Source organism: Rhinoderma darwinii, chromosome 9 (genome assembly GCF_050947455.1).
Source record: "Rhinoderma darwinii isolate aRhiDar2 chromosome 9, aRhiDar2.hap1, whole genome shotgun sequence".
Taxonomy (NCBI): Eukaryota; Metazoa; Chordata; class Amphibia; order Anura; family Rhinodermatidae; genus Rhinoderma; species Rhinoderma darwinii.
Window position 1 is genome coordinate 60,244,949 of NC_134695.1, and position 60,536 is coordinate 60,305,484.

Here is a 60,536-nt window from a genome sequence, read left to right on the forward strand (position 1 = left end):
TAATCATCCATTAGCCTTCTAACACAGTTAGCAAACACAATGTACCATTAGAACACTGGAGTGATGGTTGCTGGAAATGGGCCTCTATACACCTATGTAGATATTGCATTAAAAACCAGACGTTTGCAGCTAGAATAGTCATTTACCACATTAACAATGTATAGAGTGTATTTCTGATTAATTTAATGTTATCTTCATTGAAAAAAAACTGTGATTTTATTTAAAAAATAAGGACATTTCTAAGTGACCCTAAACTTTTGAACGGTAGTGTATATATATAAAATATGTGATGCTTTTGTACCTTATGATGAGCTGTAAATCTGTATTTAGTTTTAGCTATCACTGTCATCATCCTCTCCCCTGTATTGTACAGAGCTGCAGAACAGGTTGGTGCTTTATACATTCAATTAATGATTTATTAAATATAAATATATAATTTACAAAAAACAATCAAATATATTATATGGATATTAGATAAGGGATTTATATATGACCATGCTGTAACAAGCGTTCAATCCACATTATATATATAATCTTCATGTGCAGTTCTTGATACTATACTGTATCCACAGATTATATATATATATAGATAAAGATATACTGTATTATACATCTATAGTATACACACCGCCCAGGTATATGACACTCCTCTCCCGTGCACTTACTTACAGTTCCCCCACCTTTCCTATATTAACCCCTCATTTCCATACACCATGTGAATCCTCCTCCTCCCTACCCTCCAAAATTTAGATTTATGATTAAACAGGAAGATATTTTTTTTGGGGGGGGGGGGGGGGGGGGGGGGCGTCTGCATCCATTCCTCCCCCATGATGCGGTGTATTAGTCCCCACATAAAGAGGCGGAGGAGATGTAAGAGTGCCATCTGTCCCCATAACTGAGCCCAGGATAGTGGGGGAGGGGAGAGGAGGAGGAGGGGGGGGGGTGCTAGCTGACTGTGTATTGCAGGTTGGTGACACTGTGACAGCACATGGCGGTGTGTTCAGCTGCTGGTGTTTAAGCCTGTCAGTCATTGCCAGCTCCGGAGATGTGCTCTGGGTGTTGTGTCTATGTATTGTCACATTGTGACAGGCCTCAAGTCTATTTGGAGGTTCCCTTTATTTAACCCCTTCAGTACCTGCCCAGCCGTGCATGCAAAGCAGGCGCCTGCGGAGATGAAAATTTTCTGTGCCAAGCATCCTGTAGGCTTATAGATGACGTAATGTTGGCACACACGGTGTACATGACAAAAAAGGGGCTGAGTGACTGACAGGTCCGGCGTTTACCATGTATTAACGTTTTAAGGATCGCTATATATATATATAGGAATACATTTATCCTGTAGTCACCTGAGCTAGAAAAGGGGATGGGGCCCCATGGGCACCAACCTGCGGGCATATTTAATTTTTTATTTTTTTTCGTGCCAGAAACTGAGGTTGGTTTGTTAAACGCTTTGCTTTGGTCGCTGTGGAAACCAAGCCTGCAATAGCCGAATATATAAAAGTGATGAAGGGATACGGACACTGCAGGCTTAGTGAATGGAGGAATTTAGGACAAAGCCATCCTATTGCGTGCCAGCTAAATAAATATGTACTCGCACCGCAGCATTGAAGATCATTTAATACATGCTTTGCATATCAAATATTATTATCACGATCACAATGTAAACAGCGAGGACTGAGGCGGCCTAAGCCAGCATTAAAATGGATTCCATGCTATAAGGATCGTGCTAGATTATGCGCCGTACTGCCCTGATTATAGTGTTCATGCCATAAAGGCACTGAGACGAATCGCACCAGATAAGGACACGGGTCCTCCGCGAGTTACATATAAATTCAGTCGCGGCTCAGGTTTGTGTCAGATCTCCGCAGTGATATAATGATCAGCAGGATGTCACTTTAAGAGAGGACGGGATGTGTCTTGCAATATATCTGATGATTGTAGTAGATATGACGGGCAATGCCACGTTCAGTAATATCTGCTTATCTGTAACTGCAGCTGGCGGCATCACCTGGCGATCACGATGGACAGTCATCAGTTTAATAAAAAAAAAACTGGGGCAGATTTACTAATACTGTCTAATATTTAGACAGCGTAAACTTAGACCCGGCAGTCAGAAGATGCACCAAATTTATTACAGGGGTGCACGGGGTATGATGCAAATGGCGCATCTAGCTAGACGTGTTAGACGCTTTTCTCTTCTTTATACCACCTCTCGTTTCGCTTAATTTTCGAAAAAAGTTTGCACCACTTTGGCGCACTTTGAGCCAAGCCTCCATTTTAGACACTTTTGAAAAGAATTAAAGCGCAAACATCTGTTCTGTTTGGCGCATTTGCTTCATAAGTAGGTCTAAAAATGTCTAATTACATCATTTATTGAAGGGAAAAAGTTATCCAAGCCCCTATATTACCCATATGAAAAATAATTCCCCCCCCCCTCCTTTCTAAACTTAAAGGGGTTAACTGGAACTTTTTTTAAAAAAAATTTCTGAGCAGGTAATGGTATAAAAAAAAGCAAACTATCCGATATTCACCCCTGAAATGCCCCGCTCCGATCCAGCGCTGTGGCTCTGATGCCCGTAGCTCCAGTCCCAGAAACTTCTGTAGCAGTTACATGCGTTGTGGTCAGTGATTGGCTGCAGTAGCATGTGACCGATGAACGAACGGCAGGAGCTTCCGAGACCAGAGCAACAGGGAACGGTGCCACTGCGCTGGAGCAAGGGGGTACATCAGGGGTTAGTATGGGATATAGAAAAAACATGGGGGAAAAGGGGGGGAGGAGGCACATCAGCCATGGATAAGAACACAGACCGTGTTCGAAACGCGTAGGCTTTCTCATTTTGCCATCTAAGACCACCCTGTACTGCATTCTCTTTTTCGTATTTTATATTCAATTGTTTATTATCAATAAAGTGGAAACATCGATTTCCTTTTAACTACCACATTTCGCTGGATCCTACCTTCTCTTCTTCTATGTTAGTATGGGATAGTTTATTATTTTCTACCATTACCTGCCCTGGGTAAATTTTGGAAAAGTCCAGGATAACCCCTTTAATACCTGGTTGTGTCACCTTTAGGAGCGAGAATGCTACCAAATGTTTCCGATAGTTAATCTATCTGATATTCTGACCCACTTCTTTATGCTGAATTACTTTATTTCAACCTCAAACAAAAACTTCCAATCTTACAATGTTAGGACTTGTGTTTACTATAATAATATAATTGGTGCGGGTCGGACCTCTGGGATCCCCATGAATGAAGGAACCAAGGTCCCTTTTGGCTTTTCTCCTGCACACCGGCACTCCCATCATTCACACTTCCACGTACATTACTGCAGGGACTTTATATAAACCTAAGCCTGAGGCCCTGTTCACATCAAGCTAAAAGTTTACATTCAGTGCAAACGCAAGGGAAGACTCCCGAGAAATGCGGCAAACTTATCCCCGACGTACGAAACTCTATGCCATACAGCGTCTTAGTTCTACCTAGGCTGCCATGTTCAAAAAAAATCTGGGAGCAGTTCCTGGCGCGTACGCTGAACATATACCGAATGCGGTGTGAACAGAGCCTAAGGATTCATGCCCATGTGCGTATTAAGGCATAATACAAGCTCCGAGTTGCATGGAGCCATAATACGGCATCTATAGACTTTTATTGGGCGCTACTGTACCACTGTAGGCCTTCGACTTCACGTCAGCTCCATATGACCCCACATTAAAAAGGTAGGGAATACGACAGAAAAAAAAATCCCGGCATGTTCCATCAGATACATTGCATTGCTCTGGCTAATAAACAGGGGTCTCAAATTGGAATGCAAGCATCTTTATAGACTTTCAGCATCTTTGTACGATGTGACTGTGACGACCTAGTGGCCGGAGCCGTCCTGCCAAATCATCCAAACTGAACACAGACTTTGTTGTTTTGTGCGTATTCCAAGCAGCTGAAGCCTCTCTTGTGTGGGCAGCTTACCACTGGTTTATTTGTATGTGGGAAGAATAAGCTGCTTAAAACACAAATCAACAAAAATAAAGCATACAGACACGGCTGCACGTGCATGGAGGTGTACAATGGTCACTGTATGGTCAACGCCAGTGGTCATTGGGATTTATTTTTTTGAAGCCGGTCACTCGTTATTGCAGCACATCTTTACTTGAAAAAAAAAAAGCGTATGACACCATATGAAAATGTGCCCCTCACTGTCTTGTCTTGTACGGACCATCGTGCAACTTTTACACACCTTGCCGTGTCTTTATACTGTGTCAACCACTCAAATATCTGTAATGAAATTCGGCCGTACAATTGATTACGTCTTGATATCTTTATTAACATGCACATATGGCTCAACTGGACCTGAGGGGGATTTCCAAAGAGCAGAGGGAGATAAGCAGTTCACAGACACTCCTGATTCTGCTTATCCCAGGGCAACAAAAGGATTGTATAGGAAAAATTCTATTTCTAAGACTTATGTTTTCCCGGCTATCACAGATCGGATGAGCATCTAGCTGCCCACATAGATATTAAAATGTTAGCCGGGGTTGGCGAACTTATGTTTTAAGTCTACAGCTAGTTTTAGGCTTTGTTGACATCTGCATTGGAGGCTCCATAATAGATCTGTTCAAAAAAGGTGGAAAACATGATGGACACCATGACGAAAACCCGATAGAACCCATTTAAGTCAATAGGTTTCAACTGGCGCTCATAGTTTCCATCATGCAACGAATTTGGCACTTCCGTTTTTCCGTTGTACTGCTCCTATGAAGGAGCAGAACAATGGAAAACCAAACACAGGCTGGTTTACACGGGCAGATTTCTGCCCATAACAAACGTAGATGGACGATATAACAAGTGGATGGGCGCTGGTTAACAGGCCCTTTTACACAGGACGGTGCTTTACTGTATGGGGATGAAGATCGTTAATACGATCGTTCGGTCCCCATCAGTTTCAGCACCACATCTGCTATTTACACGGGGAGACGTGCTGCCGACAATGATGATTTTATAGGCTGAATAAACTATGTGATCAGCCGACAAATGATTGTTTGATTGTTTGTCGGCTGATCGATGCCATATTTACACTGGCCAATAATCGGGAACGAGCGTTAGGACTCTTATTGTTAGACTGATCCCATCATTAGATCCATATCAGCAAAAAATTACATTTCATGTGCACACCATAGGCTAACTTTACACATTACACATACTGCGATCACAAAGTGTGATGAACTGAAATACGCAGTGTATCAAGTCTAAAGGAGCACCCAAGCTGGCCATACACATGAGATACAAGTTGGCCAAAAACATGCGGATTTAGGCTGAATCTCGCTCAAGTTCATTCGGCCGACAGCTATGTACGGCCGATATAGACCTGAAGACCACAGCTTTTTAAAGATGCAACTTCCAGCATGGGCAAACTTGAAAGGGGAGGGGGGGGGGGGGGGGGGGAGTCCGAGTAACGGTCAAAATTGGGGTAAATCTGCTATCCCAAATGGCCCAGAATTCTGGCACACTTTCTTGCACGTCGCTCGAAAAAGGGGTGTGTGGGCTTTTTTAGTCTAAAGTAAGCATAAAGTTAGACAAATGTGTTAAAGATGAGACTAAATTTATAATACCATATAAACCACTGTGTGTCTCACTTACTATCAATTCATGGCTAAAATCCATCTTGAGAGATCAAATGGATTATCAGCTCATTGAGGGATCAGGTTACATGCTGCCCATAAAAGTCTATAGAGAGAGGAGGAGGGAGCAGGAGCAGAGTGAGAGACAGAGAGACACACAGATGCTGCTGCAGCTTCTAGTAAGTGATAGATCACACCCCAGCCCTGGATTCACAGCTACACTGCTCATTACTGCTGTATAATGTCCTCCATGTTGCTGATACTTCTTGGGGTGTGCTACAAAAAGATTGGGGATCAGGATGTTCTCTTCTTTATGTGTGCTGTGGATAGAAGATATATCAGTTAGGCTCCACCCACTCATCGAAAACTCAGGTTTTAAGAGAGCCTGCAGAGGGGAAAACTGCTAAAAATGCAGGATACAAGTCATATAATGGCCAGAAATAGTGTTATTTCTCATGTACACACATATGACAGCTTATTCTGAAAAGTCACCTGACAGGTTAGGTACGCTTTAAAGAGAACCTTTCACCTGCCCATACGTGTGCAGCTGAGTGAACCATTTAATAGGCGCTGCTGCACAAACCCTGTCTCACTTTAAAAAAAAAATTCTCCTCCGTTATTTAGATATCGGTGCCGTTATATTTGGCTCCCGATATGTAAATAAATCCCCTGTCAATGGGGCGTTTCTTTATTTCTAAATGGCAGGGGGGCGTGATACTTAGCGCTCTGACACTGTCCAATCAGCTACGGACGTTGTCAGGGTGGCTTGAGCTGTGTTATCTCTTGTGGGATCACACAGTCTTGTCGTTCTGCAGAGAGCATGCGCATCTCCAACGTCGCCGCTCCCAGCAATACTCCACAGAACGGAAGACGAGGAGAAGATCTACTCACATCCAGGTTTGTATAGATCATCTTCTCCTCGTCTTCTGCTCCGTGGCAGCGGGAGTATCATCGGGAGCGGCAACGTCGGAGATTTGCGAGCGGGCGTGCATGCGAGAGGGCGCGCACGCTCTCTGCAGAACGACAATACTGTGTGATCTCGCGAGAGATATCACACAGCACAACCTGCCCGGACACTGTCCATAGCTGATTGGACAGTGTCAAAGCGATAAGTAACATGCCATTTAGAAATAAAGACATGCCCCATTGACAGTTCAGGGGGTTAATCACATATTGGGCGCCAAATATAACAGCACCAATATCTAAATAACGGAGGAGGATAGAATTTTTTTTTCACAAGGTTTGTGAAGCAGTACCTATTACATGGTGCAATGAGCTGCACATGTATGGGCAGGTGAAAGGTTCTCTTTAAGACAGTATTAATAAATCTACCCCATTGAGTTAAATGGAAACATTAATTCTGCCGCCACTAGAGGGAGCTCCCTGCATACTGATTTATTATTGAAGTCAAAGGAAGCTGTATAAGTCCCTATGCAGTGAGGCAACATAGTTGTAGCATTTATCTGGATGTTTGTGTAAATAGGGGATTTGGAGTTCTGTATCTGAAAAATTGAGCACCGACCTCAGTAAGAATTCTAGACCAATTTAGAGTCTCTTTTAACTCTCCTTCTCTGGATAGTTTTGTCTTTCACTGGTCCAGCTCTTTCAGCAGCAATCTCAATGATCTCTCCCGCTGTTGTAAACTTTTTAAAATCCACGAGTTTCACCTTAGGGCTGTCCCAGCTAATATCCACCAAAGCGGTTAGGGTTTCACCCACTCGGTTATACGGACACCAAGGCAGAGCATTTCCACGGTTTTCAGAGTGCTCTCATGGAGTCAGCATGTCATTCCTGCTTCAGGCGGGAGAAAGGACGGGGCGGGACCGCGGCGTGTCACTTCCTACTCTGCTCACATGTTCCTCGGATCCCCAATTTAGACTAATTAATTGAATATATTTAAAATTAAATATAGATACACATTTATACCCTAAATCACCACCCTTCACCATCCTAAACCACTTATGTAATAATAAACTTTGTAATTATATTGTTATAAAATATTGTGTTGATCACTAAACCACCCTAGACCTCCAAGGATATTAGATATTAACCGATATATTTCCTAGAACACTATGGATATCAATATTAACCCAGTCATCACCATAGGTCTCCAGAGATATTACAGGAATACTATCACTAACCTCTAAACCACTCTATGCAAAAATGTGTGATTTAGTATATGCATACCTCCCAACTTTTAAGTATTGTAACGGGGGACAACTCTTGCAGCGACGTGGCAATTTTACTTTACCATTAAGCCTCTAACCCGCCCAATCCCCACCCATGCATACCCAGTTTAGCCCACATAGTATAATGCCCCCATCATGCCCATCACACAGTATCATGCCCCCATAGTGCCTTCCGCCACAGTATAATACCCCCCACGCAGTGTAATGCCCCAATAGTGGCCCTCACAGTATAATCCACCTATAGTACCCCACACATATCGTATAATGCCCCCATAGTGCCCCTTCACACAGTATAATTCCCCAAAGTGCCCCTTCACACAGTGTAATGCCCCACACAATATAATGCCTCCATAATGCCCCCACTCATAGTGCCTACACACACACACACACACACACACACACACACACACACACACACACACACACACACACACACAGTATAAAGCCCCCATAGCTACCCACACACAGTATGCTGCCCCATAATGCCTCCCCACACAGTATAATGCCCCCATAGCTACCACCCCACACAGTATAATGCTGCCATAGTGCTACCACACAGTATAATGCCCCCACGCGGTATAGTGCCCCCACAGCTGCCCTCCACACATCCAGTATAAGGCCCCATTATGCCTAATAAAAGTAATACAATAAATACTCACCTATCCCCAATCCCTCAGCAGGTCTTCTCAAATCTGCAGTGTGTGGCTCGCGCATGCAGGCGTGATGATGGCTCCACGATTGTATTGATTCAACTGTATCTGCATCCTGAGGACGCAGATGCAGTTAAAATCGGAACATGCCACCGGAGGCCAGGGACAGTGGGACACTGCACGGGATCCGGGACAGTTGGGAGGTCTGGTATATGTAATACGTTAGCAAAGTAAGTATAATCGACGGTGGAGGGGAAAAAAGAGAATTTTGCGGTCATGGGCACCAAAGCATTCGGAACCTACCTTTAAAATGCCAATTGTATAACAACTGAAATTAAGCTTTAACCTGAGGATTTACCAAAAATTATCATAGGATTATAGAAATTTACTTCACTAAATAATTGTTAGATTGGAGCAGAGGCAGAAACACAGAACCTGAGAAACTGTATAAACGGGGCGGATTCGCTGCATAATAGCACGCAGCGTATCCAACCTGTGCGCCGCAGGGAATTCCGGGCAAAAAAGCGCTCCAAACTGTGGTGCAGTTTTTCGCACGTAATATGTCCGCTGCAGAAAACTGCGGCACTTAAAGGGTAACTATACGTTCAACAAACTTCTGACATGTCATAGTAACATGTCAGAAGTTTTGATTGGTGGGGGTCCGAGCACTGAGACCCCCACCAATCGCTAAAACGAAGCGGCAGTAGTGCAAACAACTGCTATTTTTTGCAGGATTTACCTCCCATTGAATTCAATGGGAAAAGCCCGCAACAAATAAGCAGCGTTTACGCAAATACAATTGACATGCCACGGAATAAAATGGTCAATTTCTGAGCGTTTTTTCTGCTCAGTATTTACGCAGCGTGTGGATGAGATTTGTTTTATCTCATCCCCTTTGCTGCTACTATATTTGCGGCGGATTTTCCGCAACAAATCCAGTTGCGGAAAATCTGCAGTATCTACGCAACGTATAAACTGACCTTAATATTGATCCCATGAACACCAGGATTATTCTGCTTCCATTCATGAGGTAGTATGTCCCCTCTACTGGACAGATGGAGCAGGAATGTAGCATTTGTCTCCCCCCTGACAGCAGCTGGGATTCCCTGGGCCTCATTACAAGGTAATCAAGCTGAATCAGTCTCTAGAGGCGCAGACGGGGCGCAGCATTCAAATGAGGAGACGCCTGCTCTCCCAGGCCCATCTTTATAAAACTGAGAACAATAAATCAAATCTGTGATATTTATGACCAGCTGTGAAGTGTTTAATCCAGAAATGATAGGGAAGAGGTTAATTTGTCCCAGCGTGACATTTACAGCCAGTAGATAAACAGTCCCCGGACTATGTTAAGTGGGGACAAACAAAGAAAATGAAGGCTGAGTTCACACTGTATCAATGAAGCAGAGCTGAATTCGTCATTTGAAAAAAATCCAGTACCTGTTATCATGAGACTACAAATGATGGTAAAGGCTCTGGTATGTCTGACGTATGTTGAATTTACATATAAGCATTTGATCACGGAGATCAGATCATATTTCACAATCTACAAGCAGAGATTCAATCAAATATGGGAGAGGGTGGTCTCCTTCATGGTGATTTACTACCGGGGAGACCTAAGAGAAGTAGGGTGGCCATATAAGAGAAAAAAACGAGTCCTATAAGAGCTTATATGGCTGACAATGGTAGCTATAAGACACTTACTGCTTGTTCCTGGTAGGGCTCTTTTATGGGAAATTTACTGCCAGGAAGACCTGAGAGAGAGTATGACCAGGTGACAGATAAAACTAGTTCTATAAGAGATAATATGGCTGACAAGGGTAGCTGTAAGATACTTCCTATTCCAGGTAGGGCACTTTCATGGTGATTTACTGCCAAGGAGACCTGAAAGAGAGAGAGGGAGGGTGACCAGGTGACAGATAAAACTAGTCCTATAAGAGCTATTATGACTGACAATAATAGTTGTAAGGCACTTACTTTGTGTTCCGGGTAGGGCTCTTTAATGGAGGATCACTGCCATAGAGACCTGAGAGAGGAAGGGGGACCAGGTGACAGACAAAACTACTCCTATGAGAGCTAATATGGCTGACAATGGTAGCTGCAAGACACTTACTTCCTGTTCCGGGTAGGGCTCCTTCATGGTGATTTACTGCCAGGTAGACCTGAGAGAGTTAGGGTGACCAGATGACAGACATAACTAGTCCTATGAGAGCTAATATGGCTCACAATGGTAGGTGTAAGACACTTACTTCCTGTTCCAGGTAGGGCTCTTTTATGGGGATTTACTGCCAGGAAGACCCGAGAGAGAGTATGACCAGGTGACAGATAAAACTAGTTCTATAACAGCTAATATGGCTGACAATGGTAGCTGTAAGACAATTACTTCCTGTTCCATTGACTAAAAGCAAACGGCAGCTGGAACATAAACAGTGGCGCTTAGCATGCACACGGGTATAGCTATAGAGGGTGCAATGGTAGAAGTCCTACCTCGGCGTTGGTACCATAGGCTCCTCTGACACATAAGAAGACATCCGTATTACAAATGGAACATGGTAGTGGAGCCCTGATACAGATTTTGCTTTGGGGCATTAGCTTTAAATGATGCTTCTGACTGCACATAAGAATTTGGCAGCAAAGTCAAATTACATTTTTGGCTGGAGGTACTGTGGGAATAGAGCTGACAGCACTCCTGCCTTGTCCACACATGGGGCTCTTACGATGGCGTTCTGGGCAGGGGAGATGAAGGGAGCAATCAGTCTACAGGCATTCCGCTCATACTGTAGTCAATCATCAATATCTACCTAGTCCATCCATGCCTTGGAGCTTGTACAGTCTATAGTCAGTCCGCCCATATTATAGTCATTGATTAATTCAGTCATTTTACCTATTGATCATATTACACCCATGCCCTAGTATTTAATTAGTTTATGTTGCATCCAGCTTTACTATAGTGATGAAGAACTTTACAGATAGTCACCTCATACCATAGTAAATAATCGGTCTAGATTGGATACAGCAATACTACGGTGATTTGTTCTTACAGTCATTGTCGCCTTACCATAGTAACATTGATCAGTTTACAGCTGATCCCACCATATACTTATCGATCAAGTTATAGTTAAATCAAAAAAGTGACGGAATATCGCGAAGATGCTAAGAACAAAGGGGTCGCATTACTGGTTTAGCACTGTTGTCCCCTCCAAAATATTCCCGATGAACATGCGAAACATTTATATAGTGTTCCATTGTCAGACTTAGGCCAGAAGAGTGTCCTACTGGTCTCCATCTGGCCGATATACCTAAGAAAAAAATAGTAGGTATCTACTATGGCATTCCATCCCGCGGAGTCCAGTCTATGGTTGATGGATGCGTTAAACGTATACCTAACACCGGCAACCATCACCTATAGACTATAATGGTATCCATTTAATGGATACGTCATGAACTCTTGTGTTCCCTTTTCATGACTTATCCGTTAAACGGGGACTATTATAGCCTATGGGTGACTATTAGGCATCTGTCTGAGCCTACATTTAACTTATACGTCGGGAGTTTTTCCTGTCATATTTGTCAAACGTCGGCCAAAAACATTGCAGTGAAGCCTAGTGTAGTGCAATGTACAACATTCTGATATTCAAAAATATCTCTCCCAATGTATTACAGCTGCTAGGGCTCTGTCTGACAATAAGGCCTCATGCACACGACCGTAAAAACTCCCGTTATTACGGGTCCTAATTACGACCCGTAATAACGGGCTCATAGACTTCTATTGGCCACGGGTACCTTCCCGTTTTCTTACGGGAAGGTGCCCGTGCCGTTGAAAAAGATTGAACATGTCCTATTTCAGGCCGTAATAACGGCACGGACAGTGCATAGAAGTCTATGGAGCTCCCGTAATGACGGGTGGCTACATGTGTGCACCCGTCATTACGGCAGCGTTGCTAAGCGACGTCAGTAAATAGTCACTGTCCAGGGAGCTGAAAGAGTTAACTGATCGGCAGTAACTCTTTCAGCACCCTGGACAGTGACTACCGATCAGAATAAAGAGCAACCTGTAAAAAATAAAAATAAAAGACGTTCATACTTACCGAGAACTTCCTGCTTCCTCCAGTCCGGTCTCCCGGCCGTTGCCTTGGTGACGCGTCCCTCTCGACATCCGGCCCGACGTCCTGGCCGTCCCTGGATGACGTTTCAGCCCATGTGACCGCTGCAGCCAATCACAGGTCAATCACAGGCTGCAGCGGTCACATGGACTGCCGCGTCATCCAGGGATGTCGGGCTGGATGTGAAGAGAGGGACGCGTCACCAAGACAACGGCCGGGTAAGTATGAATTTCTTTAACTTTTATTACAGAAAGGGCTGTCCCTTCTCTCTATCCTGCACTGATAGAGAGAAGGGGCTGCCGATTAGTGCAGTGCTATTTTGCCGCCAAAAACGTGCCCGTAAATACGGGTGGAATACGGGTGACACCGGACACATATTTACGGGCACGGGTCCGTAAATACTGGTGCAAAACGGGTCGAATACGTGTGACACCGGACCCGTATTTACGCCAGTATTTAGGGTTGGGAAAAAATACGGTCGTGTGCATGAGGCCTAAGCTGGTGGATTGATTCCAATAACAAGTAGCAGAATTTTGAATGCAGCTCTGAAGTATAATACAGGCTGTAACTCAGGATCAGTACAAGAGAAGTAATCTAATGTTTTTACAAAGTGACTACTCTATTTGGAGTATAATTATATGAAAATAAAATGTACAATGGTGTTAAAAAGTGAACGAAGGCTTTAAAGGGAAATATACAATGCATGTGGAAAGTCTTCAGACCCTTTATATTTTTTCACATTTTGTTATGTTGAGGCCTTGTGCTAAAATAAAAAATAATTCAAGTTTTTCTCATTATTCTGCACTCAATACCCCATAATGACAAAGTGAAAACAGAATGTTACTTCTTTGCTAATTTATTGAAAAACCAAAATCTTGCATTGACATAAGTATTCAGACCCGTTAGTCAGGACTTAATTGAAGCCCCTTTGGCAGTGATAACGGCCTCCAGTCTTCTTGGGTTTGATGACACAAGGTTTGCACACCGGGATTTGGGGATTTTCTGCCATTCTTCTCTGAAGATCCTTTCAAGCTCTGTCAGGTTGGATGGGGACCGTCGGTGGACATTTATTTTCAGGTCTCTCCAGAGATGTTCGATTGGGTTCAAGTCAGGGCTCTGGCTGGGCCACTCAAGGACATACGCAGATTTGTCCCTAAGCCACTCCTGTGTTGCCTTGGCTTTGTGCTTAGGGTCATTGTCTTGTTGGAAGGTGAACCTTCAGCCCAGTCTGAGATCCAGAGCAGGTTTTCATTAAGAATATCTCTGTACATTGCGCCATTCATCTTTCCCTCAACCCTGACCAATCTCCCTGTCCCAGCCACTGAAAAACACCCCCCAGCATGATGCTGCCACCACCATGCTTCACTGTAGGGATGGTATTAGGCAGGTGATGAGCAGTGTCTGGTTTCCTCCTGACACGACGCTTAGAAGTGAGGCGAAAAAGTTAAATCTTGGTTTCATCCGACAATCTGAGGGTCCTTTAGGTGCTTTTTGCACATTTCAGGCGGGCTTTCATGCGTCTTTTACTGAGGAGTGGCTTCTTTTTAGTCAATCTACCATAAAGTCCAGATTGGTGGAGTTCTGCAATGATTGTTGACCTGGAAGTTTCTCCCATCTACACACAGGATCTTTGGAGCTCAGTCAGAGTGACCATTGAGTTCTTGGTCTCCTCTTTTACCAAGGCCCTTCTCCCCCCCCTCCCCCGATTGCTTATTTTGGTGGGGCGGCCAGCTCTAGGAAGAGTCCTGGTTGTTCTAAACTTCTTTAATTTAAGAATTATGGAGGCCACTGTGCTCTTGGGAACTTTCAGTGCAGCGTAAACATTGTTTTGTACCCTTCTCCAGATCTATGACTCTACACAATCCCGTCTCTGAGCTTTATAATCAGTTCTTTCCACCTCCTCATGGCTTGGTTTTTGCTCTGATACGCATTGTCAGCTGTGAGACCTTATATAGACAGGGGGTGTGTCTTTCCACATCATGTCCCATCAAATGAATTTACCACAGGTAGACTCCAATCAAGGTGTAGAAACATTTCAAAGATGATCTAGAGAAATGGGAGGCCCCCAGAGCTAAATTTCAAGGGTCATAGCAAAGGGTCTGAATACTTATGTCCATGCGAAATTTGCGTTTTTAATTGAATAAAATTTTAAAATTCTATTTTCACCTTGTCATTATGGGGTATTGAGTGCCGCATGATGGGGAAACATTTTTCGGACTGATAGGCGGGTTCGGACATTTCCCAGAGTGCCACTGTCCTTTGATTTTAAGTCATGAGTTTCCAAGCTAATAGACACCCATTCTCTGTCATGTCCAGCTGGCACGTTACTAGACACATTAAGGTGACTTTACCTTTAAGTCTGTATTTTGCACATATAGGGCCCTGTACTTTACATACATGTAAATAAACATAAAATGCTCAACCCAAGGGCCTGTTCACATCAGCATCGGGCTTACTTCCGTTTCCGTTTTTTGGCAGAAACAATAGCAAAAACTGTAACTTTATGGAACGGAAACTTATGGAAACCAACTGCAATGGCAGCATTAATATTGAAATCAATGGTAATGTAAACGGAAGCTATGGTTTTCGTGTGGCATTCCGTTCATCGGTTCCTCAGACGGAAATGTCTAACGGAACCCGACGCAGATGTGAACAGGCCCTAAGATACAAAGCAGTATGAAGGTGAGATGGGAACAGAGATGTAATAAATTGACATGCTCAGCAACGTAAACATCGGCGTGATATTTTTTTCAATTTAATCTTGTAACAACGATGTATAATGGGATCTGCTTTCCTGAAAGGCGCCTACAAATGGCAAGAAAATGACTCGTGTGTAAAGAAGCCTTAAATAGAGATTCAAATGAATAACGACAGCAGTTTCTGTATATCGCTTGTTGTTATTGCCATCTACAATATAGAAACTCAGAGCGGCATTATGTTTAGGTTTCGGGTTTTTATTCTGCTTGTTTGTCCTGTGTATTTTAAATTGCTTACCCCCAATTAAAAAGAAAAAGTTCATTTAGTCGCCCTCTTCTATCAACTTAGTGAAAATTATATTCATCCATGTTTTATTTATATCTGTTCCTGGGAAAGCCATTTTGAGTGCCACTGCAGCCAACACCCAGCTTTTGCTATCACCTGAATGGCAACTTAAAGGGGTTATGTGGGGACCAATAATTATTAGCAGTGCCGTCACTGCAGTATGTGAGTACACTCGCTAATATACATTCCGGTCCCCCGTCGCGCTGATTCTGAGATTTTCATAGCGCTGCCGGGGGATCGGAAGTCTAGTTGTACAGTCTTCCTTCATGACGATACGACTCTTCGTCACGTGACTGATCCCGCTGTACTCTATGTAATCGCTGTACTACTGCTACTGCTTGTACATAGAGTACAGCGGGGTCGGTCACATGACGAAGAGTCGTATCGCCATCAAAGAACACTGTGCAACTAGACCTCCGGTCCCCCGCCAGTGCTATAAAATTCTATGAAAATCTCAGAATCAGCGCGACGGGGAACGCAATGTATATTAGCGAGAGTACTCACATACTGCAGTGACGGCACTACTAATTATTTCTGGTCCCCACATAACCCCTTTAAAGAGGACTTGTCACTTCTCCTGACTTGTTTGTTTTATAAAGTACTTGCATTCCCCATTAAATATATATTTTTTCCCCTTATAATTCTGCATCGTTCTTCTGTTATTCCTCCTGGAAATGTATGATAAATTAACAACTGGCTGTTACAATTACTCTTATTTAAAGGAACCTGTCAGCTCTCCTGACATGCCTGTTTTAGTAAATACTTGCAGTCCCCGTGAAATAAAAAAAAAATCGTAGAATTTTGCATTGCGCCGTTCCACTATTATTTTTCCTGGAAATGTATGAATACATTGACAACTGGGTGTTACCCTTCCCCTTGTCAATAGGGTGTTTCCCTATACAGTTCGACAATGTAAGCACTGATTGGACGGTTTTAAAGGGAATGTGTCGCTAGAGTTTTTTTTTTAGTTAAACAGTTACTATATACATAATTAGACATTGTTCTAATTTTTTCACAAGTCAGGAAATATTATAAATTAGATTCTAATTTATAACATTTCCACGTGCTGGTCACTAGAGGGAGCAATTCCCAAAATTGCAGCATTGGCATGTGGTAAAGCAACCACATTGCTTTATGCTGCAAAATTTGAGAATACACACTCGCTCTAGTGTGAATGAAGTGCCAGCGATTGTTTCCCCATCTATATACATCATAATAGTGTTAAAATAAAATATCCAGACCTGAGCTACATCGCCACGTATGTAAAGCAATAATTGTAGATCCACTTAAAAATTGTAAACTGCTTAAAAAAAATTATAAAATAAAAAAATGTAATCCAATAAACTAAGACTAATATAAATCTACCAACCCAAAGTCCATGTACTAGTATGTATCTATTAATAATATACAGTATATGCCATTCATTTGCATTAAGTTCATCTTACATTTTTTACTCCTCCAGATAGAGTTGATCAAAAACGAACAAAAGATATATAGTTATTACTTAGACGTAGTACTATGCAGTATATATTGGATTACAGTAATACCTATTTCTGCCTGCAGATGTCAGTGTTGTACTTGCCGGAAATCCTGGCACAGAACGCTGTGGAGCCACTTTAGGAGCCACTGCTATAACCCAACATTTTTCCTATTGTTATACCCTGGTAAACCCCTTTAAATGTTCTTTTCTTACCATTAAAAAAATATATAATAAGCCAAACATATCCTATGGAATTGATTCCCTCATGTTGTAAAAGGCATTAACAGTGGATTATTTATTTTCAATGACTGCAGTAATTGTACTGAATACTCTGAAATCACTGCAGGCCGCACATACATATGTATATATACTGGAGGAAGAGTGTAAAGCTACAAATTATTCTTTATTATTGCCCAGAGCCACTTTATGAGCTGCCCACTGAGGCTGAAACTCTGAAAACCTAGAAATAATAGATACCTGCCTGCAGGTAATGGGGCTAACATACATTTAACTGAAAAGGGACATTTTTATAAGTAGTGGAAAGTATAAAGTAAGAGAAGCTTTGCATTATGGGTTAACGCCAACATTTTATTCATTTTGGGGTACTGTTATGGTTTATATGCCATACACTGCTTTGGACTCTTTGCAGGATGCCGACCTGGCCCCCCCTTACCTGGATTCTATTTTATCTGCATTCTTAAAGGGGTTTCCTTATTATGATAATTTATCACCTATCCATAGGATAGGTGATAAATATCTGATCAGTGGGGGTCCGACCGCTGGGAGCCCCACCAATCCTGAGAAAAGGGGTCCCAGAGTGCCCTATGTTAACAAAGTGGGACTGCTTATGCTCGGCTACCACTCCAGTCACTTTCTATGGCGCTGCCCAGGAGAGTTTTGGCACCTTATTTGCCTGTCAATTCAACATGGTCAGTGGGGTTAGGGTACATGCTTAAAGGGGTCTTCTCACCAAGGACATGTATCACCTATCCACAGTATAGGTGATAATCATATGATCGCTGGGGGCCCCACACCACTGGGACCCCCACTGATCTCTAAAACGCTGGGCATTAAAAGACTTCTGGTCGCTGAAGAGTAAGGTGGGCCAGGCTACCATGTGTAGATTAGTAACAAATTTTTTTGTTTTAAGTTTCAGGACGACATCAGTTAAAATCTGTGAGAAGTAAGGTGTGTCCGGGGCACCAAATGTGAATGTGACTGTACTTTTATTTATTTATTTCATTTCTTAGCAGGTTCAAGACCAAGTATGTGTCTGTAAATGTTGGTCTTAGTAGTAGTTCCGCGTCATTATAGTGCGTTGCTGCCACCTAGTGGCCAAACCACAATAGTATTTGATATTGCGCTGTTGTGTGTTATGTAGATAGGACCTGTGGTCACATGATAAGGATTTGTAGGTCCTCAATTTGGTGTTATACTGCATATGCTGATGTTAGTAAACTTTGGTGGTTCTCTCTTGGCGGCGGCGAGGTGCAGCCCCGGAAGCCATTACTAAGACTCTGAAGGGGTATGTGTAGTACAGGCAATATACACAGTAAATATCGAAGGTGTATAAAGAATTAACTATACTATAGAAAAAAGGATAATGTAAATATAGTCAAGACTACAACTACTCAAGAGAGACATGTGTAGAGCAGCAAAAAATAAAGTACTCACCCATCAACATGGTGATAGCGTAGTTGACAACAGAGGGGGGAAAAAAACACACCTCGACGCGTGTTTCACTACACTCTAGCTTCGTCAGGAGACAAAGATCATTAAAAACTAGGGGGTTTAAATTTGCTGGGAAGATGAATCACCTCACCTGTGTGCTTGGTAAATCGGCACGCCCCTACCTTGATGATCCTCACCAGCCCATGTGACGGAACACACGCGGTGACTACGTCTTCACGTGCATCACTCCCTGGCTTAGTGATGATTACAGAGGGTCCTGCTGCTGAGATCTTCAGCGATCAGCTGTAATCTGTGGAGGAAACTTGGCAGCATGTGTTCAATTTCTCTACAGTGCCACCACTGGTGGAATTTGTGTTTCTTTTTTTTCAATTCCACCCCACAAAACAATTTGTAAAAGTTTCTTAGTACATATATGGTACAATAAACGGTGCCATTAAAAACAATATCTCGTACCACGAACAAAAGCCCTCATGCATCTATGTTGATGGAAAAATAAAAAAGTTATAGCTCTTGGAAGGCGAGGAGGAAAAATGAAAAAACTAAAACATTTCTTTGGCGGAAACGGGTTAAAACTTTTAGCGTGTAATATTTCCAGGGGGGGTAGCTCTTTAGTTGCCCAAGGCAGGGGTTCAAAATATTTTTTCTTCCTTGTAACTTCACTCTAAAAAACACTCTAAGGCCGGGTTCCCACGTAGCGTAAATGCTGCGGAATTCTGTGCGAAAATTCCGCAGCATTTGCAGTAGCAGCAAAGTGGATGAGATTCCAAAAATCTCATGCCGACACTGCGGGAAAAAAAAACGCAGCGTAAACCTCAATAAATTGACTTGCGGTGCAGAATTTAAATCCGCAGCATGTCAATTTATGCTGCGTTTTCGTTGATTTTACTTTGTGGGTACAAAACCCCTAATAGAAAGCCAAGTGATGCGACTTTTGCAGCGTAGTCGTATCGATAACGCCGCAAGAATCGCAATTACGATAAAAGTAAAAAACAAACAAACATACTTACCCAGAAGTCTGTGTTTCTTCCTCCAGAACTCCTGGGATGACGTTTCATCTCATGTGACCGCTGCAGCCAATCACAGGCTGTAGTGGCGGTCACATGGGATGTAACATCAGCCCAGGAGACCGGCTTGGATGATGTCAGAGGGCCGGCCTCCTGGCATGACGTGCGGTTTTTCGGACGGAATGTACTGCCAGCTCCATGTCAGATACACTGCACAGTTTTTACGCAGCGTACCCGACACGCGGGAACCCGGCCTTATGCCCCATGCACACGACTTTAGAATTCATCTGTAATTACGGACCCATTTACTTCCATTGACCACAGACACCTTCCTGTATATTTACGGGAAGGTGTCCGTGCCATAGAAAGGCTCCGCAAAAGATAGGACATGTCCTATTTTTTGCTTTTACGGACCGAGCACCCATACTTTATAATGATTACAGGAACGGTCATCTGCAGGGGGCCTTAGGGTATGTTCACCCAGGGCGGATATACTGCGTAAAAGCACACAGCGTATCTGCCCTGTGCGCCGCAGGGAATTCCGGCCGAAAAACCGCACCAAATTGTGGTACAGTTTTTCAGCTGGAATGTCTGCTGCGGAAAACTGCACAGAAAAAAACAATTGATACTTACCATGGCTACGCATCCCTCCGACGTCATGACGCTCCGCAGCCCTGGGATGACGGTTCATACCGTGTGACCGCTGCAGCTTGTGATTGGCTGCAGCGGTCAAATGGGATGAAACGTCATCCCAGGAAAAACACATCTGATATTTGTTGCAGGTTTTACCTCCCCATTGAATTCAATGGGGAAATCCCACAACAAATAAGAAGTATTTATGCAAATACAATTCTCATGCTGCGTATTAAAAAACGCACCACGTCAATTTCTGAGCGTTTTTTTCCGCTTATCATTTACGCAGCGTGTGGAGATTTGTTCAAATCTCATCCACTTTGCTTCTACTGTATTATGCTGCAAATTTTCTGTTGCGGAAAATCTGCAGTATTTACGCTATGTGTGAACTGACCCTTAAAAATTGAGAATTTCATAACCACTCTTAACGTCCCTGTGTGAACTTGGTCCAACTCGCCTGTTTCATTATTCTTGTCTCAGATAATGCTGGTTATTTATTTATCCCTTTAGACCCTGTAGACCAGTTTGAAACATATCTTTATTATAAGCTAGATATAAGCTCTGACATCGCCTATTAAGGCTATGTTCACACGGAGTATTTTGGGGGAGGAATATCTGCCTCAAAATTCCGTTTGGAACTTTGAGGCAGATATTCCTCTCCCTGCACGCCGATTTTCGCGGCAATTATCGCGCCGTTTTTCGCCCGCGGCCATTGAACGCCGCGGGCATAAAACAGCGAGATATACGCTTTCTCCTGCCTCCCATTGAAGTCAATGGGAGGTCGGAGGCGGAAGCGCCCGAAGATAGGGCATGTCGCTTCTTTTTCCCGCGAGGCAGTTTTACTGCTCGCGGGAAAAAGACGCCGACGCCTCCCATTGAAATCAATGGGAGGCGTTCTCGGGCCGTTTCTGCCGAGTTTTGCGACGCGGTTTCCGCGTCAAAAAACTCGGCAAAATACCCCGTGTGAACATAGCCTAAAGTTGATTTATCAGCACGCTCTAAATAATGTATTGTTTATACGTCTCCTGCAGAAAAATAGGCCTGGAAATAAAGCTGATGCCATTCGCAGAGCAAAAAACAAGGATCTAACTATCTTGATACACAAAGAAGATGTTCTGGCCAATCTGATATTTATTAAAAAATTTGTGTAGAGTCCCGCACACCATAGTTGTCCCCGAACCTTCTGAAAAATGGTGGATCCACCCCCAAAAAAATGAACACATTGGCTGCCAATATTCATGGGACACTCTCATAACCCCTTTCAATATGCCCTAATGGTCCCGCTCGTTACCCCTTCTATGAACCAGAGTATAGAGCTGTCGGACCCCCACCGATCATATACTTATGACCTATCCTGTGAATAGGTCATCAGTATGCAAAACCACCCCCTGCCTGGACAACCCCTTTGAGGACACTATAGTTTATTATTTTTGCATAATCACGCGACCGAAAACTTTGTTAGCACCCCCCCCCCCCCACCAACACCCCATGATCATGTCTCAGCAGCCCCAACCCTCTGTCAAACCACTTTGGTGCCGCAATTGCTATTGACCAAGGCCTCCAAGGGATTAAAAGGCCGAGATTAGAGCGGCCTCCGGCTCCTGACCGCTGAATCGGTACGTGTGTATATTTCAACAGACACTTGCTACTGATGGCGCAGGCACAGATCCTGGGTCCATGCCATCCCTGTGCCATTAAAGTATACGGCACAATGAGTTACTGCACTGATGCCTGTACCGTACGTTTACGGCGCGATCTGGAAAATACTTAAACGGGTTGTCTGTGATAGGACAACCCCTTTAATGGGAGTCCTCTGGATCACACTGTCATTATGGGGTATAGCAACTTTTTTTAATTAAACAATCTTTCCACTTTTCTACGTAGAAAAGTGATGTAAAGGGTCCGACCTGGCATTTTTAGCTAAAAGAGGCTCTGTCACCAGATTCTCAAATCCCCATCTCCTATTGCATGTGATCGGCGCTGCAATGTAGATAACAGTAACGTTTTTTGGTTTTTAAAAACGTTCATTTTTGGCCAAGTTATGAGCTATTTTATATATATATGCAAATGAGCTTTAAAATGGACAACTGGGCATTTTTTTTTCGTTATGTCCAACTGGGCGTGTATTGTGTTTTTAACTGGGCGTGTTTACGTGTATGACGCTGACCAATCAGTGACTAGTCAGCATCATACACTCATCTCCATTCATTTACACAGCAGCGATCTGCAGCCACATACACAGAGATTAACGTTACTGAAGTGTCCTGATAATGAATACACATGAAATCCAGCCTGGACGTCATGTGTATTCAGAATCCTGACACTTCCGAATCTTTTCTGTGAGATTCCAGCAAGCCACGCGTAATCTCGCGAGATTACGGAGGTAAACGAGATTTCGTTTCCCTTGCTGGAAATCTCAAAGAAAAGAGTCAGAAGTGTCAGGATTCTGAATACACATGACGTCCAGGCTGGAGGTAATGTATATTCATTATCAGGACACTTGTGTATGTGGCTGCACATCGTTCTAGTAAGAATGCTGTGCTGCTTGTAAATGAATGGAGAGGAGTGTATGACGCTGACTGGTCACTGATTGGTCAGCGTCATACACGTAAACACGCCCAGTTAAAAACAATACACGCCCAGTTGGACATAACGAAAAAAAAACGCCCAGTTGTCCATTTCAAAGCTCATTTGCATATATATATAAAATAGCTCATAACTTGGCCAAAAATTAACGTTTTAAAAAAAAACTAAAACCTTACTGTTATCTACATTGCAGCGCCGATCACATGCAATAGGAGATAGAAGTTTGAGAATCTGGTGACAGAGCCTCTTTAAGCCAGATTCATCAATAGGTAGTACACCCTACAGATATATCTGTTACACCCTGCACAGGAAGCGGTACCGGCATCCCGCATCAATATTACCAGAGCTTCCCTTTAAATATCGGTTATAAAATTATGGTGAGCATTAAGTTAATACAAATGTGTATATTTAATCGGAGCCCTATGATTTCTCTGTACCCCCCTGGGTGAAAGACAAAGTGAGAATATCGTAAAAACGCGAATGTTCATCATGATAATTGCCACGTGCATGAGTCCTTATTGTCGGACTCTGATGATCACCTACACAATACTTTTCACTTGGGCCATATAGCAGTAAGTACGTAATATACCATTAAACCACATCATATAATATAAGTTACAGTTCAGGCAGGAGCAGAACAAATCAGGGTTCACATAAGTATTATTGACATGCCTTTACCCATTTTATCGCCCCTGTTCTCCATTGTAATGAGGTTTGTGGGGCTAGTATATTGCTAACACAGCTCAAACGCTCATGTAAACTGTAGAGTATTGGAAAATCAATCATTGTGATGAGATCTCTAATAGGGACACTTAGGATTCTGTAATCTAAAGGGGTTAGCATTTAATGTCATCGATTCAATCAATTCACAATTACACAAACACAAAGTCTAATGGTTAAAGTTAACAAAAATCCAAACACGCAAAAAGACAAACAAGTCCAGAGGTTAACAGCAGAAAGGGGAGAAGGCCTAAATGACTTTCAATATATATGGGATAATGTACTCCCGACTGCAGGGTCAGGCTGCCCCCTTTAGAGTATCACAGGACACTCCAGTGGGCCCAGGCTCTGACACAATAATGGGCCCCAATGGTCCAGCCGAAGACAACCCCATTTGGAGATGACTTTGGGGACAATCATTTGCCTCTAGGGTCTATTTCTTGAAAGTAATTTCCTCTGGTAGGCACGAGGAACCCCAGTCCAACACTATTACTGTAAACTTTAAGAATATTAGAAGTCAACTAGTAGTCCTGTGACCATATAAATGACGTAGACTGGAAGGCCTCCCATTGCAAACAAAAAATTCCACCTACTGTTAGGTCTCATTCACATGGCAGAATTTGTCAGTATTTTTCATCAGTATTTCTAAGCCAAAACCAGGAGTAGAACATACACATGGAAAAATGTAATGGAAAGTTTTGAACATCTTCCCTGTTATAAACACTTCTGGTTTTGGCTTCTAAATACTGAAGCAAAGTACGGACCAAAATACTGCCGTCTAAATGAGGCCTTACTCATACCCCCCCCCCCCATGCCAGCCAGAATGTCCCCCAAGTACCATCCACAGCCTTAATTTCAGCCAGAATGCCACCCTTCATAGCGGCCAAAGCCCCCCGCTACCAACTACAATGTCCCCAAGTGCCAATACTTATTACCTACTTATTTCCGGAGTGCTGCATGTGTTACTTTCTCTTCCAGAGGTTGGTACAGGAGGAGGCATTCCCAGCAGCATGAGATTGTTTCTGCTGGGCGAGGGCAGCGCCAATGTCTTACGGCTCATTCTATACAGATACATCAATGGAGCATTTCCACTGAGGGGGCCCTGTTACAGATGTAGTAGTGCCCAGAAGATTCAAGTTGTCTCAGCTCAGCCCTCAGGTAATGCTGTAGTGCCATAGATTACAGCTTAGATTTACATACATCCTTGTTATTAGTACTATATGGCAGATAATAGTGTAGTGAACACAGGTCATTCCGAAAAGATTGAAAGAAGTTGTACAATATTAGAAAAACAGCTCGCCTTTCTTCCATAATGGCGCCACACCTGTCCACAGGTAGTGCACGGTATTGCAGCACAGCCCCATTCACTTCAATGGAGCTGAGCAGCAATACCAAACACAACCCATGGACAGGTGTGACGCTGTTTGAGGAAGAAAGCAGCCATGTTTTTCTAATCTCAGACAACTAAACTTTAAAAAAAACTTCTGACATGTCATAGTGACATGTCACAAGTTTTGATCGGTGGGGGTCCGAGACCCCCACCAATCGCTAAAACGAAGCAGTGAGTGGGCTCATAGACTTTCTATTGGGCCCGTACACCAATTGCTCGGCTTTCCGAAAAAAGCTGATCAGAAACCAAGCGGCTCAGCGCTCACCGAAGCGCTTCTGCCGCTTTGTTTTAGCAATTGGCGGGGGTCTCAGTGCTTGGACCCCCACTGATCAAAACTTCTGACATGTCAGAAGTTTTTTGAAAGTTTAGTTACCCTTTAAATACTCCCTCCTACTGATGACATGACTCTTGGCTTCACCTAAAGTTAAAGTATTGACAAACACGTGTGACCATAGATCCAACAGAATTAAATCTAGATATCGACCAATCCAGGACAGAAAAAAATTCAATGCAAAATGATTACATATTGTAATCACACTGCGAGACAGATATTCCAGGTAGCCCAATGGCTTCAGCCATGTTTATTGCATTGCTAGTTGGTTGTATCCAAATTTTATTTTTCAATGGGACCATATGGGCGATGTATTCACCTGGCGTATGACTATATAGTGGTATAGGTTGGTGCGTTCCGTCGGAGGTATAACGTCAGGAAATACTCCCGCCTTCTACAGAAAGCTCAAACGCAGTGTTTTCTTATATGGTGAATTCATTTACACCTTTTTAGGTGCTGTAAGAAATTCCACAGACGGATACAGAACGGAATGACGTCACTGCGTGTGACTAATGTTCCCCCAGCACTAAGCCCATAGCCGGCAGTTTATAAAAGTGCAACTCTTAAGCCGAGCTGCGAATATCATTCACACCTGTCTGTCAATGTTTCTACAGGCTCTAAGAACTAGAGATTTGTGAGAGAAAGAGAGATCATCCTTCTGGACTTCCTGTCACAGAACAGAAATACATAGAGTGATATTTTTAGAGGGTTCTTCTCATCACTGAAAGTGATGGCATACTGCTAGGATGTGTCATCACTTTCTGATAGGTGGGGGTTCAACCTCTGGGACCCCCACCGATCCAGAGATGGCTGGCGTTGCAGCGCTGCTTCCCTTCCTAGCCACTTAGAAAGGGAATGCAACACGGACCAAATTATTTGAATGCAAAACCATTGAAGGGGCTGACGCGCTTCAAACTCAAGATCGATGCTGGTGATGTCTCCGTATCTACCCCGACCGCTAGTCAAAAACCTTGGAGGTTATCAGAATAAGCATTCAGTGGTTTATTTACATAAGGGCATCTAACAGATAATGTGATTTAAAGATTTCTGTCACCACTTTAACGATAACCATGAATTGCCCGTGGGGAAATTTTAGATGAAAACTGCATGCATTTGAGTCATGTCCTTAATAAATACTAGTCAAACCCCCATAATGACAGCTAGAGTAACACCATAAACAGTTCTAGATTATGCCGCCACTGAGAGTACCGAAGTCTTCAGCCAAAAGCTGCTGGGAGCCACCACTAGGGGGAGATTGCTGCGTACAATTTACTTCAATGCAGTGAGCACCCCCTTGTGGTGGCGAGCAGCCAGAATTTTTTAATTATTCTATGGTTGTGTTCGGCCTCATGCACATGGCTGTGCCCGTAATCATGGTCTGTGATTACGGGCACGGCTGGCCGCGGACTCCAACCCACATTTTCGGCCCGTGCTTCCATATAAAGTATGAGAGCACGGTCCGTAAAAAGCAAAATTTAGGATATGTTCGATTTTTTGCGGAGGCTTTCTATGGCCCGGACACCTTCCTGCAAATATACGGGAAAGTGTCCATGGTCAATAGAAATGAATAGGTCCGTAGTCGTGATGAAATATATGGTCGTGTGCATGGCACCTAAAGGGAAGAATTATGAGGGAAGTCTGATGACACGGGGTCACTCTGACTGCGCTGTTAATGGAGGCACAGCGGCTGTCGCTATGGGGGTATGGCTTATGGTCAAGGTTCACAAAGAAAAAAAATCTCTGGTCTTCCTAAAAATTAGGTAAGTATGTATAAACAGTTCTCCTGCTCACCATGCCAGCCATATTGTTACCAGATTTTTGGCTTTGCAGGTTGTACTTATTTGAGAGACTGGGAAAAATAGGGAAGATTGATAATACTCGCTTTTTTAATATCAGGCTTTACGTATTGAAACCGGATGAAATAAGAAGCGGCCTTGTGACTCACCGCAACCAATAATCCAATAAGTGTCCATAAAAGCAGATTCTGATTGGTTGCTATGAACAACAAGGCCGATCGAGGAGACCCACTATGTCATTTTTTATGTACATTAAACTATTTTTTTTATTTCAAGAAAAAACGCCTCCCATACAGGACTGGATCCCAGGCGCCATAGTCTTCGCCAGGCAACCAGGACTGGCAGTGCTAATGCCACCACAGGACTATGGTGTGCACTTTTACTGAATGAGTGACAATGCTGGATCTCTACACCAGCAAGGAGAACAGGAGTTGTCACCCTCTGACCACACCCACTGTTGCTAAGCAGCGGTCCGAGAATATTTCTGGCTAAAAAAAAAAAACATTTTTCAGGAAGTCTGAAAGGTTTGCTAATTTTTTTTTGTTCCCTTTTAGCCTCTATTTACACGAACGAGTGACATAAATAAAAGGTTCCGTTAAAACAACGGTCGTGTGAACAGCCCCATTGAAATACATGCGTCCGTTAATAAAAATGGCCGTCCTTCTGTATTTGGCATTTAACTTCTCCAATATCTGTACAAAGAGGCGAATAAAATAAAAATATACGGTTATATTTATTTATAGGCCAAAATTTGTAGCGTAGGCCATAAAGGAAAAATACGAGTTTCAAAAGACAGGAGTCTCTGGCGGCTTCAGCAGAGCACAACAAGGTCCATAAAAGGCAACCGCAAAAATAAAACACTGCAAAATGACTCTTTAGGGGCGAAAAGTGCAACCTGGTTATAAACTGTCCATAGAAGCCTTGACTCACGGCTAAACGCCTTCCATAAACCAACCTGCCACTATAGCAACACGGTAATAACCGTGATTAAACCTTATCCTTTCAAGAGGAAAAAGTGAAATATTTTCACAAAAATGTTTTAACAAAGATTTATTGATTTTTAACAAAGTTGAAAAATAAATAAAAATATACAAACGGCATAAAAAAAAAACCTGTTAAAAGCAAAACTTTAGAGGATTGGAAGCCCCACGGCGCAATTTACCTTCTCATCCCTAGTGTTTGCCTCTTGCATACAACTGATAAAAGTTTGTTTTGTGCAAAAGGAATTTCCTCAGCGTCAAAAACCTAGGGGTAAGGCTGGGTTCACGCTGTGTTTTTGTTTAATTTTTAACATACATTTTTTTGGGGGGGTTAATGAAGTTCCATTAAGAGACAAGTTTATCTACCAAAACAAAAAAAACGCGTGTTAAAGACGCAGCAAAAATGCAGTGTGAACCCAGCCTTAAAGTGTTCGGTTACGTGCAGTGGATTAGTTGGATTCAAAGGGCAACCAAAAACTTTCAGAAAACTTCTGACATGTCATAAGTTTAGATCGGTGGGGGTCCGAGCACTGAGAACCCCACTTATCACTAAAACGAAGCTGCAGAAGTGCTCGGGTAAGTGCCGAGCCCCTTCGTTACAGATCAGCTTTTCTCGGAAAGCCGAGCAGTTGGTTTATGGGCCCCATAGACTTTCTATTGAGCCCGTACACCGTTACGTCGGCTTTCCAATCAGAAACCAAGCGGCTCCGCGCTCACCCGCCGCTCAATGGCCCATGTGGTCTCCTGTGCGTCTCCATTTTGAGGCTCATGCCGGTGTCAAACCTGCCACGCTGAATAGAGGCACTTCAGTGCAGTCACCGGGTCATTTGCTGCTAATCTGCAATTTTTTTCAAGTGCCGAAATTCTGGTCTACTAAGTGTTGGAATAAAGCCTATGTACACCTTTGAAAACGTTTGTTGTTTTTGGTTTATGGGTACGTTTTGTGCAATTTTCTAATTACTTTTTATTAAAAATTATTTTTGCTTTTTGAGATACAGCTGCTTTGTATCCTGTATACAGAGCAGCTGTATCTAGCGCTGCGACCTGAATCCGTCAGGTCAGCAGCACTGAATGGTTCAGTGTCACACGCAGGATCCACCCGTTATCCATCACATCACTTAGATGTGATCGGTAACAGCTCGATGCTGCCTCCCGCTGACACTGAACACGTCAGTACCGCTGACCCGACAGATACAGGTTTTAACATATGATACAGCTGCTCTGTGTACGGGATACAAAACAGCTGTATCTCAAAAAGTAAAAATATTTTTTTTTTAATAAAAAGTACAGTAATTAGAAAATTGCACCAAACATACGCATAGACATTTTTATAAAAAAACAAAAAAACAGAAACTTTTAAAAGGCCCACACTTCGTGGATTTGTCGCAGATTTTCATAGCAGATTTTACGCTTTGTAATGTAAAAGGCTGAGATCTGCGTCAAATCCACAACAAAATCAGCAACGTGTGAATACAGCCTAAAAGACCAGGTAGAAAAGCAAAATAATCTTTTAGACACATCATAACTAAACTGTGTAATAACGGACACCAGACATATTTATCATGAATAAATAGAAAACTTTTTATTATTATTTTTAAAATATCATGCAAAGAATATAATAAATTTCTCTCAACATATTGTTCATAAAGAGGTATGCAAAATTAGATCTATTCCAACTCTTGTAAAAACCATCTGTCTCTATACATATATACACATAGATATATAGATTACCAAAATTACACTGTTCTCTTTCATGTAACAGGGTATCCGTTTCTCGAACTCGCCCAAATTTGAGAACAAACCTGGATTTGTCAGATGCGACCTATGACAACCATTAAAAATGAATACATAGAGGTATAAATTGGAATCTTAAAGAGGCCCCGTTTGCTTTCTTAACATGCCTTTTTTTTTTGTAAATACTTGAAATTCCTACTCTGCACTGTGATGTTCCTCTGTTATTACTCCTGGAAATGTATGAATAAGATGACAACTAGGCGTTACCATTCCCCTTGTCATTAGGGGGTGTCCCTACAGAGTCTGACCCTGTCAGCACTGATTGGACAGTGTCAACATTGACAAGAGGAAGTATGCCACCCAGTTGTCAATTTATTCATACATTTCCAGGGGGATTCACAGAGGAAAGGCACACTGCGGAATTCTAAGAAAAAAGGATTTAGAATTGTTATTTCATGAGGAAGGTATGAATTTGAAAAATCTGACTAATATGGCAGTAATCGATAGAAGGACGTATGGTTGAATACTGCCAAACCTCCTTATCCTGTCTGGCCCTTCGTTCAGAGCCAAGACTGGTTGCTAGGGATATCTTGTATGACAACCCTATTCAAAAATCTGTAGCTGGTAGGCAGTGTATCCCTAGCAACCAGTCTGTCTCACACAACTCAGCAGTTTAAAGCTAGATTGGTGCCATGCCAACAGCAGGGATGGTATAAAGCAAGTCAAACCATCAGTCTCCTTTTAAACCTGCAGTAATAATCAGATTTTTCTACACAAAAATATGAACAGAGAAGCCGCTTAACATTAAAAAAAATGTAAGGTAAGATGATTTCCAGAAGGAAAAGTCTAGGGAATAGATACAAATATAATCAGTGTTTATCAAATCTTCCTCTAAACTTAAAAAAAAAAAAAAAAGTACAATGAATAACCAGAATTAAAGTAAATGTCCATCTTAAATAATCAAGTCATTTTTGGGTCCAAAATTCTGTGCTGATTAATTTCTCAATATACCCTTATAGCACCACACATATATATATATTTATTTTATAGCATGCTGCCACCATTAGAGGGAGCTTAATGCATACCACTATATGTTGCATTCAATAAGAACAGTATGCAGTAAGCTCCCTCTAGTGGTGGCTGCACGCAGCCAGCATATTATCTTTTAACTATATCTATGCAGAGGATTTGGAGCTCTGTATCAGAAAAACAAGGCTCCGACCGCTATAAAGATATATTAAAAAACGATCAGCACAGATTTTTGGACCTATAAAAATGATGAGAATAGATGGATATTCACTTTAAAGGGATTTTTTCCATCTCGTCACTTAACTGGGTGTCATGGCTGCCACTGCCTTCCCCTTCCTGGGTTCCGCCTCGATTTGGTGGGCGGGACTCAGCAGTTTAATGGACAAACAGCGATTTGATTAGGTCAACGCGCCACTTGTCTGAACGTGTGCGCTCCCGATGCGGCTATATACGATCCCTATAGCAGCATCGGCAATGTATTAGTGTCCTCGTCGTGTCAACCAACTATGGTAAGCATGGTTTGCTATTTCACCATGGCTGAAGAAAAATGTAATAAAAAAAAAAATGGCTGGATTTGGGGAGAGAAGAGTCTTACATGCTGCCGACATGAATATATATATATATATAGTATGTTGGCCAAACCCACCAAATTCAGCAGGACCGGACGGCCATATGGTGGTGTCCTGACTCTCCTCTGATGGCAGAAGTCGATTGAGAGAAGGGTCGGGCATGTTGAATTTCAACATGTCCGACCGTTTTGTTGGTTATTAGAAAAGCCGCTGTCCGAGAAGACGGGCAGCGGCTCTCTCCCTGAGAACACATGCACGCTCGCACCCAGGAAGAAGATGAGAGGATGTCCGGAGAAGACTAAAATTTGCACAAATAAAAGTATTTAGTAAAATTCTTATATTTAGTTAAGCTATCATTGGAGACTTGATACAAGAGATGGGAATACCCCTTTAAGGCTAGCCTAGAATATTGGGCATTGTATTATTAAATGAACCGTCTATTACAACACAGAAACAAACCCCCCTCTATATTCTTATTGCTTTCCGAGACATAACAGTTTGTTAAATAAATCATTTAAAAAAACGTCAGTGGTTCTGAAATGTCCATGAATAAAATCCGGAACTGTAACTAAGTTAGTTTCAGGTTTGTGCGATCAGGTTTTTAACCTGTAAGCTATAGAACTCTATATAATATAAAAAAACTTGCACGTTAGAAGGAACAGATAATCTGTCACTTCTCAATTGTACCTGCAGAACTTTCGAAGAAAAGCAGTACGTGGACAAAAAACATAAAAAAAACTAAAAAAAGCTGGACAAGGATGGACGCACGGCAACATAGATCAAGGCAGGCATATATGAGGAGGACAGACAAGCGATGGGGGGGATAAGCTGAAGACATAGGTGACACATACGCTTGCACGGAGAAGACTTGGCCACAAATGCAGGCAAAATACTAGCAGTAGAAAAGCAAAGGCTTAAAATAAAAAAATAAAAATGGACCTAAACTCGGCAATCTCTCCTTCAGTTGTCGGGTCGATGGGGACAGTATCAGGAGTGTGGAAGTTGGGACATGTCCAGAGGTGGAAACCATGAACGATCGTACACAGGTGTCTTCTCACCAGGAACGGCTATCCCATGCCAGGTCCGGCAGTGCAGGGTCGTGTGAGAGGTCAGTTGCAGTCACTCCACCGTTAAGGACAGGGCTGTCATCACTGCAATCCCACAGCTAATCAGCAGGACTTGAATCAGGGAATTCCTGAGAGAGAACATAGACAGCATAGTCTAATACGTTTGACATACGCGCAGGGAGCTTTCCCTGCGCAAATGCCAAGGACCTACTGCAAATTAAATGTCAATTAAAGAGGCTCTGTCACCAGATTTTGCAGCCCCTATCTGCTATTGCAGCAGATCGGCGCTGCAATGTAGATTACAGTAACGTTTTTATTTTAAAAAAACAAGCATTTTTGGCCAAGTTATGACCATTTTTGTAGTTATGCAAATGAGGCTTGCAAAAGTCCAAGTGGGTGTGTTTAAAAGTAAAAGTCCAACTGGGCGTGTATTATGTGCGTACATCGGGGCGTTTTTACTACTTTTACTAGCTGGGCGTTCTGATGAGAAGTATCATCCACTTCTCTTCAGAACGCCCAGCTTCTGACAGTGCAGACACAGCGTGTTCTCGAGAGATCACGCTGTGTCGTCACTCACAGGTCCTGCATCGTGTCTTACGAGCGAGGACACATCGGCACCAGAGGCTACAGATGATTCTGCAGCAGCATCGGCATTTGCAGGTAAGTCGATGTAGCTACTTACCTGCAAACGCTGATGCTGCTGCAGAATCAACTGTAGCCTCTGGTGCCGATGTGGCCGACACGATGCAGGACCTGGGGCAGGAAGTGAGTGACGTCACAGCGTGATCTCTCGAGAACACGGCTGTGTCTGCACTGTCAGAAGCTGGGCGTTCTGAAGAGAAGTGGATGATACTTCTCGTCAGAACGCCCAGCTAGTAAAAGTAGTAAAAACGCCCCGATGTACGCACATAATACACGCCCACTTGGACTTTTACTTTTAAACACACCCACTTGGACTTTTGCAAGCCTCATTTGCATAACTACAAAAATGGTCATAACTTGGCCAAAAATGCTCGTTTTTTAAAAAATAAAAACGTTACTGTTATCTACATTGCAGCGCCGATCTGCTACAATAGTAGATAGGGGTTGCAAAATCTGGTGACAGAGCCTCTTTAAGCCTTAATTGAACATGCAGGAATACATCAAATTGATTAATCAGTTCTTAAACATAACAACTTATGGATTTAAAAGGAACTGATCCACTCAATGACCCCTTAGAAAATGCACCTGAGTGTTGAGTGTGTAAATTCAAGTTACAAATCTAGGATTAAAAAAAATAAAAAATGTGTGTTTGATAGCTTCATTCACTTGCACACTCCAGTCCTTTTAATATGGGGCAGAGGAGGAACGATCTGTGTTTTTAGAGGGATCCTGCTCACAAATACAACCCAGTGATTAAAGCAGCCTCCGCACTAAATCAAGAAGTGTGTGGGAGAGTAATAACAGAGGGGGACATATAATGACAGCTGGCAGACTTGTAGAGACGTGGAGCTGCAGTCCGGTCACAGTCACTCTATCTGTAACATAGCAGACAATCATAACAATTTAGGGAATTAGGAGATCTACAGCACAAACTTCAACTCAGTTTCCTTAGAATCTCCGTCAGAGTTGTACAGACTGTAGGAATAATAGCAAGTGGATTATCTTTAATTTAATCCACATGCCTCTGAAGACCAGATCCTCATCTCAGTTTACAGGTTTGTAAAAATGTAAACTTTCTCTTTCTAAGTGTTCCCTAGCCATGACACATGAGGTGTTAGAAGCTCTAATGACAAAGAGCCTTTCATCTCAAACCAATTTCCAGCTTTCTGCTGAAAATAACCTGTCACCTGTAACTTGTCAGCAGCTAGATGCCAATCATTAATCACCGGACCTCCTCGACCGCACTGGACATCGCCTTTCAAGTCAGCGTGAGGTGCTTACCTTGTGTTTTTCTCTTCTAGAAGGTCTGGCAGCACATTAACCAGCGCAATGTACAGGAACCCTCCTGATGTGAAAGGTAAAATCCAAGCCACTGCTTCACCTGCATGGGTAATTAAAACAATTATAAGTTAAATATAAATGATAATATTGATTTACACTATATATAGTGGTTATGGGATAATATCGAATATCCCTGGAGGTCTAAGGTACATTTGTGGTTAAGCCTTAACCTTTTATTGGAACAATATTAGTATTTTGTCTAGGACGGTGCGCTTAGTGGTGGTCTTGGTGCAGGTATCTATTATTTCATTTAATAAATAGGTCCAGAGTTCTTATGGAAATGTACAGGCTTTTTTTTTTTTTAATAAAAGATCTCCATCCACACATGATAAAATGCTGTCTTCCTGCAGCTGCCACTAGGGGGAGCTCACTGCAGAAGTGTTTTAACAGCTCTCATTGAACCAATTAATAAATACGCGCTGAGCTCCCCCTAGTGGTGGTCATAAAAAAAAGTTTGACGTTTAAGAAGGCTGGCACAGAAGCTGTTTGGAGTTTGAGTTCTGCTATATTATCGGATCCCTCGGTTTAATAATATAATAATAATAATAATAATAATAATAATAATAATCTTTATTTATATAGCGCAAACATATTACGCAGCACTTTACAATTTAGAGGGGACATGAAACAAACAATATCAGACATTACATAGTGACAAAGTTCATTTACAATTCAAACCTGGGGAGTGAGGACCCTGCTCGCAAGAGCTTACAATCTATGAGGACATAAGGGAGACACAAAGTGTAACAGTGTTTGTTCTGTACAATAGTCCGGCCATTTTTATACACATGCGGTGGTAACATAAAGCTGCATGAGCCAGTCACCAGCCAGTATCCGTGTATGACGGACATGAAGAGAAGGAGTGTGAGGGAATCTTATTCTGATGACTAATCTAAAAGGAGGGCCATGGAAAGGAGTCAGATTAGGGAATGTTATAGGCCTGTCTAAATAGATGTGTTTTCAGGGCACGTTTAAAACTGTGGATATTGGGAATTAATCTGATTGTCGTGGGTAGCACATTCCAGAGGACGGGTGCAGCACGAGAGAAATCCTGGAGACGGTAGTGGGAGGTTCGGATTATGGAGGATTTTAATCTAAGGTCGTTGGCAGAACGTAGAGCCCGAGTAGGGTGGTAGACAGAGATGAGGGAGAAGATGTAAGGAGGTGCAGCACTGTGGAGAGCTTTGTGGGTGAGAGTAATAAGTTTGAATTTTATTCGGAAGGGGATGGGCAACCAGTGCAGTGACTGGCACAGATTAGAGGCGTTGGTGTAGCGGTTGGTCATAAAGATGAGCCTGGCTGCTGCATTGAGGATAGATTGGAGAGGGGAGAGTTTAGTGAGGGGAAGACCGACTAGTAATGAGTTACAGTAGTCAAGACGAGAGTGAATCAGAGCAACAATGAGAGTTTTGGCGGTTTCCTCAGTAAGAAAAGAGCGGATTCTGGAGATATTTTTGAGGTGAAAATGACAGGAGCGTGAAAGTGATTGTATGTGAGGAGTAAAGGAAAGATCTGAGTCAAAAATAACCCCGAGACAGCGAGCGTGCTGCTTAGGAGTGATGATAGTGCCACACACAGAGATGGAGACATCAGGTTTAGGGAGGTTAGTAGATGGTGTAGGAAAGTGCTATTTAAAGGGGTTTTCTGATATTATTTAATTCACGCTCAATCCATGTATAAATGAAAAGTTCGACAACTTTCTAATATACTTTGTATTAAAAATTTTCACCATTTGGAAGATATTTGTTTGCTGTCAGTGAATGAGAAAACACTTGTTTACATTCAGAGGAAGCAAACCCATACATACCTAGTTCTGCTCACACAGCCGAGAAGTGGATACAATTATATCTATAGTCTAAGCAATGCTCTGTGAACTGAATACATCAACAGAAGCTGCACAAATCTCTCTGGTAATTTGCTACAATGCATCCACCTGGTGTCTGCGCTGTTTATTGAGCATTGCCTCGATCGAAAACAATTAGATCTTAAAAATGGTAAGGAATTGAAAGAAAGTTTATTAGAAAGTCGTAGAATTTATACAGTGATTAAGCTTTAGTTATATTAAAAAAAAAAAAACGGAAAACCACTTTAATATATCTTCATAGTGGTGGGATCCCCGTTTTTTGTTTCAGAGTTCCAAATCCCCTGAATAGAGCCCTGAGTTTAATTATGAAAGTTGAGCTACCACCAACCATCACTAGGGGGAGCTTGAAAGCTGTTCATACATTGAACTGTATAATAAAACAGTATCCTCGGAGATATAAAGCTCCCCCTAGTGGTGGCTGAAGAAAGACAGAATTTTATTTACCCTACTTTATGTCTTTGCAGGGTGTTCGGCTCTGGATTTTAGACCCATTTAGGTGGTGTTCAAATGTGGGTACACATACTTTTTTAATATGGCATCAATGTTGCACGTGATCCTACAGCCAGTTGATTTTTTTCTTAGGCAACTTGGAGTGGTTTCTTTGGTACTTATTTAACCCTAAAAATAACAACCTGCATGAATACTAAATCTATTCATAATATACTTACCAGCCCCCTTGGGTGACTGAGCACAAACAGCAAATCCGGCTCCCACGATACCTCCCATTGCAGTCATCAGTTGCATCTTAGCGGCACTCCATCGGTCAAATCCAGCACGAAGGAGAATTGCAAAATCCCCAAGCTGTAAAAGTAACATTATTAGAGATGTGCAGGATGAGAGAAAGAATGAAAGATCACCAAATAGAAGCGCTCACTGACCTCATGGGGAATTTCATGTAACAAAATGGCCACGGTAGTGAGAATTCCAACCTGGTGAAAAAAACCAAAAAATATTCCATGAAATCAGCACTCACCATAAAACGTTACATAAATTAGGCTGTAGGCTGGGGCATTCATGGCCTCATCCACAAGTCGCGGTAAAATCGTGGCATTATCGTGACTCGCACACAACCTCAATGCTTCCCTCTTGACAGTTTCACTGCGACTCGCCTATAGGCATCCTTTCTTAGTCTTTTTATGTACTGTTCTTCTGTTATTCCTCCTGGAAATGTTACCATTCCTCTTGTGCAGGCCAGTGGTGCGATTTTAAAATTCTTGTATCTCCGTAACAATATTATTGTATTGCTTCTACTTCCCTTACCGGGAATAAATCTGATAACATTATGCAATGCTAATTTTTCAGTTTATTAATACAGTCTGTAAAGGGGTTGGCCCCATAAAACTGTCCATATACCCTATCAGGATATTAAGGGGGTGGGGGTGCCCTGCTCAGGACCCACCCTTATTAGCCAAAGTGGAGAGCTGCTGCAGCTCCCGCTGTGCAGGGGCAACTATTTGAATAAGTGCAATGTAATACCACATTTCTCCTGCGGCGGAGTAGCTTCCCCAGCGATCACAACTGATTGCTGATGGAAAACAGCTAAATGCCAGCGGGTCCTCATTTAGAAAAGGGGTCCCACAGATAGAACCACCCTCTTAAAGTTACTACAAAGCAGAACTTCACTTCAAAATATAAGTTATTATAAACCAATACGCTGGTTCAATTTGCCAACGAAGAAAGAAAAAAAAAATGAAAGAAGAAGCAGTCGGACCTACCTTTCTACTAACCAGAAAACTTCCTGCCACCGCCATGCCATGGGTGAAGTTATCAATGGTGTTGGCCAGCAGATTGAGGTAGCCACTGACCTATAATGAATAAGCCATTGGTTAGTGTACAGTCTCCAGCGGATAATGTGCTGTTATGTACTCTACATATCAGGTACTGACCTTAATACTGTCACATTTGGTTGTCTGTTGTGTAGAGTCCTGCTTTTTGCTCACTTCATGCTTCCCGTTCATCAAGCTGCCAGAAGCTAGTTTCTGGGGGCGAAAAAAAAGTGTGCAATATGTCTAGACGTAATTCATTAGGGGCTCATGACCATTACTGCCTGGGGGCTCAGCACAACCCGACGTCGCTGAGGAGATGTGGGTGGTCAGTGCCGTAGCTACTACTATCATAAGAGTGACATGCACTATATAGTAAGAATAAGAACTATGCACTTTAGTAGAAGAAATATTCCGGCACTGCTACATCTATAGGAGAAACACAAGTCCCATAAAATAGCATTCATAAACCATGGCAGTCTCAGTTATGTTCGTTTTCAAGCCGTGGTGCCACAGAGGTAGATCCCAGTAATGCGCTTCAACAAGAGAAAAGCCCACGGTACTCATCATATAGCAAAAACTCTTCTTTATTGCAAATCACAGTCACAAGACGTGGAGAACAATTAGCCTACGGCTGTTTCGCATGTTCCCACGCTTCGTTAAGGCCTTCGTGACAGAGCGTGGAAACATGCGAAACTACTGTATGGTAAATACTCTCCACATCTTGTGATTTGCAATAAATAGATTTTGTAGTATGGCGAGTGCGTTGGAATTTTTTCTAGTTGAATTGAATTGAGACTGGGGCTACAGGGAGACTTTGGTCACGCGGCAAAAGTCTGCTGTGTGCCCTTGCGCACATCGCACGTAGTTCAAGTGAATATGGCTGCGTCGCGACCCACAGAATAACCACGATCCCCAACTGACAGTCGCAAGAAATCTATCAGATTTGGATTTCTTGCGACTGCTGGATCGAGGCAACACACAGGTCGAAGCGCGACCACATTCACTTTAATTATGTGCAAAGCACGTAGGGGCACATAGTGAACTTTGGCCACGTGACCTGTGTCACTGCCAAAGTCACGGTGTAGCCCTAGCTGAACTATAGGGCGGCAGACCATCCGTGCACAGTATACAATGATGGGGGGGGGGGGGTGTACTTTGTTGTGATGTTATGATGTGTGAACTGTGATTTTACATAGGACTGCAGGTAGATTTACTGCATTATCACAAACAATGAGAATTTTGACGAATCCAGCCCTAGTTGATCTGTGTGTGCGTACCTCAACCCGTGGGTCCTCAGCTGTTACACAACTACAACTCCCAGCATGCTGAAAAGCATACATTTTATAACCCCTGCCAATATACTTTAGATTTAACACAACTTTTTCTCACATATGTGAACCTGAGACTACGGCGTTATTCATACAACCTAATGCCGTGTAGGGCTCAGATTAGAAAGTCTACCGTGACCAAAAATAAAAGCACCCACATAAGATGATGCTGCTCTGTCGTTTATAGGGAAGGAAGAGAATGATAGGAAGAAGGGAAATTCAGTGCTTTCTAGTTGTCCACCGAACTTACACCGGTCACGTCCTGCCACTTTTAAAAGGAATGTGTCATTACATACAACTCGTTTAATAAAAGACCCCATCAAACAGGTACATTTAAGGTGGGATGGGGTTGCTATCGGCTATACAAGTCTGATGTCTATGACCAGCTTCATGAAGTCTTTCACCCATGTGACTCTTACCGCAACAGAATTGGTGGTCGTCTGTTCTTTATTTTCGTCATCGGAAAAAGTTTTCTCCAAAATTAGGAAACAGAAGAACCCAATTATAACCCATAGACCAAGGAGACGCTGCTGCTGAAGAGACTGGGAGCTCCCTGCAGTGAGAAGAAACCATATTATATGCAGGAACATGCAAACTTTACAGCAAGGTATAAGGATTTTAGGAATTACATCAGTCACTGCACAGGAAGAGATTAAAAGAGATGAAATAAGACCTCAACTGGCGGACTGCAGTCCAAATCTAGACCGTGGATGCCCAGACCCTGCAATCATAGAAGCACTGCAGACACGCCATGTCTCCTCCAATCCATCTAAGCTGGCAGGTCTGCTGTAAGGAGCAGAACTACCACAGGGGACAGGGACACCAGGTCCCTATACTGGCCGGCGTCAGGACCTTGTGTGCAGCAGCGCCTGGCAGTGAAGAGGACCCGGGAGAGATAAGTATACATTTTTTATTTTTTTTCTACTCTGGGGTTTGAATTAGTTTAGGGGTCTGTTCTGGGATCTGTATTAATTTAAGGGACAGGTCTGGTGTCTGAATTCATTTTAGGGCTTGGTCTGGGATTTGGATTAATTTTGTTTAGGGTCTGAAAGAGTTTAGGCGTCTGGTCTGGTTTCCCCACTAAAAAGTAATAATAAATCTCTTGATGTTCATATTCTCAAACTCTGTAGAACTATTTACAAGACGACATCTTTACTGCTGGTGTTCAGCTCAGACCTTCACCTGACCGCAGACTCAAAAGGTCAACTAAAACTAAGTGAGTACGCCTGGCGTAAACCATGAACAATATACCCAAACGGCAAAGGTCAAAATAGATATTTTTATTAAAGAGAACCTTTCACCTGCCCATACGTGTGCAGCATGTAATGGGCAGCGCTGCACAAACCCTGGGGCACTTTAAATTTTTTCCTATCTTGCTTCGTTATTTAGATATCGGTGTCGTTATTTTTGGCGCCCGATATTTAAATAACCCCCTGAACGGTCAATGGGGCGTGTAATTGGCAAGGGGGTGTGTAATATCGTTGTGACACTGTCCAATCACCTATGGACAGTGTCACAGCAAGAGCTGGACAAAGGAGAGCGTGCGCACACTCAGCTCGGAGATGCGCGTGCGCACACTCTCACTCACTCTTCAGCTCTCGGCAGACAAGACTGTGTGATCTCTTGCGAGAGATCACACAGCCTTGTCGTCCTTGTCTGCCGAGAGCTGAAGAGTGAGAGCGTGCGCGCGCACACGCACACACACACACGCACGATCTCCTCTCTCCAGCTCTTGCTGTGACAGTCCGTAGCTGATTGGACAGTGTCACAGCGATGCTACACACCCCCTTGCCAATTACACGCCCCATTGACAGTTCAGGGGATTATTTAAATATTGAGCGCCAAATATAACGGCACCGATATCTAAATAACGGCGGAAGATAGGAAAAAAATGGAAAGTGCCCCAGGGTTTGTACAGCGCTGCCTATTACATGCTGCACATGTATGGGCAGGTGAAAGGTTCTCTGTAAAGGGATGCCCCGGGAAAAAACGGATACACCATTTAATGCCTAGTGCAGGAATGACACAGGGGTTTAAAGAATATAGAATCCTTGTGTTGTGTCATGCACCGCCCCCTCAGTCCTGAACTTCATGGAGCGTTCTTTTAACTCCACTTCCACGGGCAGCTCATCAGTAGTTAAAGAGGAACTCTGAAGCCCAATTTCCCCTAATGATCATTAGAGTCCTTCAGACTCCAGCATGAATGATTTTAGCTAGTTTTGTGCTCGTTAGGCACCAAGCATATAAATTATTTGAAATGCTGCTTAGCAACAAGCCCCGCCACCAGCCGGTGACACCAATGGATCTCCATGCTTTTTACTAGGGGAAAAAAAAACAAAACTGTTGGCGTGTACGGATACCTGTCACTAGGACTACCACGATCTGCAGCTACTGATACCTGTGCTGCACGTTCACACATTCTCAGCTGTCGCCCGTACACGTTCCTTTCAGCCCAGACTGGTCAAGCACAAGACATGCAGCTACAGGTCTGTATTCACTAGACTTTTTTTTAAACAATTACTTTGTAAAAAAAAAAAAAAAAAGATAAATTTAACTTTCTTCTCCCCACTTTATGACATGTCTGGTGTAGAACTTATACTGAAATCCTCAGATGGGTATACAACATATACTTGTCACCTACTAGAAGTGATGAATCGCCCTGTCAAGAATATATAGGCATTTCATAGAGAGGAAGAAAGACCATTTAAACTTTAAAAGTGTTCCTAACTGGGAGAGAGTTCAACGCAATTGGGGAGATTGAATGGGAAACGGTTTATAAAAACAAAGAAAAGTTCAATTCACTTTAACCATCAGTTGATTCAATGCAACCTAAAATTATAGACTCTATTATACTCCTCACTCCCTGGGAAAAAATTTTAATAGTAGGAAAGATATTTGTCCCAGACGTGGAAAAGATGGGGCAGATTATATGCATGTGCTTTGGAAATGTGTGATTATAGTCCCGTTCTGGGATGCAATTTTTTGGCGTAATTTCTGAATGTCTTGAAGTTGATATTTATTTCTCACCACAGATCGTGATATTAGGAGATGACTCGGAAGTAAATATTCCAAGAAAAAACCACACCTGCTTGTTGCTAAATTACAAATTGTAATAAAGCGGCTCTCAGATAGTCCCTGAGTTATATTATTACAGTATGGGGAAATCAGAACACATACATTGTGGGGAAAAAGGGATTGAAGGAGTTGAAACCAGACCAGTCTTAGGTCTCATGCACAAGACCGTTGTGCCACTCGGGCCGTTTTTGACGGCATCCGAGTGTCAACCGGTAGATCGGGTCTGTGTCTCCGATCCGAGGAAAGATAGAACGTTTCCTATCTTTCCTCGGATCACTGACGGGACTTGGACGGCACACAAGGTCGTGTGCATGAGGCGTTAGGGTATGTTCACACATTTCGAGGCAGATTTTGACCTGCCTGCACTCTTTGGCGCCTTTTTTTTTTGCTGCAAAACATGCTGAGAAAACCGCTTTCTCTGCCTCCCATTGATGTCAATAGGAGGTCAGAGACAGAAACGCCTGAAGAAAGGGCACGACGCTTCTTTTCCCCACAAGCGTTTTTTTTGTCCGCTCGCGGGGAAAATAACACCTCCAACTCCCATTGAAACCAATAGAAGGCATTTTCGGACGGTTTTTGGTGCGGTTTAAAAAAGTCACTGTTGGTTATTTATATAACTGGAAACTGTGATAAACCAAATAAAAACTGTTTTTGTTTAATTAAAGAAAAAAAAAAAGACAAATAACATCCAACTAATAGCACCGCACTGTAACTTTGGGGTGATACAATTCAGTCGCGAGAGTCAAACACCCATTCTTTTCATAAGGAGACCTCTGTGACTTTTTTGTTGCAAGACAGAAACGCACAACGAATTAACACTTCCAGCATAAATTAGGAGCACTTATCTTTCGCTAACAATTTTTAATACACTGTAGCCAAATTATTCGAGGACGACTTGAAAATTTAGATGGTCACACAGGAAACGGCTGAATTGAATAACAACTTGAGAAGAGAGGATGAGTTAAAGGGGCTCTCCCTTAGGATAGGCTATCAATGTGTCCCGTGGAAACCCATGGGTAAATAAAACCAAGGGGCTAGAGCGCCGCAACCATGGCGGTACAAGGCGCGTTGTCCGGTACTACAGCTTACCCCATTGAGCTGAACTGCAATACCAGACAGAGCCGTCTACAGTAGGCATGGAAGCTGCTGGTCAGCTACTGCAATGAAGGGGTTATGGGGCTCCAGGGAGCATCACTGCCCCTTGTTTTGATGATCAATGGGGGTCCTGGGGGTGGCACCCACGGACCTGACTAATTCAGGTCTAGGCGCAAGATACAGCTGCTCTGTATACAGGATACAATGCAGCTGTATCTCAAAAAGTAAAAACCATTTTTAATAAAAAGTAAAATTACAAAGTTGCACCAAACACACGGTTATATGTATATAAATATATATAAAGAAAATTGTTTTCCAAAAGGTGTACATAGCCTTTAAGGACATGGATATTTCCTAAATTATTTTAGGGGGAAATGCTCTCAAAATGTTAATACCTAAAATCAAACTTACTGATGAACCTAGAATCTGCACATAATGTATTGGAAATTAAGATGTAATTTCTTACTAATAAAGGCAACAACTAATGATAGGACAGGAAAGGTGGAGTGGACTGGAGCGGTTTACATACCTGTTGTGGCGCTGCAGGTGTAAGCCCAGGCCTCTGGCAGAAGATGAACAAACACATCACCCAGTAAACCACCGATAGCAAAACTCAGCAGCTGCTTGAGCGTCTTGGAGCCTTCTGGATATGGAAAAAAACTTAATGAATACCTTTCTTTTCTAAGAATGAATGGAGGAACTCATAGTAAATGACTCTACGGAGCTCTTAATGGAGGTTTTACAAGTCCTAAGCCATGAATGATGTGTGGCAGGTGTGGTTATGTAAGGAACACTACATACATTATTTAGGGATGTTGACATTGGTCTTTTTTAATTTTATTATTTGGTCATTGCCGGATTAGAATTTTGGACATAGTGTTGAAAAAAAATCTAGATTTTATTTTTGGGTAAAATTGCCCAGCCCCTACTGGAGACAATGAGGAACATAGAAATGCTTCAAAACGGACCATACCTTCAGATCTGAGCGTAGCACCAGCCTCGACAGGAATCACCAAGAGTGGAAACACCCCACTTAGTCCAACCAGCAAAGAACCAATCAGAGAGCAGATCCAGGCATCCAGGGGTGAGGTGTTGGTATTTTCACAGGTACGACTTCCGGGGGTACACGCAGCACTAAGGTGGAGTCCCACACATGCAAAGAGCAGCCAGGGAAAAATCCTGTCCCACATCATCCTATGTGAACAGCAACAAAAACAGAATGAAAGATAAAAACAGGGCTTGGGGTAAGAAATATTGTGGGCTGCGACTTCAGCTTCTATATGTAAATGTTACGGAGCAGCGCTGGACAAAACTTGCAATCAATTCAATGTTTAGACAGGACTCCACGGCGCCCCAGTCATGCTAGCCTATGGAGCAAGAATTTGGCTGCCATGGGGAGGTGTGCAACAGAAAAATATTGTGAGGCCTAGCGCTGTGTGACGAGAGAATCAGATAATCATCCCAAAAATATCATAGAGAGTGAAAGGAATCCTCAAATGCTGAGTGACAACCTCGTAAACTAAATTATGCTGTGGAGCGTGACCAGGGTCGCTGAGTGACGAGTGCCTCCTGGTCCACTGAGCGGCACCGCGGGGCGCAACCCCAGGCACCGAGCGACACCGCGGGGCGCAACCCCAGGCACCGAGCGACACCGCGGGGCGCAACCCCAGGCACCGAGCGACACCGCGGGGCGCAACCCCAGGCACCGAGCGACACCGCGGGGCGCAACCCCAGGCACCGAGCGACACCGCGGGGCGCAACCTCAGGCACCGAGCGACACCGCGGGGCGCAACCTCAGGCACCGAGCGGCGCAACCTCAGGCACCGAGCGACGCAACCTCAGGCACCGAGCGACGCAACCTCAGGCACCGAGCGACGCAACCTCAGGCACCGAGCGACGCAACCTCAGGCACCGAGCGACGCAACCTCAGGCACCGAGCGACGCAACCTCAGGCACCGAGCGACGCAACCTCAGGCACCGAGCGACGCAACCTCAGGCACCGAGCGACACCGCGGGGCGCAACCTCAGGCACCGAGCGACACCGCGGGGCGCAACCTCAGGCACCGAGCGACACCGCGGGGCGCAACCTCAGGCACCGAGCGACACCGCGGGGCGCAACCTCAGGCACCGAGCGACACCGCGGGGCGCAACCTCAGGCACCGAGCGACGCAACCTCAGGCACCGAGCGACACCGCGGGGCGCAACCTTGCCCACTATGTGACGCCGCAAAGTGCTACCTCAATCACTGCGTGACACCGTGAGGTACAACCTCAGCCACTGAGTAACCATGTGTGGGGGCCAACATCGGCCCCTGAGCAAACCTGTGGGATGCAACCTTGGCCGCTGAGAAACATTGCACAGAATAACTTCATCTGCTGATAAACATTACAGCAAACAACTTTATACAACTCCAGCCAAAACAAAACATTGCGTGGCTGAAGTTGTCATCTAATGGATACAACTAAACAATACAATCTCACTAAACAATGACAGGGCATGTAGTAAGAAAACAAACCGACTAACAAATCCGAATGTAACCACAGCCCACAAAAGACGTGGACGGTAAAAAAAGACATTCATAACAGAAGGAAGGACCACAAGAAGAAATGGAGAAAAGGTTTTAACCTGATGAGAGGAGACACGGACTGCAGCCAACATATGCAGCTTACATAGACAACAGCACAAGATCTCATTTATAAATGCCCCTTCACTAATCCTCCTTTAAAAACATCTGACATTAACAAGGCTCCGGGGATTGTATTTTCTGCCGTAACCTTATATAACAGGTTTGCAGTTCACAGCTCGCAGCTTCAGGACATTAAAACAAGCATCGTATTTACTGCGCCATATTTTTCCCATCAAGTACCGAGAACAGTTTATACAAGCAGAATAAATAAAGCAAGGCTAGACCTGCCATACTGGCTTCCCTCCTGCTCAAGTTGCGCCATTTTTAAAACGCCACAGAACTTTTGCCGCCATTCTCGCCAAGCGTCAGATGACCGCCAACGTATTGAAAATTATTCAAGTCTGTTCTGATGATCTGATAAAGGTATCTCACCTTTTCTCTAACATCCAAAGCACAGACGCCCTATACGACCAATAAATAAATCAGAACAATTATCATTTCCGATCAGAAGATATGTAAATTCAATGGACACGTTTTTCTCAGATGTTACTCGTAATCATGGCGGCTGAGACTATTCCATGGGGGGGATAAAAATATCCCATAGAATTGGGAAAATCATCCCAAAGTCTCTTAAACGTCAGTCCTGATCAGATGACGGATCCACGTGGCCGCAGCATCACTTTCTCTAACCATCTATTAGTCTGCGCCCACTTTATAACTTTTTCTCCCACATCCTGCCAACGTCTAGTGTCTCACCTATGCCAACTCTATCCGCTTCCCCAATAGGCGACGGGCATAACACAGATTCTCATTACACCAGCAGCCTGCGATTACCCACTAGCTGTAGAACTACAAGTCTAAGCAATCTGCAACGTTACAGTTTTCCTACGACTTCTCATACCGAACTTTGGAAGAGCCCTGTAGCTCCGTGGCTGGTTAACAAGGATGCCAGGCATGCTGAGAGTTGTAGTTCCACAACCGCTGGCGAATGCAGACTGACTTACAGCTGGAAGGTTGTTGTAAAAGTAATATTCCAGAACCGTGTTCCACAAAGGCTTGGAAATGCTCCAAACTTGCTGATGCCAGGCACGCTGAGACTTGTTGTTCCACAATAAGAGGAAAGACCTTCCTGGCTCCAGGTTTGTCCAGCATGCTGGGACATGTAGTGCCTCAACAGCTAGGGAATGAATAATGGCCTGTGGATGCTATATAAAAATATACCAGGCATGCTGGAACTTGTAGTCCCACAACAGTTGTAAAATGCACAAACACCCAAGACTGCACTGCAGCAACTTTTCTGCAATAACCGCATTGTAGTCACCCATAAACTATCGCTGCTCAAATCAATACCCCAGCTCCGGTCCACAGCTGTACATACCAAAATAAATCACGTTACGGCTCTCGGTTGTTCGAACATTCCCTGCCATTCCCCAACTCCTACGCCCAGCTACCCGCCCCTTTGCCGGAGCCACGTGTCACCTCCCCCGGAACTATTACCTTATTGCTTCTGCGTCCGGACGGAAGCATTTCACAGAGCACTTCCGGCTGAAAAAAGGCCTCGGGGGAATGTAAATAAAGTGAAACACATCCAGCCACGGTTCAGGAGGTCTGCTGACATCTTGTGGACAATATGTGAACTGCAATAGTTTGACTTTGTTTGCATAAACTGGAAGCTATAAAAAATTCTATCTGAAAAAAAAAAAGATGTTTTATACCTTTAACTTACACTCACCAGTGTTATGCAGCTTTTTTCCTATATATTTGAAATACATTCACACAGATTAATGCATGGATTCCATTCATTATAGTTGCCAACCTTGAAGAATTGCTTTCAAGGAGATTTTTTTTGCCTCAATACTGGCCACGCCCCCATAAACACAGCTGGAGTGCCCCCATTAATAGTGCATGCTAATATGTTTAAAAAGGGGCTTATCTATTTTAGCAAATATTAGTGGCAGCAAAGCTGTTTTGGATGAACAAAGCAGAAAATTACCACAGCACTGGACCACAAGTGGGTGCACGCCTCAATAGGACCGGATCCGCGGTCCCCAATATCAGATAGACAGAATAGACGAGGAGACAGCACTTCAAACATATGTCAGCTTTTTAATCACCCGTGCAACGTTTCAGTCCAACAGGACTATTCTGTTTTGGATGAACAGACGCATTGCTTTTAGGGAGACTCGCCTACCCTGCTCTATTTTTGGGGAACTCCTGGACAACCTGTCAGGAATGGCAAGCATGCTTTTTAAACAGTAGCCTACTTGTGTGCCAATGACCCAGTCCAGCAATAATGCCAGCCTCAGCGTCCCCATGACTGAGCCAGCCACGTTGCCCTCATAATGATAGTCAAAGTGTCTCCATAACAGCCACAGAACTCATAATAATGGCCACAATGTCCCCATAACAGATCCAATCACAGCGCCCTCTAAAACAGCCACAGTGTCTTCTTAATAGAGCTAGCCACAGTCCCCCATAACGACATCCATGGTACCCCATTGTAAGAATAAATGCACATGTCTGGTTTACAAAGTAGCTAGGCTTACCACCCGTCCGAGAATTACTCCGGAGTCCGGACAGTCCGGTAGTCATACAATATGTCCAGAGGGGTACCTATCCCGGACCGCAAGTATGTAAAAGTCTGTGTGATATTTTCCATTCCTGGACACCAACAAATTGCATCATGGCATGCACTGGCGGCATGGCACCAATACGTGAGTGACATAGTGACATGGTGGATGTCCCTGCTCTGAGCGCCTTGCTGACCTGTCATTCTAAATCGCTGGGAGCCCCGTGCCTTATGGGCGATTATACCACAGGGCTGTATTGATATTTATACTGCTTATGTTCATTTTACATCTGATGTTATATTGATACTTTATTCATCCCTGGAGGGGACTTTATTTGCACTTTAGGCTGGGTTCACACGACCTATTTTCAGACGTAAACGAGGCGTATTATGCCTCGTTTTACGTCTGAAAATAGGGCTACAATACGTCGGCAAACATCTGCCCATTCATTTGAATGGGTTTGCCGACGTACTGTGCAGACGACCTGTCATTTATGCGTCGTCGTTTGACAGCTGTCAAACGACGACGCGTAAAAATACAGCCTCGTCAAAAGAAGTGCAGGACACTTATATACATTATATGCAGGACACTTATATACATTATATGCAGGACACTTATATACATTATATGCAGGACACTTACATACATTATATACAGGACACTTATATACATTATATGCAGGACACTTGTATACATTATATGCAGGACACTTATATACATTATATGCAGGACACTTATATACATTATATGCAGGACACTTGTATACATTATATACAGGACACTTATATACATTATATGCGGGACACTTATATACATTATATGCAGGACACTTATATACATTATATACAGGACACTTATATACATTATATGCAGGGCACTTATATACATTATATGCAGGACACTTATATACATTATATACAGGACACTTATATACATTATATGCAGGGCACTTATATACATTATATGCAGGACACTTATATACATTATATGCAGGACACTTATATACATTATATGCAGGGCACTTATATACATTATATGCAGGGCACTTATATACATTATATGCAGGACACTTATATACATTATATGCAGGGCACTTATATACATTATATGCAGGGCACTTATATACATTATATGCAGGACACTTATATACATTATATGCAGGACACTTCTATACATTATATGCAGGACACTTATATACATTATATGCAGGACACTTACATACATTATATACAGGACACTTATATACATTATATGCAGGACACTTGTATACATTATATGCAGGACACTTATATACATTATATACAGGACACTTATATACATTATATGCAGGGCACTTATATACATTATATGCAGGACACTTATATACATTATATGCAGGACACTTATATACATTATATACAGGACACTTATATACATTATATGCAGGGCACTTATATACATTATATGCAGGACACTTATATACATTATATGCAGGACACTTATATACATTATATGCAGGACACTTATATACATTATATGCGGGACACTTGTATACATTATATGCAGGACACTTATATACATTATATGCAGGACACTTATATACATTATATGCAGGACACTTGTATACATTATATACAGGACACTTATATACATTATATGCGGGACACTTATATACATTATATGCAGGACACTTATATACATTATATACAGGACACTTATATACATTATATGCAGGGCACTTATATACATTATATGCAGGACACTTATATACATTATATGCAGGACACTTATATACATTATATGCAGGGCACTTATATACATTATATGCAGGGCACTTATATACATTATATGCAGGACACTTATATACATTATATGCAGGGCACTTATATACATTATATGCAGGGCACTTATATACATTATATGCAGGACACTTATATACATTATATGCAGGACACTTCTATACATTATATGCAGGACACTTATATACATTATATGCAGGACACTTACATACATTATATACAGGACACTTATATACATTATATGCAGGACACTTGTATACATTATATGCAGGACACTTATATACATTATATGCAGGACACTTATATACATTATATGCAGGACACTTGTATACATTATATACAGGACACTTATATACATTATATGCGGGACACTTATATACATTATATGCAGGACACTTATATACATTATATACAGGACACTTATATACATTATATGCAGGGCACTTATATACATTATATGCAGGACACTTATATACATTATATACAGGACACTTATATACATTATATGCAGGGCACTTATATACATTATATGCAGGACACTTATATACATTATATGCAGGACACTTATATACATTATATGCAGGGCACTTATATACATTATATGCAGGGCACTTATATACATTATATGCAGGACACTTATATACATTATATGCAGGGCACTTATATACATTATATGCAGGGCACTTATATACATTATATGCAGGACACTTATATACATTATATGCAGGACACTTCTATACATTATATGCAGGACACTTATATACATTATATGCAGGACACTTACATACATTATATACAGGACACTTATATACATTATATGCAGGACACTTGTATACATTATATGCAGGACACTTATATACATTATATACAGGACACTTATATACATTATATGCAGGGCACTTATATACATTATATGCAGGACACTTATATACATTATATGCAGGACACTTATATACATTATATACAGGACACTTATATACATTATATGCAGGGCACTTATATACATTATATGCAGGACACTTATATACATTATATGCAGGACACTTATATACATTATATGCAGGACACTTATATACATTATATGCGGGACACTTCTATACATTATATGCGGGACACTTATATACATTATATGCAGGACACTTCTATACATTATATGCGGGACACTTCTATACATTATATGCGGGACACTTATATACATTATATGCAGGACACTTATATACATTATATGCAGGACACTTATATACATTATATGCAGGGCACTTATATACATTATATGCAGGGCACTTATATACATTATATGCAGGACACATATACATTATATGCAGGGCACTTATATACATTATATGCAGGGCACTTATATACATTATATGCAGGACACTTATATACATTATATGCAGGACACTTCTATACATTATATGCAGGACACTTATATACATTATATGCAGGACACTTATATACATTATATGCAGGGCACTTATATACATTATATGCAGGACACATATACATTATATGCAGGGCACTTATATACATTATATGCAGGGCACTTATATACATTATATGCAGGACACTTATATACATTATATGCAGGACACTTCTATACATTATATGCAGGACACTTATATACATTATATGCAGGACACTTCTATACATTATATGCGGGACACTTATATACATTATATGCGGGGCACTTATATACATTATATGCAGGACACTTATATACATTATATGCAGGGCACTTATATACATTATATGCAGGACACTTATATACATTATATGCAGGACACTTATATACATTATATGCGGGACACTTATATACATTATATGCAGGGCACTTATATACATTATATGCAGGACACTTATATACATTATATGCAGGACACTTATATACATTATATGCAGGACACTTATATACATTATATGCAGGGCACTTATATACATTATATGCGGGACACTTATATACATTATATGCAGGGCACTTATATACATTATATGCAGGACACTTATATACATTATATGCAGGACACTTCTATACATTATATGCAGGACACTTCTTTCAGAAGTAACTTGAGCCGTTCTTCATTGAACTCAATGAAGCACAGCTCAAAATTTACGGCTGTCAGAGAAGCCTCGCAAAATGCGAGGAGGAGCATTTACGACTGAAACGAGGCAGCCGTTTTCTCCTGAAAACAGTCTGTCATTTCAGACGTACATGCCTGCTATCGTGTGCACATACCCTTATAGTGATGTCCAGGGAGGGGTTTCATCCTATTATGGATGTTCTCATGTGGGGGAATGTGTGTAGTTTTTAGATGCTTTTCAATATTTTGTAATCTACATGTGTTTATTACCTATGGTCTAAATTCCCATTGATTTTAATGGGAAGTCAGATGCGGTTCCTGAGCCTGCCGCTTTATTTTCCGCTAGCGGCCAAAAGCTGCCCATGAAAAAAAACTCCTCTGTCCCCCATTGAAATCAATGAGGGGCGATTTGTAACGTTTCTTTGTGCTGATTCCGATGCAGTTTCCGCGTCAAAATCAGCGCCAAGAAAACACAGTGTGAACTTCCCCTAAATAAAAAGAAATCTAGTATTTGCATTGGAATTGGAATGCGAGTATACACACAGTCTATTCTTTTGGTACATATGTACATGTTACAACATTATTCTACCTGTCAGAGTAATAAATCTAATACCTGTTAGATTTATATTGTATTAATATTATCAAAATGACTGCATTATATTGTTTGAGATATGTATTAGATATGTTTTTAATCTTCTCTTAAATGAATGTATTGCCTATCATCTAAGATAGGGTAAAGATGACATCATCTGGCATTCCAAACTGATGAGCACCAGGATTCATATATATTCGGGCTTATTCAGACGAACAGGATATACGTCCGTGCAACGCGCGTGATTTTCACGCGCGTCACACGGACCTATGTTAGTCTATGGGGCCGTGCAGACAGGTGCGTGATTTTTACACAGCGTGAGTCCGCTTTGAAAAACTCACAACATGTCCGTTCTTTCTGCGTATTTCGCGCATCACGCACCCATTGAAGTCAATGGGTGCGTGAAAATCACGCGCACCACACGGAAGCACTTCCGTGGGACGCGCGTGATTCTCGCAACAGCAGTGAAAAGGATGAATGAAAACAGAAAAGCACCACATGCTTTTCTGTTTACAAACATCCAAACGGTGTGTCATAATGATGGCGGCTGCGCGAAAAGCACGCAGCCGCGCATCATATGGTGATGACACACGGAGATGCTAAGTGTCTTTTGCGCACGCAAAACGCCGCGTTTTTTGCGTGCGCAAAACACACACGCTAGTGTGAATTCGGCCTAAGGAAGAAAGTCATTACCTTATATGGAAGTATATTTGGGTGTATGCCTATATGTACTTGGCATCATCTGATTGGTCAATGTGTGTTAAGTGAAAGCATGAACCTATAAATAAAGGCTCCATTCACAGCCATTTTAGATTTCTGTACATCAAACCATTGTATGTGCAATCTCTCCCGATCGGTCATTTTTGTAAATATGAATGAATCCTGGACAAATTCTGTTATGGAGAAAAGGAACTCAAGAAGAGGCAGGACGCAGCTGCAGGCTTAAGGGAAGCCGACATGACCGCCCTGGTAGGGAAAGGGTTAATGAGGTGAGGGAGAGGTGAAAGAAGCTAAGGAGGGGCGGGGAGGAGTTAAGGGGGACGGGGGGCCGTCTCTGCGCTTCCCGCTGTTTCTCGGCATTGAGCCGGAAGCAGCGGGAGGAGTAACATAGCACAAGCAAGCTCCCACCCTCCCACCCTTGGTTTGTTACTCCTTAGGTCTTATGTACGTCTGTTTAGGAGCGTTGTGATTTAGTTGGTGTGCTTATTTAACTTGTTTTTCTTTTTTCCGGAGTAGGTTCTGTTGTCATGGCAGCTGGCGGGGGGAGTCCTTGAGGCCAGTCAGTACAAAATGGTGGGGGGGTCGCATCGGGGGTATGCGTCCCCCAAAAAAGGTACATGGTTGAAGACTTCATCGGGTGTTATCCCTTTGAAGTGGTCTTCTGGTAGAAGGTATATCACTTGAAGGCTTCATCGGGTGTTATCCCTTTGAAGTGGACTTCTAGTGGTCGGTATATCACTTGAGGGCTTCATCGGGTGTTATCCCCTTGAAGTGGACTTCTAGTGGTTGGAGCCATCTGCAGAGGTGAACGGTGCTTCCGAGCTGGTTTACGGCTGGAGGTAATTAGTGGTTTGCAGATGGCTAATTCGGTGTGTTCTTGAAAGGAACATCTGAAGGGGCTTCAAGGACTTCCTCTGCTCGGGTTAATGTTAACGTTTAATTGTTATTTATGATTCTGACCCATGTTGGGTCATGTGAATTATTAGGAGGAATTCTCTGGTGGATTCCTAACTAGTTATCCGAATGTTTCGGATTTAAATTGTTTTTATAAAACTGTGAAATTAATAAACGGCTGCTGTGGCCATTTCACATCCAACCTCGGTGTCATGTGTCTTTACTAAGTGGGGGTGGGGGGATAGTATGGTCTAAGGTTAACACACGACTCTACATAGGCAGGTCAAGAGTGATGGGGATTAATCTCACATACCTTTGTATTTTTATTGCATGTACTGCAACTAATTTGACAATAATAACTATAGATTTTTATGTAAAATTAAAGGGGTTGTCCAAGCACGGACAACTGATGACCTATTCACAGAATAGGTCATCAGTATATGATCAGTGGGGGTCCGACACCCAGACCCCACAACGATCAGCTGCTCCGGCTGCCTCCAGGATCCGGATGTCCATGCTGGAAGCAGATGGCTCCAGTCACGGAATAGCGGCCGTGCTGCAGGATTGTTCAAGTGAATAGGATCAGAGTTGATGTTCTGCAGTACGGCCGCTATACGGTGGTCAGTGCCATCTGCTTCCAGCTCTGAATACTGCATACCCTGCATAACGTCCGGTGTCCGGAGGCAGCTGGAGCAGCTAATCGGTGCTGGGTCCGGGTGTCGGACCCCCACGATCATATACTGATGACCTATTCTGTGGATAGGTCATCATTTGTCCGTGCCTGGACAACCCCTTTAAATTAATCTGTGCATTTTTGGAATGTAAGGTCTCGTTCACATCTGCGTTGGAGGCCTTATTAGGGGCCTCCATTGCAGATCCAGCCGAGATTACCAGAGAGAATATTGTTTCCAGTAAAACCATGAACATTTTGACTAAAAGCCGACGGGACTCATTAATGTCAATGGGTTCAGTCAGCTGTCGGTCTTGTCGGTGGTGCAACAGAACTGTTGCTTCCAGCATTCCCTTGTTTTGTAAGGCAATGGGGCCTTAAGCCCAGGGGACACATGGGATCACGGCGCCCCCCCCCCTTATTATTATTATTATTTAAGTAGTATGCTCCTGTGTTTCCCTCTCTATCCCCCCCTTTTATGGGGGTTTCTTGGTACTTACCTTTTCTCTGAGTTTATTGGCCTAGCTTGTTACCGGGAAGAACGCTGGATTCTTCTGGAATCTGGGCGAGGCAAGCTGTGGATCACCCTGATTGGCCAGCAGCGGTTTTGGCGGGAAGGTTTCTTCTATAAAAAACTGAGCTTCGGCTGAAGAGGTGTCAGTCTGACCAGAAGTCCCTCCCTTACAACAAGTCGTGATATTTTTTAGTGGGTTGTCACCTATTTAAATATGGGTGGACTGGGTATATTAATAATATAAATACATTTGAATTGGTCTATTTGGCTTGAGTCTTATGACTAAGCCCTTTGGTTTATTTATTTGCTATTTATGTTTGTTTGGTAACCCTTAATAAATACTGCGGCCTTATTTATTCCAAATCATCTCTTGTGTCTTTATTTATGTGAATTATTATTACTATTATTATTATTATTTTGATTTATTATATGAGTGGCGCCTGTGATCCCATGCTCCTCTGACGGAGCAGAACAACGGAATGACACGACGCAGGTGTGAACCAAGCCTTATATGGTCATGTGACATGGTATGCTGTATTATGAGGAGACAGGTGGTGGACTTATGGATAAGGGAGGGTTATCTGCAAATATGATGTCATAAAGCTACTTTTATATCATTATAAGGCCTTATTCAGACGAACGTAAAATATATGTCTATGTGATGGCCGTTAAAATAACAGCCGTCACACGGACGCATGTATTTCAATGGGGCTGTTCACACGGTCGTTATTTCAATGGGTCCGTTGAAAGATAGAACATGTCCTATTTTGTTCCGTTTTCACGGATCCTTCCATAGACTCAAGTCTATGGGGATCCGTGAAAACGGGACCCGCACGGGGGCAACGCGGATGTGAAAAATGCCCGTTTTTCACCTCCAAGTTCTGAATAAGCCCTTTTGTGAGGTAAAAAATTTCTGGGGATCTGACAATCAGAAGGTGGTGACCCCTACTTACTATGTTTGATTTATAATACTGGTGCCTTTGGGCCCCATCAGGCTCCAGGGTCCAGTCGCAACTGCTACCACTGCACGCCCTATAGCTGCGTATCTGTCCTCATCTCCTTTCATAGGGAAGCATAGAATTTGGAGCTCTGTTTCAGAAAAAGGAGCTCCAACCCTATAAAGATGCACTCTATTCTGAAGTCAATCAGCACAGAATCTGAGTCTCACTACGTTGACCCCTTTTTACAAATGTAGCTGGCTGAAGCTGCGGTCATATGCCATAAATTTCTGATAGATGTGAGTCCAACCTCTGGGACCCACACCTATGTCCTAAACGGGGGTCCTGCTGGCCGCCATATCCAGGCAGAGAATAAAGGCAGGGCTAAACGGTAAATCCAGAAACAGCTGAGCTCGCTGCGCTACGCTGTTTCCGCAACCAGCAGGACCCCCATTTGGAAGATAGGAGTGAGTCCCAGAGGTGGGACCTTCATCGATCGGACATTTATCCTGTGGATTTGCCAAAGGGGTTGTCTTAGTACTACTGCCGAAGTTCACAGTATCTATCTACAGTAAAATTCCCATAATCCGGAATCCTAGGGACATTTAATGTGCTGTTGGATGGTAAATGGCAGTCTCTCGAGATTTCGAAATCTGAGCCAGTCGTCTTTCTTTGCTTATATGAAATGATAGGAGCCACCATTTCCATGACTGAATTTTAAGGCCTAAGTTCTTCACCGATCCTTGTGTGTATTAGTAAATTTGAATCGCTTCCTTTGTGTGATGTGACTCTACGTGATAATAAAGCAGCGAAGCTACATGGAATTGTTATATATGCAAGTACCCACCGAACAACTCAGAGAATCCACCACTCAGTACTTTTAAAAAGCCAATGAAGTCAGGTTAAAGGTCAAACCTGCTAGTGCAAGTCATCATTTCCATCCTAAATATGGTCCTGAGCATTTGCTTACACCAGCAAAATGGGCTGTAGTAGCTGCCTAAGTCCAGTAGAAGGCGCCGGTGTCTTGGAATTCCACAGTCAGGGTCAGATCTGCTATGGTTTTATGTCTCTCAGTTTTATATTTGGAGTTTTGCTCCTGGCATACGCAGGGGTCTCATGTACGGTTGTACTTAAAGTACTAAAAAGTACCTCTGTGTTTATTTTCTCCTTTATTTACACATCTCCACTTGCACTTCCTTTTTTAAGAAGATTGGATCGGAATAAAACTCCTCAGTTTCTGTTCCCTCATTGAGAAGACAGTGTTGACCTCTTCTAAAAGTATGGTACTTTTTAATCCCCAACCTCAAAGAAATTGGTCAACCTGTCTTTCCTGTGTAAAATTATTTTCAATTTAGTTCTCTTGTCTGAATAGTAACAGAAAACTTCAGACAGATATGTAGGAATACCCAAAATTCTGTGGACCCTTTAAGGGTACATTCAGACGTGGCAGAATTTTTCCACTGCAAATGTTGGTGCAGATTTGGGGCAATTACGCAACGAATCTGCACCAACATTTGCATATTTGACAGGTAATTCAGACATTGCAGATATCACAGCGGACTTGCCACAGATTTCAGTTTTTGCATTGCAAAGGCTGAAATACGCAGTGAAATTCCGCTTCTTCTCCGCAACAGACAGTGCATGCTGCGGACAGAAAATTTTGCAGTGCAACCTATGGTCCGCAGCTGAGTTTTCCGCAATGTCTGCACGAAGATAACTAAAAAGGTGTGGAAACCAATGGACAAACTGTCTGCAAACGATTTCCACTGAGGACTGTCCGCAGCGGAATTCCACAGCAATTCCGCCACGTCTGAATGTGCCCTAAAGGGTTTGTCTGGGCACGGACCGGTTTTTCCACAGGATAGGTCATCAGTATATGATCGGTGGGGGTCTGACACCCGGACTCCGCACTGATCAGCTGTTCCGGCTGCCTCCGGGCATCGGATGTTATGCATTGTTCAGTACCCAGAGTGCCGGAAGCAGATGGCTCCGTACACTTTACAGCGGCCGTGCTGTGGAACTGCAACTCTGCTCCTATTCACTTGAACGGCCTGTATACTGTGACTGGAGCCATCTGCTTCTGGCACGGACATCTTGTGCCCGGAGGCAGCTAGAGCAGCTGTTCGGTGCGGGGTCCGGGTGTCTGAACCCCACTGATCATATACTGATGTGGATATGTAGTGTCCCACAGGAGCACTACTATGAAAACTATGTTTGTCTTCATGTGTTGTGTTATGCTGCCATCTACAGGTTCAGAAATGTTATGACATTGTGTTTCAGCCTATGCGGAGTGGTTTTCTATAATGTAACAGAAGCTGGGAGGAGTTAATTAGGGAGTGGTTAGAGTGAGTGAGAGCTGTGGTGAGCTAGGAGTGGATGCAGCAGGAAGCACAGTGAAGGTGCTCCTGAGTTCAGCCATTTTCGGATTACAGAGAAAGACAGGCCTAAAGAGATTTATTGGAATAACAGCTCAAGGAGCCAGAAGAGTCCAGAAAGAGAGACTGTGAGTAGAGAGATAATAGCACTCCTGCATTTAGCATTGGGCTACACTGATTGAGCTGAATTTGGATGACATATTTGTATTGTACAATCTCCATCTTGAAAAGTAAAAGTGTGCTGCAAGCTCTCCTGATTAACTGCCACCACCGTCTCCTGTCTTCTATTTGCACTCTACACCAAGGGCACCCCAAATAACACCAGACAGGAGTCAGCCACCAAGGGAGTGCCCCGGGGGAAACAACAGTCATCATCATCATCTTGTGCAACCCCCTCATCACTGTGTGTGTGTGTGTCCCTGGGAGGTGGGAAGGCCTGCAAGGCAAAATACCACCGTGACAGAAGACAGAGAGCCCAGTATCCACCATTTTGGGTTCCTGCATTCCCCGCCACCCACGGGCCACCACATATAATTTTGGCGTCACGAACAGGATATCTATGGCCTCTGTGCCTTATGAACTAAGTCAGCGCTGATGCGCCACAGCCGGAGCAGAGTTACAGACATTTCGCTACAGCCAGAATAAAAGTTTCCCGCCAAGTCGCCGCCATATTGGAAGTGGCAAGGAGCTGCGCAACAGAACCCGCGAAAACAGCGGAGCAGCTAAGAGAAAGCTGGTGAGTGCCTGAATAGGCCAGTAAATGAGATTTAAAGTAAAAAGTGGCAGTTAACAGTGTAGAGACACCGGAAAAGATATCCGGAAAAGAGGCTTAGTGCATAGCCTGAAATTGAACACCCGTTGCTAGGGGTTACTGTAGGACTTATTGCAGAAAATGTCTGATGACGGAGATAACGGCTCTCCAAGCCCCAGTGGGTCACCTCCAACAGCGCAAGTGATGCCACTCACTATGCCCTATTACTTTGGAGCACCATGGCTTCCTCGCTACAAAGGCGAAGTTCATTCCCTGAGGGAATTCAAAGAGAAGATGCTGTCCATGTTCCGT

At 42.9% G+C, this 60,536-nt stretch overlaps 1 protein-coding gene across 2 annotated transcripts; it reads right to left on the minus strand.

The window, feature by feature from the left end:
* Positions 1 to 29,764: 29,764 nt before the first annotated feature.
* On the minus strand, positions 29,765 to 56,236 carry SLC39A13 (solute carrier family 39 member 13). 2 transcript variants are annotated; one of them, XM_075837825.1, is made up of 10 exons: positions 56,147 to 56,236; positions 44,692 to 44,912; positions 44,248 to 44,361; positions 39,968 to 40,101; positions 38,341 to 38,433; positions 38,170 to 38,259; positions 37,333 to 37,383; positions 37,123 to 37,255; positions 34,531 to 34,630; positions 29,765 to 32,735 (listed from the first exon to the last, which is right to left on the minus strand). In XM_075837825.1, exons 2-10 carry the CDS (start codon positions 44,909 to 44,911, stop codon positions 32,660 to 32,662), a joined length of 1,011 nt encoding a protein of 336 aa, XP_075693940.1. In that variant the 5' UTR covers position 44,912; positions 56,147 to 56,236; the 3' UTR covers positions 29,765 to 32,659. The 2 variants fall into 2 exon arrangements, with proteins under 2 accessions (XP_075693940.1, XP_075693939.1); XM_075837824.1 differs by lacking the exon at positions 56,147 to 56,236 and adding an exon at positions 47,723 to 47,837.
* Between the last annotated feature and the right edge of the window lie 4,300 nt (positions 56,237 to 60,536).

Bases quoted from the DNA above. Each gene is read 5' to 3' on its own strand.
- SLC39A13 (XM_075837825.1), bottom strand. From the start codon at position 44,911: ATGATGTGGGACAGGATTTTTCCCTGGCTGCTCTTTGCATGTGTGGGA. The intron at 40,102-44,247 runs GTATGTAAACCG...TTCTCACTGCAG, and splicing joins CACCTGCAGCGCCACAACAG to GGAGCTCCCAGTCTCTTCAG. The intron at 37,256-37,332 runs GTCAGTGAGCGC...TTACTTTTACAG, and splicing joins TACATGAAATTCCCCATGAG to CTTGGGGATTTTGCAATTCT.